General features: G+C 36.5%; 3 protein-coding genes and 1 non-coding gene across 4 annotated transcripts; 2 read left to right on the top strand and 2 right to left on the bottom strand.

Annotated features, from left to right (window-relative positions):
- Window positions 1-13,626: 13,626 nt before the first annotated feature.
- On the bottom strand, window positions 13,627-20,246 carry ETL1 (SNF2 domain-containing protein / helicase domain-containing protein). Its single transcript, XM_078956751.1, has 12 exons — window positions 19,577-20,246; window positions 19,269-19,386; window positions 18,501-18,541; window positions 18,151-18,401; window positions 17,602-17,782; window positions 17,217-17,402; window positions 16,486-16,650; window positions 16,246-16,404; window positions 15,098-15,172; window positions 14,868-15,004; window positions 14,067-14,285; window positions 13,627-13,954 (listed from the first exon to the last, which is right to left on the bottom strand). The coding sequence occupies exons 1-12, from the start codon at window positions 20,138-20,140 to the stop codon at window positions 13,792-13,794; spliced, it is 2,259 nt and encodes a 752-aa protein (XP_078812877.1). The 5' UTR covers window positions 20,141-20,246; the 3' UTR covers window positions 13,627-13,791.
- Window positions 20,247-33,364: 13,118 nt separating this feature from the next.
- Window positions 33,365-34,769, top strand: LOC145046321 (Bifunctional inhibitor/lipid-transfer protein/seed storage 2S albumin superfamily protein). The gene is made up of 2 exons (XM_078994608.1): window positions 33,365-33,746; window positions 34,541-34,769. Exons 1-2 carry the CDS (start codon window positions 33,398-33,400, stop codon window positions 34,555-34,557), a joined length of 366 nt encoding a protein of 121 aa, XP_078850734.1. The 5' UTR covers window positions 33,365-33,397; the 3' UTR covers window positions 34,558-34,769.
- Window positions 34,770-36,638: 1,869 nt separating this feature from the next.
- Window positions 36,639-36,743, bottom strand: LOC144998960 (U6 spliceosomal RNA). The gene has a single exon (XR_013660492.1). It is a non-coding gene; the product is annotated as a U6 spliceosomal RNA (small nuclear RNA).
- Window positions 36,744-59,375: 22,632 nt separating this feature from the next.
- LOC145045358 (putative F-box/LRR-repeat protein At4g15060) lies at window positions 59,376-60,971 on the top strand. Its single transcript, XM_078993698.1, has one exon. It carries the CDS (start codon window positions 59,376-59,378, stop codon window positions 60,969-60,971), a length of 1,596 nt encoding a protein of 531 aa, XP_078849824.1.
- Window positions 60,972-72,089: the final 11,118 nt, after the last annotated feature.

The following is a 72,089-nucleotide window of genomic DNA, read 5'->3' as shown; positions in this document are numbered from 1 at the left end:
TTCTGGGGGTGAATGGGGACGAGGTTGGGGCGGAATGAGGGTTTAAATAGGGTGCAAACCCTTGAAATTTAGGGTTTCATCCAGCAGCGGTGACTCGCCGAGTCCGGGATATGGACTCGCCGAGTCGCCAATTTAAACGCGTCCTGAGTCTCGTCCCTACTCGGCGAGTCGGACCTTATGACTCGCCGAGTCCAAGGCAAAAATAGGAAAATGCTCAAGTAAAATTCACATACCGGAAACCAGGTGCTACACTGTGCCAACTCATCGAGTTGGGTCATCAAAATACGCGGCTGGAGAAATCTCTACACAACGAGTTGGAGCCTTCCAACTCGTCGAGTCTCATTCAAGACTTGACAATAGAAAGTTTGTTTCATACATGGACCAAGCGTTACAAATTAGCTTATAACTTATTAGTTTATTGTTTATTAGCTTATTAGTGGTAAGACTAAGCGATTTTGCAAAGTGTTTGGATTAGAAATAAGCAATAAGCTATAAACAATGGGGGATGCTTATTAAAATTAGCTTATTTAGCTTATCCCCACCGCAATAAGCTAATTTTTAGTGTTTTCTATCCAAACACTTAAACTTATCTAATAGCTTATAGCTTATAGCGGTAGGGATAAGCAATAAGCTATAAGCTCCGTCTTTTTTCAGTACCGGCCCTAAGGGTTAGGCCTGACAATCGTGTCGTGTTTGGGTTGGCGTGTCGCGAGTTGGCGAGTCAAAATATGTCAACCCAAACACGAACCATTTAAATATACAGGTCATGGGTTGGTGTGTTTGGAACATAAACCCATATATGACCTGCCAACCCATTTATTTATACGGATTCACAGGTTGGTGGGTTCGTGGGTCAGATTTGGGTTCGTGGGTTCGGATTTTAGACATTTAAGTCTTAAACATCCAAATAAAAATTAAAAACATTCATAGAAACATGTTACAGACTTAGCCTTATAGGTTACGACTTACGACCTTAGACTATCCACCACGAGTCAAAATGTCAAAACAGTCAAATGGTCTATGAATCAATGGTATATATATCATATAATACTTATTAAATAGTAATACTCTATACATAAATACATTTAAAAATAAAATAAATTTTTATTAAGAATATAAACGGGTTGGCGGGTCAACCTGTTTATTTTTTAAGAAACTCATATATGACCCGTTTAATAAACGGGTTAGTGGGTAGCGGGTTGGTGGGTTGAAAAACTCAAACCAAACCCATTTATTTCATGTCGTGTCGTGGATCGTGTCGAGAATTGTCAGCCCTACTAAGGATGTGCAAGATGGAGACTTCGGGACCTCCCATCTCATCACGGCCTCGACCTTGGCCAGATCAACCAGAATCCCATTCTGGTTGACGAGGTGTCCAAGAAATTGCACCTTGCGCAACCAAAACTCACACTTGGAGAACTTGGCATACAAGATCTCCCTCCTTAGGGTCTCCAATACCTCCCTCAGATGCTCCTCGTGTTCCTCCCGAGTCTTGGAATAGACCAAGATATCATCGATAAAGACTATCACAGACCGATCCAGCATCGGTCTGCATACGCGGTTCATGAGGTCCATGAACGCGGCAGGGGCATTGGTAAGCCCAAACGGCATCACCACGAACTCGTAATGACCATAGCACGTCCAAAACGCGGTCTTCTGCATATCCTCCTCCCTGACCCTCATCTGATGATAACCCGAACGCAAATCAATCTTGGAGAACCAAGATGCCCCCTGAAGCTGGTCAAATAGGTCATCAATCCTCGGAAGCGGGTAACGGTTCTTCACCGTTACCTTTTTCAGCTCCCGATAATCTATGCACATCCGATGCGACCCGTCCTTCTTCCTTACAAACAGAATCGGGGCTCCCCAGGGTGAACTGCTCGGACGAATAAATCCCTTGTCTAGCAGCTCCTGTAGCTGTGTAGACAACTCCTGCATCTCGGGAGGGGCCAACCGATACGGCGCCTTGGTGATCAGAGCCGCGCCAGGGACAAGGTCAATCCTGAACTCCACCTGTCGCTCCGGAGGTATCCCAGGAAGCTCCTCCGGGAAAACATCTGCAAAGTCTCGAACCACCGGAACCTCGCTCACTGTCGCCTTACCCGCCTCCCGGGTATCTATCACATATGCGACATATCATGCGCATCCCTGCTGGAGGTAGCGCCTAGCCCTCGCAGCTGAACATACAGTGGGTCCACGCTGAGGCCTCTCTCCATGAATCACTAGCTCTCCCCCGCTTGGGGTCCTGACCCGTACTAGCTGATGCGCGCAATCTATCACCGCCCCATTAGGGCTCAGCCAATCCATGCCTATAATCACCTTGTTCCCATGCAACGGAATGGGAACCAAATCTACCAAATAGCGCTCTTCGAACAATCGCATCACACAATCTCGGAATATCATCGATGCTCGCACCGATCGATCGTCAGCGATCTCCACTTCCAAAGGGCAATCTAACTCGCCCGATGGCTCATGAAACTTCTTGCTAAGTGCAAGGGAAACGAATGATCGGGATGCTCCTGAATCAAATAACACTTGAACTGGGAGGCCGTTCACATGGAACGATCCTAAGGCATACATATACATATAGAGCACATATCAATAACATAACATCATCATAAAAAAATAAAGGGGAAGAATCATACCCGTCACCACATCGGGTGCGGCACGTGCCTCCTCGGGAGTTAACTGAAATGCCCGACTCCTCACCACTGGAGCCCCTGCCTTGCCCTGCCGACCATCCGTGATCCGCAGGGTCGCTGGAGCTGGCGCCTTTACTGGCGCTGCGACTTTCAACTGGGGGCAATTGGCCTTCTTGTGGCCCCTCTGGTTGCAGTGAAAACACAGCAACTCGGATGTCTGAATAGCTGAAACTGGAGCAGTACAATCCCTGCTAAAGTGCCCTGTCTTGCCGCACTTGTAGCAGCCTCCTGATCCCATCCTACATATCCCCACGTGCGTCCTGCCGCATTTCCCGCAGCGGCTCGATCCTGAATGACCTTTCGGCCTACCGTCTGATCCCTTGGGCTTCTTCCCCGAAGCCCCTCCTGCCTGGCCGTCCTCTAGTTTCCGTTTCCGGATGTGCTCCAAATCTATCTCCCTCTCCCTAGCCCTAGCAATCATAGAGTCCAGGGTAGGGCAAGCCGAAAAGCTAACATGCTCCCGGATGTCAGCTCGTAGCATATCATGGTAACGAGTCCTCCTCATGTCCTCGTCACCAGCATACTGGGGCACCAATAAAGCCCTCTCCCGGAACTTGGCGGTGATCTCCGCCACAGTCTCCGTCGTCTGCCTCATGTCTAGAAACTCCCTAGCCAGCTGCTGAAGCTCGACCGCCGGTGCAAACTCTGCCTTGAACCTAGTCACAAAGTCCGACCAGGTCATTGCCTCGATAGCTGAGGCTCCCAACGAGTCACCCACTGACTCCCACCAATCCCGGGCTCGGTCTCGTAAACACCCTGCTGCGTACCTCACCTTCGACCCCTCGGGGCAGAAGCTAGTCAACTGGGCAGACTCGATATCTGCAATCCACCGCCTGGCGACAATGGGGTCCTTCACCCCATGGAAATCTGGCGCACCACTGCCCCTGAAGTCCTTGAAGGACAGTGTGCGAGATCCTGACTGGCTAGAGGCTAAATCGCTCCTGAATGCCCATAGGCGATCCTCCATCAACTCTATGATCCCTTCCTTGATCGACCCAAAGAGAATGAGGGTCGACTCAAGGATGCCCCTGGTGATCTCTGACGTGATGAACTCACGTAGCCTCTCGTCAATCGGCTCGGAGCCTGATCCCGAACCTGACCCCTCTCCTGAACCGCCATTTGTCGGTCTCGGTCGAAGTACCACCATTCTGCAAAACATCATAATAATCATTAGTGATACTGCTACTTTCTGAGGGATCTCAACTACTTACAGGTTCCCTGGTCTCATCTTGGCCTTCCTTGGTTCGGGTACAGATCCTCTGCTTTCAGTAGTACGGGCCCATACTACCTTCCACATCTATCCGTACCTTCTCCAAGGAATTCCTCGACTCCACCAGATCCCCTTCACTACTGCTGATCAAAGCTATACTCATCCTAGGCTTGCCCTAGGGAGATCTCTAATTCTACTCTAACCAGTCCTCAGCTGCTGCAGGCCTCATTATAATGCCAATTGGCCATTACTCGAATGCCATCACACGTGATGAGGCTCAGATAATCCTTCGAGTACCGGACTCGTCCCCACAACGGTTGGACTCAAACAAGAGTTGCGCAGTGGGATCAAATTCGGCACTCTAAGATTATCCAATCCTGATTACATGTGATGTGACGCATTCGACTAATGGCTAACTCCCATTATTCAGAGTCCCACGAAGCACGAAGCAAGCAACATTCAGACAAGGGTAACAGTCTCACTTAACTCTATCCACTGTCAGGAACTGAGCTAGCATATAGTGCTAAGCTCATACTGTAACGCCCGGGTTTTCAGGGCTAAGCATTTTTGTCAATGTAATAGTCTAGGTCAACTATTGTAACTCTTTTTGAAGTAATAAATATGAAATATTTGAGTATTATGTGAATTATGTGTGTTTATGTGTTTATTATTTAATTATAAATGTATAATTAATAAAGAATAAAAATGAGCGTCAAAATTAAAGTGTGAGATAATCCCGATATCTCTACATAAAGTTGTAGAATATGTCTCAAGGTTTCCGTGCATATAAAGAATGCCGAAATCCGAGCTATAAAGAAGAAGTTATGGCCCGCCGAAGTTTTACGACAAAACCGGCACGACACCGGGAAACGTAAATAGTGAATTTACGATAGAAGACTTTTTAGCCTTAGCAATCTAAACAAAAGTCGTAGAATATGTTAAACTAAGAACATCGATAAAAAGAACGCCCAAATCTGACTTCGTATGAAGAAGTTATGATTTTTCTAAGATTCGGCTTAGCAGTGCACGGCCTGAAACTCGAATTTTAGTTCGAGCGGTTTTTGGCTTACGCAACATAAATGAGAGTTGAAGATCTCATTAATAGGAAATCAACGGTAAAAAGACAGACAAAAACAGAGTCCGTATGTAGAAGTTATTAATTTTACGCAGACGTTTAACAGTATAATCTCCTTGTACTGTTAAATTTAAGATCGGTCGAGAATTAGCTGACGGTGTCAAAATGAAAGTTGTAGATCTTATTATTACCTACGCGTGGATATAAAGAACGTCAAAAACGGAGGTCGTATGTGAAAGTTACGGATTTTAGAAGTCGGAAGTGTGCTGTGCGAAAATGGGTGATGTGGCACAATCTTGGCCATTGCTTTCTCCCCAAGGCTTGCCACCAGATGGTGACATGTGGCACCAAGTTCAGCCACATTTCACCCTATAAATACCACCTCTCCCACCCTCATTTTCTTCACACCTTTCTCATTCTTTCTTCTCTTTACTCTCTCTCTCTCTCTCTCTAGAACCTCTCTCTAGCCCCGAAATCCCCCGAAAAGCCTAGGGAACCTCCCTAGCACGAGGCGGAAGCCCCGGAGTGCTCGAAGGCTCTGAGAAGAAGAGCTTTTCGGCTCGGGAACGCTGCTCCAAGCAAAGCCCGGTTTTCTATAAAACCCGATGTAAGTGAGCTACGCCTACGCTATTTTTAATATAACTTTTATTTAATTATAGTAACGTTATTAGGAACTTATAATAAATACTTGGGCTATTATTATGGGTTATATAAGTATTTTTTTGACGCTTATATAATAATAATAATAGCTAGACTATTAATTAGTCTCGACGAATAATAAACTAAACTCTAGTGGTAATAATACTAGGTTTCGTCGAAGAAAAATTCTTTTTAAGAAGCGAAGCGCTGTCTGAGTTCGGAATCACCACCTTTTCCGGTGAGTGCATAGTTACCTTCAACTTACACATAGATATGAAGTATTTTATATAAATTACGTGCTATGTGTGCATATTATCTGAATACTTGCTATCTATGCTAGATGAACGTTGTTATACATGTTTTCAATGATTTAAACTGTATATGTATTTTATATCTACGAAAATGTTGGGGTAAAACATGGGTAGATGTAATAGGTGATGTGTGATAAAATGATGAGAGGCCTCGATGTTGTTGTTGTTGATCCAGTCATCTAGCGGAGTATAGATGACGACCACGGACTCTTCTAGACAGTCCAGTGGAACACTAGCAGGTTCGCAACCTGTAGGTGTTGTGAACGATGTGTTCACCGGTGTACTCCATCCCCCACATGGTTGCCTATTAGGACATTTATTGCTGAGGAATCCCCTTAGCAGTAGTGTCCGTCCCGATGATGATCCTTAGGCTAGGTCCCTTATGATAGGTGTTTAGGGACGTAAAGTGAGGATAACGGGAACGGGTAATCGGGTTATTGTTGATTGATGAAATTAATAAACTTATTGTGGGTTGAAAACCCTATGTGCTCACCAGGCTCCCAAGCCTGACCCACTCAGTTTTATGCATTACAGGTAGTGGCGCATGAGCATAGGTGTGATGTTTTGGACGAGGGATTACGGATATAGGCCTGTAGATATGAAATAATGTAGTAAGGATTATATTGTACTGTTTATACTTTTGATCTGTACGAACATGACATCCCGAGTCTTTTAATGAAATACATTTCTATGGAAATGCTTTTGATAAATCTTTATCATATTATTGTTTTGGGACAAATTCCGCAACCCTTTTATTAAAAGATAACTCTGATTTTGAAATAAAGTATAAACAAAACCGGTCTTTTCTGGCCGTGATTTTGGGGATGTCACACATACTACCAGGCATAACCTATTCAGGCTATCCTACTTACTGTCTACTCCGTAACTAGCATGCAATTTCTCACACAACTGAAACACAAATAGTAGGCACATAAGGCATCACTCCTAGATCCTTAGTCCTATTCTAGCATGCGGTTCTACGAAAGCTGATAAACATAACATAAACTTGTATGGGTACTATGGGGAATACTTACTTGAGCTCGGCCGGTCGCGCACGTCACACACATTGCTCTTTCTTATGACTCTTTTCCAAGTTTTAGAGAACATTTTCTTTTAGAAATTCTTTCAATCCCTCGATTTGAGTTCAAACACTCCCGAAGGCGAGTCCGAATCCCTCAAACCAGGGCTCTGATACCAACTTGTAATGATCCAATTTTCACAACAAAAATTTTTTTGTTTAAAAACGTTACTTTAGAAAATCTTAATAACTAAAACATAATTCGATCATCCATAATATAAACTGAACCATGTCCGAACACCAAAACATACAACTAATCAAAATATCAGAGTATCAATCCCAGAAAAGCTCGAAAGTGCGGAAACCAAAGAGGGTGTGTGTGACATGCTGCTACCGCGCCGGCTCCTTTCCCCTAGCTGAGGAGGTACCTGAAACCAAAACTGAAACCGTAAGCACAAAGCTTAGTGAGCTCCCCCATAATATCCCATACCATACAAGCATTTAACAAATAACATGCAATTAGGAGATACGGGCCCCGCCCACACTCGTGAAGATACGGGCCCCGCCCACACCTCACTTTCTGAGAGATACGGGCCCCGCCCACACTCGTGAAGATACGGGCCCCGCCCACACTTCTCTATCTGGGAGATACGGGCCTAGCCCACACTCCATTCTCGGAGAGATACGGGCCTCGCCCACACTCAACCGCCAACTCATATCATACAAGTATCGCACAGACAACAAGTGTAAACAATTCTATCATACTGGCATATATCATAATCAACTCAACTAATAGATACGGGCTCGGCCCACACTATAATACAAACGTCTCATCTATACGGGTCGGCCTTGGTGCCTTAGACCCGTTACTACTGGAAGGAAACTCACCTCGAAATAGCTGCTGGTCTGTGTGGGAATTGATCACCTACTACTGCTGCTGCTGCTCCGGAAACTCCCCGGCTGTAATTCCCACAATATACTTAATCATATACTGCTAACTGTCCTTTGGGTAAAAAGACCATTTTACCCCTGGTCTAGCCCTAAGTCAATTCGAAGTCAACTTTTAGTTGACCCAACTCGCCGAGTGGATCTCCACTCGCCGAGTCCCTGTCCAGACTATTATCCTGGGTCCGTGATTCTACTCGTCGAGTTAGGCTATGACTCGACGAGCTCATCTCCTAATCTGTCATTCAACTCCTTCATCCTACTCGCCGAGTTGTATGAACAACTCGTCGAGTTCATCTTCATCCGAAGAACACATATACTAAGACTCGCCGAGTCTGTTCTTGATCTATGAAGATTGCCTTGGACTCGTCGAGTCAGGGCATTGACTCGCCGAGTCCTAACATGGGTGAGTTCAGCTCCCAACTCACCGAGTCACCCCCTGTGACTCACGGCTCAACTCGACACACCATGAAGGGACCAGTCCAGTGACTCGCGACCAGACTCGTCGAGTCACATATACGACTCGCCGAGTCGCAGCCATGCATCCATCAAATACGCCAATTTGCTCAATTCCAGTCCATGCCATTCACAGATCTGGGCTTCTAGGACACAAATCACACGTAAAGTTTCCAACTTTACGTGTAGATATTCACCAATATGGATTTTAAGGCTCAAAGTGCACCAAAAGAGGTAGATCTAGGGCTTTCATGCAATATGACCCCATAAAGGCATTAGATCCAAGTTCCAGGGACTAAATCATGCCTAGATCTAAAGGCTAACAACTTATTACAACCCACAAAGCACAAAAAAGCTTGGGGAAGAGCCCAAGAAGGACTCCTATGAAGCTAAAAGAGATTACAAGCTTGAAAACAGAGGGGAAACGAGCTATACCTCAAGGAAAACATTGGGATGACACAAAGATGCCTGGTCTCCTTCTCCTCTTCTTGATCTACTCTTCTTTCTCCTCAAAATCTTCAAGAACACTCCAAAAACACTTCAATCTCTCAAGGAAATAAGGGAAAAGCGATGTTGGGAGTTCTGGGGGTGAATGGGGACGAGGTTGGGGCGGAATGAGGGTTTAAATAGGGTGCAAACCCTTGAAATTTAGGGTTTCATCCAGCAGCGGTGACTCGCCGAGTCCGGGATATGGACTCGCCGAGTCGCCAATTTAAACGCGTCCTGAGTCTCGTCCCTACTCGGCGAGTCGGACCTTATGACTCGCCGAGTCCAAGGCAAAAATAGGAAAATGCTCAAGTAAAATTCACATACCGGAAACCAGGTGCTACACTGTGCCAACTCATCGAGTTGGGTCATCAAAATACGCGGCTGGAGAAATCTCTACACAACGAGTTGGAGCCTTCCAACTCGTCGAGTCTCATTCAAGACTTGACAATAGAAAGTTTGTTTCATACATGGACCAAGCGTTACAAATTAGCTTATAACTTATTAGTTTATTGTTTATTAGCTTATTAGTGGTAAGACTAAGCGGTTTTGCAAAGTGTTTGGATTAGAAATAAGCAATAAGCTATAAACAATGGGGGATGCTTATTAAAATTAGCTTATTTAGCTTATCCCCACCGCAATAAGCTAATTTTTAGTGTTTTCTATCCAAACACTTAAACTTATCTAATAGCTTATAGCTTATAGCGGTAGGGATAAGCAATAAGCTATAAGCTCTGTCTTTTTTCAGTACCGGCCCTAAGGGTTAGGCCTGACAATCGTGTCGTGTTTGGGTTGGCGTGTCGCGGGTTGGCGAGTCAAAATATGTCAACCCAAACATGAACCATTTAAATATACAGGTCATGGGTTGGTGTGTTTGGACCATAAACCCATATATGACCTGCCAACCCATTTATTTATACGGATTCACAGGTTGGTGGGTTCGTGGGTCAGATTTGGGTTCGTGGGTTCGGATTTTAGACATTTAAGTCTTAAACATCCAAATAAAAATTAAAAACATTCATAGAAACATGTTACAGACTTAGCCTTATAGGTTACGACTTACGACCTTAGACTATCCACCACGAGTCAAAATGTCAAAACAGTCAAATGGTCTATGAATCAATGGTATATATATATCATATAATACTTATTAAATAGTAATACTCTATACATAAATACATTTAAAAATAAAATAAATTTTTATTAAGAATATAAACGGGTTGGCGGGTCAACCTGTTTATTTTTTGAGAAACTCATATATGACCCGTTTAATAAACGGGTTAGTGGGTAGCGGGTTGGTGGGTTGAAAAACTCAAACCAAACCCATTTATTTCATGTCGTGTCGTGGATCGTGTCGAGAATTGTCAGCCCTACTAAGGATGTGCAAGATGTGCAACTGCACAGGGCCACGAAAAAAATAGGGCCCTAATTTTATTTTTAGTGTATTAATATATAATAGATTACGTAAAATAAATAAAAAGCATGTTTTAGTTTAGTTGGCAAAAAGCCCCTGCCTTACACCACTTTCTAGTTGACTAAGGTTCGATTCCTTTCCGCTTCTTAGTCCTTTTCTTTATTAATTCATTAACATATATATTTTGTTTTACACATATAAAGTCAAAATTAATTTCCAGTTTGCCAGGCTAAAGACGTTGCACTTAGTCCTTTGTTTTAAGGGACCACAGTTCAATTCTTGGCATTCTCAAGTTCAATATATTTTCCATTTTTTCCCTTTTTATCTCACCTTAACCCACCTTAATTTCTATTAATAGATTACACACACTATATATATGGAAAAAGTGAATATACCCTTAAGGGTACATAAGCTTAGGTACCCAAACTCACAATACTACGTCGTTTTATATCATATAATATATTATAATTGTCCAATGTTCTTATAATTTAACTTCTAAATTGATTTACTTTCATGATTTTTATAAATTACACATTTATCTTCCTCTTACTTAATTTTCATTTTCAACTACAATAAATATAACCTAATAGGTGTTCGACAAAAAGATGTGACATAAGAGAAATATAATAGTGAAATTTCGAAAATTTTGAAATTAAATCAAGTTAGGGGTTGAAGTTTAATAACATTATAATGAATATATCAAACAAAACGACATATTATGGTGTGTTTGGGTACCTAAGCTTATATAACCTTAAGGGTATATTCACTTTTCCATATATATATATATATATATATATATATATATATATATATATATATATATATATGTGTGTGTGTGTGTGTGTGCGCGCGCGCGCCAACCTTAGACACATACTTGCAAAAACACACGTACTTTCTTTCAAAGACCTTGCAAACACCACCACTTGCAAAGACAAAGATTCCCAAAAGGCCTCAAGGATGTACAACATTGTTGCACCATATGCAGAAATTTCAGGATCAATGAAATCCCTATGGCCTTCCAAATTTGAGCTTTATTTTGAATGTGATAAGTGTGTTCATGGCATGGAACTCCCAATTAAATGGGATGATAAGGAGTATAAACTTCGGACTGAAAAGGTAACAAACATGAATTTATTGCATTGTTTTTATTATTATTTATTACAATTACTTATTAATTGTATACATAAATGTGATAGCTCTCATGTGCAAAGTGGGTGTGTAGAAAGTGGATAAAGATAAAAAAAAGTTCTGGAGGTTGTCTTCGAGAATGATTTTGTGAAAGGTTGTTTTAAGGAGTCTAAGTTAGCGACTGACGTCTGTGCAACCATCCAAGTTGTTGGGAGGTTTGAGCTCAAAGTTGACTTATCTGTGGGTGTTGGCCAAGGAATTGTGTGGAAGACGGTAAGTCTACTTAGAAATGACAAATTTAGCATGCATTGTATCGATCCATTGACTAATAAATAGTGTAATTACTTTTTGGATACAGCATTTGAATGATAAAACAGAGCCCGAAGAGTTCAGGACCAACGTTAACAGTGATTGGGTGAAGATGAAACAAAATGAAGAATCCGAAGCTTATGCGTTCGATTTGAAGCTTCACGTCATTAAGCTGCTTGTGTAATGTGTGCCGCAATATCTAGTGATTTGAATTAGTCAATAAATGTTAAGTAGTGTTTTGTAGTTCCACGTTCGTGTCTTCATGTAAAAACTTTAAATCTAACGAGGTTGTTAAGAATTGGTTCTTGGAGATGAAGGCTTTGGAACCCGTAATATTATATTTATTTTTATTTATTAATTATTAATTCCCGTGGTATGAAGGAACAGGAAACTTTTCACTTTCTGAATTTGGCCACAAATCTTTATAGTATTTTGCCTAAGTGATGGGAACGTCGAGATGTTTCCGTTAACAGTACCGATGAAAGAAAAGAAGCATATCCATTCACGCTTAATTTGTAATTCAATTAGTGTTTTAATTTTTTGGAAAAAAAATTATTGTTAGATTACGGTGTTAATAGCAAAAAAATCTTTTATTGGTCATTTTTTGTTATTTAGGTAACGATTTCTGTGAAAGTTTGTCATGGAGGTTTACATATTCTTACAATTATCAGTTTCTGGTTCTAGATTTTGAAACTGAAATTCCAGGACTTATGCAGAGGACATAAGGTATGTAGTGAGAATGTTATATATTTGCATTTTTGCTTGAATTTTTGTCATCAAGTACATTTTTATGAATACTTATTTTTGTACTTTTTTATTAACGCAAAGAATCTTATGATAATTAATTTTTCTTCAAAGCCGTTGTTACATTGATGCCTAACTTCAGTTGTAAATAACTTCAAGGTGGCCTACTACTACTAGTTGCTACAGGTTGGGTTATGATGACGTGGAAAAAGGAGAAGACTTTGTTTCTGATGAATTCTGGTGATTTTCGAAGATTGGAAGATTGCAATCCGGCCATTTCATCTTGTTTAGTAAGATTTGTAGTTTAGATTACTTTTTATTGTTTCTTATTCGTTTTTAGCCATGTCCTTAGATTTCAGTTTCGTTCGACTCGACTAATATTGTTGTATTGTAATCGTTATGCTTTATTTTTTATTATGATTATGTCTAGTTTTATTAGTTTTATTCTTAATAAAATGTTTGATTTTTATTCGGCTCTTATTGGCCTTAGAATTATGCTTTGATCATTCTAGCTAATCAGTAATTAAAATCCTTACTTGTTTTACTCTATCAGTAATAAGTAATAAATATCGGATTGGTTCTAGTACAGGATTTGATTCTAATATAATCTGTAATATAAACTGATATAACTTTTCTTAGAATTTTAAGTTCTAACTCAATTAAGAACTTATGTGATTAAGAACTTTTGGTAAAAAAAAAAAAAAATCAACTAGACCTTGTTAATGATTTTTAGTACGAGTGTAGACATAACACAATTTGAATAATCAAAGCTTACGATTGATTGGTTATATGCAGGATTATGAGTCACTGTGGAACTAAATTCATTCTTTTAATCTGAATTTTCATAAACTTTATTTTACATGAATAAGTAGTTTGTTTAAAAACCTCTAGCATTCCAGTTAATTGTTCGATAATGCTATTAAAAAGGTGGATGGCAGGATTGCTTCTTTACATAGCTACTCCAAAGTCCAAATGATTTGGAGGCTCGGGCTAATATTATTAAAAAGTTCGACAAATTTGGGCTTAGTTGCCTAAAAAGCCCAAAGGCCAATTGGGACTTTGTGGAGTATGGTTTGATGGTGAATGGGTGTTACATAATAATATAATTTCTGTTTTACCCACTTTCATTCATAGATTTGTAGATCAGATTACAAATAGTTATAAACTCCTACCTTTAAGCTTCGACCCATATAAATGATGCATAAATTGATTAAATTCATGGATAAGTTACAAAATACCAACTCTTCAAGAGTTATCACATTAAACGTAACGTCATGAAATATCTTCAAGATTGGGGTGGGGCCTCATTTGTTGTTGTATTATCAGAGAAATAGAAAAATGAAGATTTTGTTTTTCATCCCAACAACAAAGCTGACAAAATTTCTCCCATGGTTTTATCAGAGGATTCACCTTCTTTTTCCACTTCAATATTGGACTCAAGCACTGCAGCATCAAGCACTAATTTCCTTTTTGCAATTTCATACACATTCTCATCCACTGTATCCTTTGTTACCAACCTGGCATCATACGGACCAATAAATAAACCGTCTTAGTCTTAATTAGAGAGAGGCTAAATGACCATTTTACCCTTTACAATAATAATACTGAGAGAGAGAGAGGGGGGTGGACCTGTAAATAGTAACAGGTTTGGTTTGACCGATGCGGTGACAACGGTCTTCGGCTTGACGGTCAATTTGGGGGTTGAAGTCCATGTCGTGTATAATGACGGTATCGGCCCCGGTCAGGTTCAGCCCCTGCCCGCCTGCCCGGGTTGATAACAAGCATGCAAATATTGAAGTGTCGTTGTTGAATGTGTCAACGATTGTTTGCCTTTCGGTCACCTGAGTACTGTCATAAAAAAATAGTAATAATAATAAACATAAATTCAGAAATTGAAAAGAATTAATTTACAAGTATAAGGGACAAAAGCAATTGAACATGATTAGACTAGACAAGCTTTCGAAACTAATTTTGATGATGTGAATGAGGAGAGAATTTATGTCTTTTGGTTTAATATCATCAAAAACCTTAAACTTTATTTCTTCCTAGAAAATCCTTTACATTTTTTTCGGTTTAATATCATCAAAAACCTTATATTTTGTGTTTTTCTCGGATTAAACGTCAACTTTACTTTTTTCGCTTGTCTTTTTCTGTTTTCTTCAATTTGGCCCTTTTAGTAGTTTTCTTCTGAAAAAACTTTATGAAAAGTGAGGGATTTTTTGGGAAAAATAATATTTAAGGTTTTTCATAAAAAACTTAAAATGTTGAGGGTTTTTCATATTAAACCTCAAGTTCACTATTTTCCTAAAATATCCCTTACATCTTTATGTAAAACCAGAAAATTACCAGTAAACCTGCTAAAGGGGCCAAAAAAGAAAATTTTAAAATAGAATTTTTTTTTTTTAAAGATTTTAAGTTAGTAGATTATACCTCCCATCAAGGCGTCTATATGTAACTCCAATTACATCGAGGGCCCACTCCAAGATATCAAGCATTGAAGTCCATTGACTAAATATAAGAACCCGATGCCCACCATCCATAAGTGTAGGTAGAAGTCCAGCCAATGCCTGCCATCAAATTAAAGTTAGGTTAAGTCAATTTAGGGACAAAAATGTAAATTTGCACACAAATATCTCATCTCATCTCATCTCATCATTTACCCGGCACTTTGCAGAAATCATAACATGGTCATCTGAAAGACTTTTCGAACTCCCATCAGAATAATAAAGTAAAAGCTGCAACAACAAAAAAAAATAATAAAACAGAAAATTAGTAATACACCATGAAAAAGAACTAATGTAATTATATCATTTTGAGTAAATTACACGAATGGTCCCTATGGTTTGGGTAATTTGGGCGCTTGGTCCCTAACTTATTTTTTTTTTTTAACTCGGAAGGTCCCTACTATTTGTTTTTGTTACGCGTTTGGTCCCTATCTTACCTAAAATGACTATTATTTAAATAGGAAAAATGGTGGGGTAGATAAGGTAAGGTGAGGGGGGTGGGGTGGGGGTGGAGGTGAGTTTATTTAAATAAACTAAAACATTAAGGGCAAAATAGTCTTTTTTAGGTAAGACAGGGACCAAGCGCGTAACAAAAACAAACAGTAGGGACCTTCCGAGTTAAAAAAATAAGTTAGGGGCAAAACGTGCATAATACCTAAACCATAGGGACCATTCGTGTAATTTACTCTATCATTTTACATGTAATTGCCTGAAAAAGACCTTGTATTTTTTTATTTTTTCCGAAAAAGCCCTCAACTTTGTATTTTTTTCCAAAAAAAAAACCTTCAACCTTCTTAATGCTTCCAAATAAACCCTCAACTTTTTTAGTTTTTCTCGAAAAAACCCTCACATTCACAATTTTTTTTGGCAAAAAATGACTAAAAGGGCCAAATTGGAAAAAATGAAAAAATACAAGGTTTTTTTTCAGATAAAAAGTAAAGGTTTAATCCGGAAAAAACACAAAATATAAGTTTTTTTTTAGTTTAAACCTTTATTAATAGAATGCAAGTATATTGCTATTACAGATATGAAATCATAAATATGTTGTTATTATATGTAAAGAAATGTAAGTACACAGCAACTATGGGTAAAAATTAAAAAGTAAACTACATTTGCATATATTACATTACTATTTTTGGCAACTTATAGAATATTTCCTACCTAACGATTTTGTTAATGTTAATCCCCTATATAGAAAGAAAATAAACTATTAACAAACAACAATTTAGTTATCTTATGTTCTTTAAACATCATTTTTCATACAATGAGGAGAAAAAAAAAATATGGCAAAATTAATTAATTACCTTGTGAATTGAAAAGTCATTGTAACCCTTAAGCTCCTCAATTACTCTATCCAAAGTACACTCAGCACCAAATACACCTCTGGGATGCAACATTTTGGCAAATCTGATGACATCTTTATCTGTGTAAATTCGCCTCACCAATAAAGGATGATTTGCAATCTGATAGTAAAAAAAAAATTAAAAACATGTGTTTAATTTATGTATTGTTTTCATAATTAAATGGAATAATTAGTATAATACCTTTCTGAATTGAACAAAATAGTTTGAAATCTGGCGTTTAGGAAGATTAGGGGTTTTAACTTCTTCTCCAGATTTTGTCATTCGTGCATTTGCAACTGCACGATACTCTTCAATGGCTTCTTGATATGCAGTTTTTTGTTCTATTTCCATGTGCACATATTCAACCTACAACACAAAACATTTATCAGCATATAATAATCTCAAAGCACCAAAAAATGGTCAAATTTTGAAGAAAAAAATGTGCAAATATGCCAATTCATTATTTTTCCAAGTGATAACAGGTCAAAATGGTCAATCTGAGAAGATGTCTGAAACTTTTGTGGTTTTAATGAAAAGATAAAGTATTATTGGTTAACAACAGAAGTGAACTATTTTCATTATGATTAAATATTAAATAGTTTGGTGGTTAAATCGATAAAAAAAAAATAGATAGTTTAATGGCTAAATCGATAAAATGGTTTGAAAGGGTCAAAATTATTGAATTAGCCAATTAACTATTTTCTGTGGTGATTAAACTATTATACTTTTTTGATTGTAAAAAAACCATTTTTCTTATTTACCCACTTTTGAAAAAGGTTCATGTATAGAAAAGCACAGTGTACTTTCACCATATTATTAATTTAGCCACTAAACTATAACTTTTTTATGATTAGTGGCTAAATTAGAAGTATAATGGTTTTAATCACAAAAGAAAAAAAGAAAAAAAAAAAAGATTTAATAAAAGTACATACCCGTTGAACCTTTGCAACTAATTGTTGCATTACATCTGATTTTAAGCGCCTTAAAATAAATGGTCCCAAAATCGATTTCATTCGAGAAATTAATTCTGTATCTTCTGCATTTAGCATCTTTTTCAAATCAATGTCTTCAGTTTCAAATAAATCAGGCATCATAAACTCCAACATTGACCATAGTTCCTGAAAAACAAACAAGGGCAGAGGGCAAATTTGTAAATAGTTACAACTTAATGGAAAGCCTCACTTTTTTCATTTTGCACATCAAAAGAAATTGACTAAATGCATCACAATGGTAACAGAGCACAAGTTCAATTAAGTAGTTCTTTCTACATTAACTTATGAAAAAATGAAAATCAAAAAGAGTTTGAAAGATGCATACATGTAAATCATTTTGTAAAGGTGTCCCTGTAAGCATTAACCTCTGATTTGCATTTTTTGCAACTGACATCAAGTTTTTCCATCTGTAACTGTTCTTATCCTTTAAAGCATGAGCCTCATCCATCAAAACACAACTCCATTTCCACCTTTTCAAGAGCTTCCGATCATCTTTCTGTTGAGCACTGTAGAAAGAATCTTAAAAACTACAACAAAAGCCTCAAATACTGCATAGAACAAGAGTAGTAGCACAAAAAATTGTCTAAATTGTGTTTTTCCTATGTTATTCACTTCTTAATTTTGCACTCCCCTCTTTATTTTCACCTTCTTCTCTCTAACTTATTCCCCATTTACACATTATCTCTTTCAGCCTTATTGTTATTCCAAGCTTTATGCTTTATCGCATGTATACCCTTGATTTATGTTTTATAGTTAGTATACTTGCTTTGTCTTATGGAAGTAGTCTTTCTATTCATGGATAGAGGTATAACTGCATAAATATACCCAATCCATTATGGGATTTTGGGTATTGTTAAAGAAATGAGTTACTAACCTGTGTCTTTCAAAGAGAGAGTAGCATACAAGAATCACATTGAAGGGGGGTGGCAATCCACTTTTGGCTAAAGAATTTAACTGTTTAGAATGAATTGTTCTTGCAGCTCCATGGTATTGAAGCACTGAAAATGATGGACACCATTTCTTCAACTCTCTTTCCCAGTTTTCCAAAACAGAAGCAGGGCAAACAATTAAATGAGGACCCGGATCATCTTCCAAGTGGTTTAGTAACATAAGGTATGTTATTGCCTGATTAAAGATTTAAAAAAAAAAATTAAAAAGATGATAGATGTAGAGACGATTATTTCAATTTCTAGCAAAAATGAAAGAATCTTTAAATAGACATACCTGAATAGTCTTACCAAGACCCATCTCATCTGCCAATATTGCTGCACAATAAAATCAAATGGGGTTGAAAGTTGAAAGTAATATAAAATTAGTTAAATGTTTATAGATAAGACATCAAGACACATTGCATTGATAAGCTATAAAATGCCATGATAACCAATAGACACTTGTATGCTGAAAAGGACAGCTCTGGAGAAGAATGTGTGCACAAAATTTTGAGACATGAAAAACAAATCTTGATTATTTGTTGAATACAGAACATGCAAAACATTGGAGAAGAAACTGAAGACACGAGATAAGCACAAATTTAGAATCACCATTCTGACCTCAAGTACACTTTCTGTAAGTCTCATATAAACTATCATCATCATTTGTTTTTGAGTGTCCATATATGAAACAGGTTTGGAGCAAAATGAAAGTTAAGGCAGACTTAGAGGTCAGCACTTTTGGAGGACAAGATGTCAGATAGAAGAAAGTGGAAGCTTAAAATTAGGACAATGGAGTATTATAGGTCTTAGTTACTAATTTTATCTTTATGAGCTTCTGAGTATGATATTTATCAAGAATGATAACATGTGGTCTTATAAGAACACTAACTATTGATTTTAAAGCTGGTGAATTCAGCCTAAACTACTTCTCAAGAGATTGTGTAAAGTGAGTCATTGGTAATATATGTGTGTATAGATTTGAACATTTTGGTCTGCCAACCATATTCATAAATGTTTATATAATTCAGGCCAAAAGCATATGAATAGATTGAATACATACCTCCTGCAACCTTTTTCCTATACAAAAGCATAAGAAAATTGACACCAACAAGCTGGTATGGTTTGAGAACAGGCTGAAAACCTGAATCATCCATTCCACATGCTTCACATATATCATCCTGTAGAAATGAAAGCAAAACGTAAGTCACTAAACTCTTTTAGGCAAAGTTTTCTATTTGGTGAGTGAATGAACATGCAATTTCGATCATAAATCTATTCATTCATTGTATTCTCTTACTTCCACCGTTGTTAGTGTAAACATATAGAAATTAAACTCAGCGGTGACTGAAGATGTAGATACGAACTCACATTAGTGACGATTCTAACAGAAGAACTTTCAACTTCAGCATAACGATCACAAGCATCGGTAGAAGAGGAGCCATACAGCTCTCTCCGTAGCTCGGTTGATAGCTTCGCACACTTGTGCAACGCTTTTCCGACGATATCATCGCCCCCGTCCACCTCCTCACCAAACCCCAAATCTTCACTATCTCCATCCTCCCCTTCGCCCAAATCAACTGCATCATCTTCCACCGCCTCATCGTCCTCATCATCAATCACAAACCTCCGCCCACGGTTTTCAATCGTCGTCGATGGAGCCTCTCCGAAATCATCATCCTCCAAATTCTCAGGTGCATGTTGAGCTCCATCCTTGATAACTTCAACACAGTCAGAGGAGTCCGAGAAGTAGTCAAAGGATGGTTTAGAATTAGACGGCGTTCCGGCTTGTCCGCTTCCGCCTCTGAAAGCGAAAGACTCGATTGGTGGTGGTGGGGTTCTGGAGGAGGGTTTATTGAGAATTCGGGAAGAATCGAAATCGTGGTTTGACCATTCGTCGTCTGATATTTCGATTGACTCGAACCCTCGTTTCATTGCAGCTCCGAAGGGAGATGGAGGGTAGTGGTGTTAAAGGTGTGAGTACGGAAATGGCGTTGGAGTTGTCTAGGATTCGTCGGTTTCCAAGAGACTCGAAATCGAAAGCGCCCTTTTTCACGGAACTTCTACCCCAACCCAAATATTTCAAAATAATTAGAAAAAATTGCAAAAATGGTCCATGCGGATTTCTTTGGTTAAAGTTTTTCACTTATGAAAAGTTTATTAGCAAAAAAAATTGTTATTTGATGGTTTAACTATGATTTTAGTCACTATTTCGTTAATTTTAATATTTTGTTATTGACTTTTTTAAAATAACAATTTTACCCTCAGAAACTATTTTTACGGTTGTCTCTCTTTACCAAACTAAAATGACTATTTTTGTAATTTTTTTTTTATTTTATTGAAATATTATACATTAATTCTTTTTCTTTTTAATTTTATTAAATTATAATATATTAACTCTTTTTTTAATTTCATTTTTATTGGATTATTTTTTAATTGATTATTATATATTAATTAATTTTATTTTTAATATATAATATTTATATACAATTAAATATTATATTATTAATTTCTTTTAATTAATTCTTTTTTATTTTTTTATTGGATTGTTTTTTTAATTTCTTTTTTATTAGATTAAATTTACCATAAAAATAAATAAAAAAACCATTCATTTTTTTATTGGATTATAAATTTAGTTTTAATGTGTAACATTAATTCTTTTTAATTTTATTGGTTCCACCACAAAGTCGTTAAAATACGTAAAAGCGTCGCACCCCGTCGTTGAAAATCATCAGGACCACTGTCAATCACCTTCATCGAATTTCCGACGGAAACAATTCTATCATGTTCCACCCAACGTTGCCAGTAGCCACCGGCAGCAACCTCTTCACATTCATCGGAATCCTCCGGATTTGCCACTAAGTCGGTCGTTTTTTGTTGCAACTGATAAGTTTAAAACTAGTAAGATTGATAGATTCAAACAAGTAAAATAATCAAGCACAAATAATGGAGATCAAAGTTGTGTTGAATAATTAATTTGTCATGCCTTAGAAGAGCTCGACTAAGAACTGCTATTATAAAGGCAATTTAGGGTTACAAGAAGATCAATACAAAATATGATGCATGCATGCACTATAAATACCCTAACCCTAACACAATAAAGAAACCGGGTGAATAGGCCCAACCCGTTACTAATGGACTATAATAATACAATACAAAATTGACACAGCACTATATAGCCTAACAACAACCAATATTGTGTTAACCACCATGAGGTCCAATCCAAACACCCCTAGTCAGCTCCTCCATTCGTTGCTTTCTACCACCTTGCGAGCCACATCATCTTCTTAGAAATTGTTGATCGTTGCCTACAATCTATCATTCTCAACCAAAACTAGACCGATTGACTACCCACATTGTCGTCAATGGCGACAATGTTAGATATAGGGTTTTCAAACCACCATATCCACCGCTAGATCTTTTCAAGTAGTACAGGCTTGAAGCTTCGACGTTATAAGGTTGTGCCTGGGTTATGGAAGCCAACGAATAAAGGAACTGACCAGGTAGTATGATTTTGTGGTGTAAGCTAATCAAAGGCAACAAATAGAAGAACTGATAAGGGTGTTTGGTTGGACTTCTTGGTGGTTAAAATAGTGATGGTTCTAGTGGAAAATGATCGGCTTGGTGACAAATATAAAAGATTCTGACGGATTATGAAGAGGTTGTCACAGGTGGCTACTGGATAGCGGCGTTGGGTGAAACACGTTGGTAGTGTCTCTATCGGACCTCCGATGAAGGTGATTAACGGTGGTCCCGACGATTTTCGACAGTGAAATGCGGTGTTTTTGTGTATTCCGAAAACTTTGTGGTAGAACCAATAAACTAAAAAGAATTTGCAACGCCCGTAGATCCAGGCTAGTAAATTTAGAGATAATAGGGGTCGAAAAAGACTTTTCGACAAAATATTATTTATAATAATTAATCTTAACCAAGTTTTAGAATATGTCTCAAGGGTTCCGTACATATAAAGAGAGCCGAAATCCGAGTTATAACGAAGAAGTTATGACCCGTCGAAATTTAGTGACGGAACCGGCACAGCATCGCAAAGACGTAAATAGTGAATTTATGATAGAGCTTCTTTTAGCCTTAGTAATCTAAATGAAAGTCATAGAATATGTTAACCTGAGAGTGTCCATAAAAAGAACGCCCAAATCTGACTTCTTATGAGGAAGTTATGATTTTTCGAAGTTTTTGGCTTAGCAGTGTACAGCCCAAAATTCTAGTATTAGATCGAGCAGTTTTTAGCTGACACAACCTAAACGAGAATCGAAGATCTCGTTATTAGTAGCGTAACGATAAGAAGACATATGAAAATGGACATCTGATAAAGAAGTTATGAGATTTTAACGGACCAATCCTGCATCGGCCTGTTAAAAATATAACTTTAAAAAAATAAAGTCAAAATTAACCGACGGAGTCTATACGAAAGTTGTAAAGTACATCTCCACCTACGCGTGGATATAAATAACGTCAAAAACGGAGTTCGTATGAAGGAGTTACAAATTATAATAGCATATTTACGTATTAAAATAAAGTATAAATCATATATACGTACATATATATATATATATATATATATATATATATATATATATACATATGTATATATCATTAGAAAGGTATCGACGATGCGGTCATTATAAGACTAATGTTGAGTTCTTTCGACATTAGTTTAATACAAATATCATTAAATCTATTTAAAATAGTATTATAAAGGGGTGTTTAGTCATTTATATAACTATAAGGTCATTAAGTAATTATGGAGGGTAGTTTTTGTAAATTCAATTACTATAAATAAGAGGCTTGGGCTCTCATATTTCTTGCACCATTTTCTTGATTCAAGAGTCTTTCTCTTCTTATCCCCCGAGCATTTCGGTCCCTCGTGATTCGACTTCTCTTTCTGTAGTTTTAATATAGTAGGGTGAGCGCTGAAGCGCTACACGGATCTTTCTTAGAAAGATTCAGCGACGAAGTTCTGCCGCTGCAGAGCCCGACTCCTAGCTAAAATCCCCTTGTAAGTTTCGTCGAAGGAAATTATTTTAAAGTAAACAAAGCGTTGTCCGAGTACCGAGTCACCACCTTCTTAGGTAAGTGGATAGTTACTTTCGTCTTACACATAGATATGAAGTATTTTATATAAACTACATGCTATGTGTGCATATTATCTGAATACTTGCTGTCTATGTTGGATGAACGTTTTTTTATACATGTTTTAAATGATTTGAACTGTATACGTATTTTAAATATACAAGTATGTTGGGTATGAGATGGATAGATGAATGATGAGAGATAAAAGATGATGTGAGTAAACATTGGCAGCTATAGACTTGGTGCCTAACAAATAACATCGGCAGCTATGGACTTAGTGCCTATTGGACAAACACTGGTAGCTATGGACTTAGTACCTGTTAGGAATTGGTAGCTATGGACTTAGTACCTATTAGATAAACACCAGTAGGTATGGATTTAGTACCCAACAGCTATGGAATTAGTGTTTTACGAATGAGCATTGACAACTATGGATTTAGTGTCATTCCTATAACTCTGGAAGCAAAGGACTAAAGAATGAACGAATGCGGGATAGATGACTCTTAGGATAGATCCTTAAGAGTAAAGAAGATAATGGAGATGAGTAGTTGGGTCGATTGTTTGATTGTTTAAACATAATAATTATATTATTGTGGGTTGAAAACCCTATGTACTCACCAGGTTTCCCAACCTGACCCACTCAGTAGTCACTTTACACTGAGAGATTAAAGAGATGTAAATCACTAGTGTAAATAAATGTAAGTTGTGTTTATACTTATGTTTCTGTATTGACGATGACATCCCAAATGTTTTAAAACGAATTAAAAATATTTTTCTTCGGAAATGCTTTGATAACGTATTTATCATGTTTTACTGGGAACAAATTCCGCAACATTTTTATTAAAAGAGGTACTTTGATTTTTATAAAGCATAAACAAAATCGGTCTTTTCTGGCCGTGAAAATGGGGATATCACAGAATTCATATTATACATTTAAAATAAATTAATGATCCACTAAATACTATTTATTATATATATAATATAATAAATTAAATGTAATAATCCAATAAAAAAAATCTAATAATTTTTTTAAATAATCAAATAAAAAAAATTTAAAAAATAGTTAAAAAAATTAGTAATATATAAATATTATATATTAAAAATAAAATTAACTGATATATATATAATAATCAGATAAAAAAATAATCCAATAAAATTAAAATTAAAAAAAGAATTAATGTATAATAGTTCAAAAAAAATAAAAAAGAAAGAAAAATTAATATATAATAATTCAATAAATTTTAAAAGAATAATTGCATAAATGATCCTTATAATTTGGTAAAAAAAGCTAACTACAAAAATGGTCTTTGAGGGTAAAATTGTCATTTTTAAAAAGTTAACAGCCAGATGTTAAAGTTAACGAAATAAGGACCAAAACCACAACTAAACCACCAAATAATGACCTTTTTTGCTAATAAACTTTTTTATAGACCTTACCCAAAGAAATCGGCAAACCATAGGGAACATTTTTGCAATCCCTTAAGTTTACACCAATCTGCACTTTTAGTTAAGTTTTTCAAATTTTGAAATGGGTCGTCGATAGGGTTTCTAAAATTTGCATTATGATTCCTGAAGTTGTTACCATCTGAGATGATCTATTAAATGTGTAAAAAGATTGTTATACCATTCTTTTTGTTATCTCTATTATATTGACATTTTTAAATAATGTATGGATCATTTATATAAAGTCTTAAAGAAAACTCCCAAAAGTCTATCAGCCCCATTCTTCCCCATGAATAACATTTTTTCCTCTTTCACTATGGCGATCGCCAGGCATATTGTAACATCCCAAACGTCAACCCTTAAATTTTTGAAAATTAAAGTGTATGTTTTATCAAAAGGTTTTATTCATAACCATTAATAAAATCATAAAGTTATCTTTTGCATTACATCAACATAATCGTAGTAAAATGTGGAAGCTAAGTCTTGTTTTGAAACCCATATCGCAACATAGAGTAGATGAACTAGATGTTATGTCCATCTGAGAATGACCAGATATCACAATCATGTTAGCCCCTTGCCCTTCGAACCTGAACAACAACTAAAGACATAGAGTAGCAATTGTAAGCCTACGGCTTAGTAAGTAGTCACAACACTCATCCATTATACAGATCATGTGCAATACACATAAATACACATAAACATCAGGTGATAAATCACATATTACTTACACTATCACATATAACTAAACACATAATGTATGTTAGCATTCTGTTGATGGGTCACAACTATAACCTCCCTCCGAGAGACTATTCTCTAGTTGCCCTGCATCGACCACCTACCAATATTGGGACCTTCAGTGGTCGACCACCTACCCACGTTGGGACCTTTAGTGCTCTTTAGGGGTGCAAACGAGCCGAGCCTGGCCAGGCTCGGCTCGGGCTTGTTTAAGTTATATGAGGCTCGAGCTCGTAAAGAATTATACAAGCTTGGTTCGGGCTCGGGCTCGACTCATTTTTTATCTGACGTGTCTAAATAAACTTAAGTTCGGCTCGAGCTCGTTAAGAAGCTCGTTTACTAATATCGTAAATCCATAATTCCCATGATATGTTTTATTTTAATATAATAAAATAATAATAAATTACACTATATAAAGGCTTGTTTAGGCTCGCGATCCTATTCGAGCTTAATGACATAGGCTTGAGCTCGAGCTCGTTTAATAAGCGAGCATAATACTAAGCTCGAGCTCGGCGTGGGCTCGTTTAAAATCGATTTCGAGTCGAGCTTTTAACGATTCGATCTCGAGAAGCTTGGCTCGTTTGCACCCCTAGTGCTCTTCACCATTACACCACCTACCCACATTGGGACCTTAAGTGGCAGAACATCACATAGTCAACAAAATAAGTAAGTCATGAGATCTCGCCTCACTAGAAAACATATACAATCTACACGCTCAAGTTGGAGGTATCAAGTCTTCCCCAAAACTACACAATAAGTAACCCTAATTTAAAATTAAAGTAAAACCTATATTTATACTTCTTTATCGAGTCTAAGCCTATTTAAAAGCTAATCCAGGAGCAAAAGACCATTTTTCCCCTCTCCAAGACCCAAACCCAAACCAACTTGTAATAAATGATGTGGGTTATGTTTTTAATATTAACACTCAACCAAAATCAAGTTTCATGAGACAAAAACCTTCCTGAAATGAATTTCTTCGATTTGTGAGTTCCGAGACAAAACTCAAATAAAGGAGTCGTTTCTTGGTCCAAAGCACCGATAGGAAACCAAATGAGTTAGGGAAGTCAAAGTATAGGCCCCATTAACCTTAAGAAAGGTCTAAAATACATCCAAGAGTTTGAAAACTATTGGGATTCGTTCAATACTTAAGAACTCGATAAATATGCAAAAATGTAACTTCATGTGCATTTTGATATGACTATTCTTTATTTAGGAGTACGATCTTATTTCTAGGTATCAAAGGTACTTAGAAGTGACCTAACCATGGGTGGAACCTATTGTACTCAGTAGAAAACATTTTTTGATATAAAAACCCAAAATTAAAGTGTATAAGAAGATTCAATGCCCTTTAAAGCTATAAACTTGTTTCTTGTTGTCTATACTTGACATCACATGCTAAAGGGACTAAAATACACCTTTAGCATGAGATATAAGATCCAACAACCCATACAACTCCAATGAAAATGACCAAAATAGAATATCCTGCCATATGCTCGGTTCTTGAGAGGTGTTGGTGTTTTTGGTGGGTTATTTTCGAGAGTTAACACATTTGAATGACTTATGAAGTCTATATGAATACTAATACAAGTCTAACAGTGGTTTGAGAGCTTGCAACTCGTCAAACACCCAAGGAAAAGTCGACATAACCTAAATCCCATTAAAATGGGTTATCCATCAAAATAGAGATTGCCGGAAGAACATTTGGTACACCATCTCATCATTCAAGCCTCACTATCATTCATTCTCACACTTCTAGACCCTTGTGCATATTCAAAGTTCATTTCTTAATGATTCCTATTACTTAGATCTAGGTTTTCCATGGTTTTCTTCATGTTATAGCTAATAAGAGTGTTTGGGTTCCAGAAAGTTGCCAATTTTATGGATCCACATGGTCCTTTTATGGATTAAGATCATGGATCTGAAGTTTCATAGAACCTTGAGCTTTTGCATGAGATCTTGGCCCTATTTTGCACCATTTTAGACCTAGCTTGTGTTTAAGGCATGTATTGGCCATGCATGCCTAAAAAGCCACAATATTTATGATGTTTTGAAGTTGGTAAGACATCCTGAAACTTTTAGTTGCTTTTGTGAAAGGAATAAGAGCTTATTGCATCAAGCTATTATGAGCTTTCATCATGATGTGAGAACTTGTGGCTTACGACGTGAGAATGGAATGACCCTAATTACCTTGTCTTACTAGGTCACGACATGACCAATAGATGGCCACAATGTTATGACTGTCTGACCAGCATTAAAGTGTAGATTTTGACCTTTGACCGTTGACTTTTGAACATTGACCAAGTTTGACTTTAGGTCAAATAGAGTAATTTGAGTAGTAGATTGAGATTTGGTCCGTATTTGTTAAATAAGTGACCTGTAGAGCCGGTATTTAGAGCAGTGATCGGTGCAACTATCTTTTGGACTTTGAGGTGAGTTTTCCTCATTGTACTCGTGGGTCGAAGGCACCAATTCCGACCCACTAGTTTGTGTTATGTATCTTGGTATATAGGATGTTGCTATGTTATAGTAAAGTGTTAAACATAGTGGGTCGAAGACACTAATTACCTATACTTGTTGGTTATATGTTTATGTTTATTTGTTGCATATATCGACATAGTGCAGTTGGGTTGAGGCTTTACTGCTCTGTGTTATAAGCCAACAAACTCAGGGTAATCCAGTCGGGAGACTGTGGGCCAAAGGCAATCCAGTTAGGAGACTGCAGAGCCAACATGCATATTTATATATGTTTTTTGGTGTGGGGTATTTTGGGGGAAAATCACTAAGCTTTAGATTACAGTTTAATTTTATGGTTTCAGGTACATCTGAGGATAGGGGCAAGGCGAAGGCATGATTATACACATTATCCTGGGATTTATGTTGAGAGATGTTTGTGGATACTCTGACTTGATAACTATGTTTATGGATACTCTGATTTGATAATTACGCTTTTGGAAATATTGTTTTTAATGGCTTATGGAGTATATAATGGTTTTGAAAAATAAAAAATTTCACTATGACTTTTGGGTCGTTACATGTCCTCTATAAAAAGACATTTTCGACTAATCATGGCCACAAAATAGCAATGAACTATTAAGTAGATGTCTACACGCCTCAACATGAGCTTTTAATCACATGCAATACACTTTCCTGGTACTTAGCTTATAAAAGGCAACATATATAGATTGGTGTTGTTTCACTAGATCTTCACATTTTTAAAGATATATTATAAAAACTATTAACCGCACCGACACGACTAAAATTGACTCCACTTTGTTCCAACCATCAAAGCGCTAAGTGTCAAATGCATCATTAGCGAGTTGTAATTCAATATGACATTTAAATAAATAAAACACAAACAAAATGCTCTATTAATCTTTATATTATACTCCAGTCAGTTACCATATTAATTAAACCATATGGGGACAAAACGTCCTAGCATATTCCTAATTTTTGTTTAGGAATTTACGACCACATAGTTGAAAAGATCATTTAAGTCAATAATGGCATCTTATTGAAAGATCTTTATGCTCAAGAATATTTATGAAATGATATTTTCTAATAACATATGATCCTATATGGTTACATTTTAAAACAAATAAAAACTTATTGATTATTTATTAAGTAATATGATTATTAATATAAATAACATCTTGTATTTAGTTAGGAATTTTTTTATGCAAATAATAATAAAGGGAATAACTAGTTATTTATATCATATAATATGGTTAAATAAATTGTTTATACCATTTTAAACCTATGGAAGACCAATGTTATATGTCATGTACATTCAAATGATAAGAAGAAATGTTTAACACTTATTCTTTTTCTCTATCATAAAACCGTCCATACTTCCATTAGATATGGTTTATTGGTTGCTTTATCACTTTACTATGTCATAAAATCGTCCATACCTTCCGCTAGGTATGGTTTATTGGTTGCTTTATCACTTTACTATGTTGAATAGCCCATATATTCAAAACTGAATTAACATGACCCATATATTCAAAACTCAATACCATAATTCATAAACTGTAAGTACAAGTTCATAACTAAATTAAGACAAAATTGCAAAAATGACCCTTATGCTTATCAAAATTTTGTGGTTTTGGTCAAAAAATGCTTGGTGGTGCACTAGTGGTCCAAATTTGAATACTTTATGTGTTTTTCATCCCTATCTACTTTAAAAGACTATTATACCCCTTATCTTTGTTTTTTATATTTAAATTAATATTTTTAGTGAATTAAAAATAGAAAAAGTGCCTCTCTCTTTCTTTTTTTCTCTATTTATATCTCTTTCTCTTTTTTTTTTTCTCTCTCTCTCTTTATATACATATATATATATATATATATATATATATATATATATATATATATATATATATACACACATATATATAAATGCCACCACCACCACCACTTAAACCTAAAACATTTTTTGGAGTTTGTTTTCAGCCTCTACATCGGAAAAACTCACTGCTGCTAGCAGAAGTTGTCACCTCCCCCATCAACGTCAGCCACTATTCTTAAACGGAAAACGTGATCGATGGGTTGTGCTCGGTTCATCATCACCACTACTTATATCACATAAATGGTCCTCCAAAACCTATATTCTCACCATTACCTGTCAACAACGTCGCCCACCAGAGTTCATCTCAATCAAGATACAAATTTGGATCGAGAAATTCTTTGCCTCTATTTTATGTTGGTACATCGTCGAATATGTTCATAAAAAAAGCTAGGGAAATGAACGTCGGTGGCCTGGAGGGGCGACGACTGTCATCAACCTCCACCTCTACCATTGTTATGAAAAACGACCACCGCTCATATGGTTCTCTATTCGAAATAAACCTACCACCAGAACCAATCTTGTTCATCCAAACGCCGATGGACACACATCCAGTCCCTTCCTACTTATATCTTCCTCTGATTTCGATGGGTGAATTGATTTTTAGAACCATTTTCGGTTTAACCCCTGCATTCGCCAAAGGTAGGGTACACAAACCATACCCACCGCATACCTGAATAGATCACCATATTTACCGTAGGGTTCATCTTGGTGTTGATGATGCAAGTGGCTATAATAAAGAGTTTGAAACAAATGGAGGTTATAAGGGTTGTTCGGCTGGTATGTTGTAGGTGGTTCGATGTGATGTAGGTGGCTTTTGGTGGCGGTATAAGGTAGGGATGTCAACGGGGGCAAACAGGATGGGGAGTGCATCCGCCACCCCCGCCCCCGAAATTTCCCCGTTCCCCCGCCCCCGCCCCAGAATGTTCAAGCTTTCTACCCCCACCCCCGCCCTCGCCCCCGAATCCCCTTTATTACCCCCGCCCCCGTTCCCTCACCCCGATTGATTTTGGGCTACAACTTTTTAGGCTAAAAGAAGTTATTATTTAGGCTAAAAGAAGCTATTTTTTAGGTAACAAATAATTATTTATAGCAGAATTTTACATGTTAAAAATAAAAAAGTTATAACATTTTAAAAATTATACTAACAACGTAAAAACATGCTTTTTGATGAATTTTGGAAGCTCAAAATCATGTTATTATTTATTATATTTATATAATTAATATATATAAATATATGTGTAATTTATTAACGGGGTCTCGATGGGGGTTTCGGGACGAAATTGCCTACCCCGCCCCCGCCCCCGAAAATAAAACGATGGTTAACCTTGCCCTCGCCCCCACCCCCGATTTTAAAAAAAAATCCCCCAAACGGGACGGGGCCCCCACGGGAACGGGGTTCCACGGGACTTTTTGACATCCCTAGTATAAGGGTGGTTTATTGAGGTTACAGTGAAGTTGATATAGTAGGTATCAAAGGAGAATGGTGGTGTTCTGGTGAGGAGGGCGACGGTTCGATGTTAATGGTGATCGGGTGGGTAGGTAATTGAGATTTTTTTTTGTTTTTTTTTTAATTAAAATAATAACAAAAGAAATTAAAGAAATTAAAAAAGAATTATTTAAGTGTATTTTAATCATTTTAGATAGGGTATAGAACAAAACCTCACAAAAATGCCAACCATATAAACCGAAAGCACATAAGGTATCCTTAATTGGATCACTAATATACCACCAAACTTTTTTGGATCAAAACAACAATTTTTTAACAAGCATAAGGATCATTTTTGCAATTTTATCAAATAATAATAAAACAATTAAAAGGAATTAAAAAAAATTATTTAAGGGTAATTTTATCATTTTAGGTATGATATGAGCCAAAACTATACAAAAATATGAACCGTAAAGACCAAAAGCACGTGATGCATCCTAAATTAGATCACTAATGACCAAAAGCACATGATGTATCCTAAATTAGATCACTAATGACCAAAAGCACATGATGTATCCTAAATTAGATCACTAATGACCAAAAGCACATGATGTATCCTAAATTAGATCACTAATGCATCACCAAAATTTCTTTTGATAAAAAAACATAGATTTTTTACAAGCATAAATTTTTGACAAGCATAAGGACCATTTTTAAAATTTTGTCCTAAATTAATAATGTAAGTACAAGTTTATAACATCATAAAATTATAAATTCATGGTTTATAATATTAAAATATAAAAATTACAAATTAGATTAAAATAATTACCTTATTTTTTAAATTATAAAGACAAAGAATAATAAGACTATCGAGTTACAATAGTTTTCTTGTTACCGTGTACAAACTACAAACGACTAGGGACAAAGAGAATATACGATTTTTTGTTTGCTTCTTTGGAGTCTGTGGGACACTGGTCCAGTGAAAGAGAAGGCTAGAAGCATCGAACTTTTTTATTTTATTTTATTTTATTGTCTAGGTTAGGCAATTTGGGCTCCCTTTTTCCTCTTATTTATTTTAGTCCATTAAGTAATTAAAGGTAGCCCATATGTTGAAGCCATTGAGCCTTGAGGGCATGCCCTTAAGGCTTTTAGTTGTAGAGGGTACCATGGCCATGAAAAAAAAATAATGATATGATTTTGAAAGTTATTCCATGTAGAAAATTTTGAAAGTTATTCCATGTAGAAAATTTTAAATCACTAGACTTATTAATTTATAAATCATAAGGGTGCGTTTGGTTGTGGAAAACTGTTTTCATTTTTTATGAAAATGTTTTCAGAAATAGGATTGAGTTTTCATTTTTAATTTTCAATGAAAACACGTTTGGTTGGAAGGGGTGGAGTTTTCATTTTTCATCTTAAAAATTTGAAAAACTTTGGAAAACTGTAAAAATAACTTTTCTAATTTACATACAATTTGGAAAACTGAAAATTTTCATTTTCTTAGAAAACTTTGGAAAACTAAACGAACCAAACGCGTTTTCAGAATTTTCGTTTTTCTTGGAAAATTTTCCTAGAAAATTGGAAAAGTTTTCACAACCAAACGCACCATAAATAATCCAACTCAACTAAACTTCGGCAGTTTCCAACCGCACTTAAATAAATATAATACGTGAAATAAAAGTTGGGAAGTTACATCTTTAATAATTTCATTATACTTTACGTAGAAAAAAAATCCAGAATATATAATGCAAACACAAATTTTATTTGTACAACTACACACTTGTGTATACAAATTTTTTGAAGGTAAAAATATATGTATTATAAATGTAACATAATTAAAGTTTCTTTCCCCTTCTAGTAGTAAATTAGTTAAAGTCTACATACTACATATTAATAAGTATGGGAATTGGGAATAAGAAGGCACTACTTAAACGAAAGAGCATACCCTTATGTCACCTAAACGTTGTGTACCACCATCTTTAAAATCATTACACTTGATAAAGTGACTACAAAGAAATTTAACACAACCACATACACCCTCCACGTATAATCCCACAACCACCCCACTAACCTTCTCTTTTCACACCCTATTGCCAATTCCTCTATTTAACTAAACTAATAACCTTTACCTTTTTCAACAACTTACACTCCAATGGCATCAAACACATGCTTTGCATTGTCAACTCTATTAATTTTGTACTTCTTGGCTGCATCAACTTCTGTTCTAGAAGTCGATGGAGCTGGTGAGTGTGGAAAAACACCTATTCGGTCTGCTGCCCTTAGCTTGAGCCCATGCTTGGCTGCAGGCGGGAATGCCAAGGCTAAGGTTCCGCCAATGTGTTGTACCAAGGTTAACGCTTTAATCAATACTGCACCAAAATGTCTTTGTGCGGTTTTGCTTTCTCCATTGGCTATCCAAGCTGGTATAAAGCCTGCTATTGCGATAGGCATCCCTAAGCGATGTAACATAAAAAAGAGGCCAATAGGGAAGAAGTGTGGGAGTAAGTGATGTGTTTTTCTCGAATAATTCATACTTTGTATTTATTTTTGACATATCAACTTGAATTTATGGATACGCATACACTCATAGTGTAGGCACCAACTTCTTTTAGGGCATCTAAAATGCATTAAATTTTATTGTGTTTAATCAAATGTCAAATAACCATTTAAATGTTTATACATATTTATTATTTTTTATAATGATTTATTTTTATAAAAACTTAGTGAAATACATATATTAACAACTAATTTTTTTCATTGAACGATTCGATAACTATTCAATATATTAATTAGCGATTACAATACAACGAGTAAGAAGATAAATAGACAATGTACAAGCTATGCTTTTAAAACTTTTTATTTAATAAAGTCAATTCTTTTAAAGACTATATCAATAGAACCAAAAAACATAATATTGGTATACATGAACCCAACATTTATCCCATTATGTTGTATTTAATCGGTTAAATGCAAGTAGACTTTCACATCGTTAAGTTATTCCTTTAAATATGTTGATTATGTGAGAAAACAATAGTTTATAGAAAAAAGAACGCTTACAAGCCGTTCTTTTTTTTTTTTTCTTAAATTTACTCATGCATAAAAAAATCATAAAAAGAAAAGAAAACTAGTCAATGAAAACCTAGACGATTGTATTTAAATGTTTTTTTTTTCCTGAAACTTTCATTTGAGAATATTTTGCCACCATTTGGGAAAGTTCCTAGGGGCCTGTCCTTCGATGCTGCATTCTTATATACTAATATATTGATATTGATTGGTCATTTTTTGCTTGTTGCAGGATACATCGTGCCATGAAGATGATATCATGGAAAGAAACTATAAAAGTGTTGACTACATAAATTCGTCCTATGAATAAGTTTATTACAAATACAGGCTCTTTCTGTTGTAAGCAAGTCATGTGTGATACGTGTTCTTGATGGAAGTGAGGACGAATCTAATTTCATAATATATGTATTGTTTTCTGTATTGAAATGTTTTAGTGTAATATGAAATAATTTTTCTCAAAATTTTATGTTATTCACTTTTCATATAACATAAAAGGTATTGAAAATCACGTGATTCAAAGGAACAAATATCATACATACTTACTAATTACGTTGTTTTTTCTATTACATGAAGATATCGATGTTTATATAACCTCCATGAGTTAAACATAATGACATTATTAATTATGCTTAGGCTCTTCTGACGTGCATCATTCTTAAAACAAAGTATCGAAATTATTACATAATTTAGAGTCAAAGTTACTATGAAAATAATAAAACTCTTAAATTGATATCCAATGAATAATATAGAATAAAAAATAAAATATTTTAGAATCTCCAAAGCAGATTTCATCGAATCTCATATACTCTACATATGCAAGTTGTATTCGTGTATTTGTGTACAATAATACACTACATGTATTGATGACGTGTAATGTATATCAAGGTATGACATCTATATCAAGATCTCAAAATTAAGGGCACACAGTATGTAAGTCATTTTTCCTGACAAGTGGCAATGGATCAACATAGATGGAGACGTATCCAGTTATATCAATATGCGTCATGACTATCTATTTGTCATGGCTCCTTTCACAACATGTGATGAAGCTGTATATTTTGAACTTTTTTAATAAATCAATATTTATAAAAAAGGGCATGGTAGATGAAGTTATGACTTTTTACTTTTTAATAAATCAAATTTTATAAAGATTATTGCAATTTGAGTTTATTTATTTTTAATTAACGAAAAAAAATTGGAACGGAAAAACTTTTTTGGAAAAGGCTTGGTAGATTTAATTTTTGGAACGCCAAAAGGTATATTCAAGTATATTATATTATTTATGCAATCATCGATACTTATCTATATATAATATGTTATGTATATATACTCGTACTACTTTTTTTTACTTATATAATGAGCTATTGATTCAGAAAAATACACATCCATTAAAACTTGGGATAATGACTTATGAAGGTAATAAGGTTTTCAGTTTGTCCGTATTAGGTCACTAAAGTTTTTTTTTTGTGCGTATTAGATCAATATGGTTGTTATTACCGTTTATAAATAGTTCTTTTACCAGTTTTAATCGGTAAAAATGACTATTTCTAAACGGTAATAACAACCATATTGGTTTAATACGCACAAAAAAAACCTTAGTGACCTAATACGGACAAACTGAAAACCTTATTACCCTCCTAAATCATTAACCCTAATTATTTAGAAAGCATGCTTACTAATTAATATGACTGATTTGTTTGACTGAAAATAGTTTCTTCCATTTAAACTTATCTCACAACCATTCCAAAACTTCTAAATCCAAAAACTCATATGATTGATGATCTTCATTACATAAAAATGCAACATTTTATCAATAACTTCTTTTTAGTCATTTAAATGTTTACATGAACACATCCATGTGTACAAAAACAATCTCACTTTGATACCTCCCATCAATGTCTACATTTGATAACGAATGGAAATGTAAAACCAACAGGGACTTGCAGAGGATGTCTATTATCAATTATTTTATAAAAAGCAAAGCCGCAACATGAACTAAGAAACTGAAGTTTCAAAATGAATAAAAAAATCAGCACATAAACAAACACATACAGACTATATACAACATATAAACGGAAGTTTATAAAGCATGAAGCTTAATGACAAGAAAAGTAAAAAACTTAAAGAAGACTTTATAGAAAGAAAGATCACCCTTACTTGCCACAAATGATTGAAGACATCAACAAGAAGATCAATCTGACCATAAAATCCACATGTTGTCTGATCATGACTTCCGTAAATGAATTATTGAAACGTAAGAATTGCAATTAAACTCTATTAGCATTTGAAAAGGGAATTAGGGTTCCAGAGAAGGCGACGAAGGGTTAATTTTTTTTTTGGACCATTTCTCGATTTGTATGTGTCATCCTTGCGCAAGGGCCATGTTAATATTCTCTGTATCGTTCCAATTTTATCGGATGTCCCAAATGGATGACTAAAGATGAAGAGCTTCGCCATATAGAGGAGTAACAGGTTATATGGGACGACGCGAGTTATAAACGAAGTAGTTTACTGTTGATGGTTATATATTCTCACTGTCTTTAAAATTAGGGTTAATGACTTATGAGGATAATAAGGTTTCCAGTTTGTCCGTATTAGGTCATTAAGGTTTTTTTTGTGCGTATTAGACCAATATGGTTGTTATTACCGTTTAAAAATAGTCCTTTTACGGGTTTTAACCGGTAAAAGGACTATTTTTAAACGGTAATAGTAACCATATTGGTCTAATACGCACAAAAAAAACCTTAGTGACCTAATACGGACAAACTAAAAACCTTATTACCCTCCTAAGTCATTATCCTTTATAACTCTAAGGATTTCAAGTGCGTAATATTTTATGAATACAAAGACGAATATTGAAATTATTTGGGAGATTTAGAAAAAAAAATTATGGTTATTGACATATACAATTAAGGTTTCTTTTTTAAAATAATTCTAAATTTTGATGGTTAAATCGTAAAAAAAAGGCTAATCGGATGGTTAACCTTGGAAAACATCCAAAGTTACGGTGGTTTCAGTAGAATTCTAAGTTATATGATTACTTAAAAAAATTTATGCCATGTTATTATGTTTTTTTATTGAAAAAATAATCAAACTCTAAACGGTTAAATCAGAAAAAAAAAAAAAACTTTCAATTTCTTTTTCCGAATAGCATTGCTCCAACAAAAAAAAAAAAAGAAAACAATAACGAAACACAAAGAAACATAGCCACCAAAAACTCAAACATCACGCAAACTTTCAATTTCATTTTCTCACCCACATAAAAAAGGATTGAGAAACCACTCCATCTCATAAATCTCCCATCTTTTAACCGAGAAGAATTAAAAAGGACTGCATTTCTGAAATGCCAGATAATCCAACACTGCACCACATCGTGAAAAAATTGCATCGAGATAAATCTGGTAAGAAGCTTGCATGTGCACACCCCGACGCTACAAGAAAAAGACCATTTTACGACGCGCAAACCACGAAACTCGTTGATTTATGTTACGCAAAAGAGAGGGACAATAAAAAAGTGTCATCTCTTCAAAAAATTTAAGGATTTATATCACACATTATTGTGTGCCCTTAAATTAGTGTCTATAGAAAATAAATTTAAAACACAGAGGGAGCTTTATTTTTAAACGTGCGTCCTCTATACCTGCCACTTTATAATTTTAATGAAATGTGCGTTTAGCAGAGGGGGAAACGAAATCCTCAAAATTTTGAAAACCGGTCTTCTACCTTCTTTCTATCTTTCATCTTCGCAGTCTACTCTCCCCTCTCCCTCCTTCTCTCTTCTCTCCGATCCGCTTCTCCACCACTCCTTAATACCTTGCAAGAATCTAAAAACTAGAAAACCTCGTCCTCACAAAGTCTAGGAAACTAGGTTTTTTTTCAACCCTCAAATAACGACCCACATCCTCCATAGATCGATCTCTATCGCTTCATAGGGCCACAAAATTGACTATTGCTTGAACTAGGGTTTCGAGTTCGTATGACATAACCCTCCCTCCTTCAATCTGTTCTCCCTATTCAATCGATTCGCTGGTTTTACTCGAATCCCGCTCACGCCGACCATCGATGTTCAATCATCAACCATCGCCATAACTTTAAGTCTCTATCATCAAATCTTTATCGAAGGTTTAATCGAAGGTTCATCTGTTATGTAAGTCTTTATCGATGTTCAATCATCGCTCACGCCGACCATCGATGTTCAATTGATTTGTGTGTACTCAAAACTCAGGAAGACTATAGACACAGGTGAAGGCGGAGAGAGACAGATAGAGAGAGAGAGAGAGAGAGATAGAGAAACTCTGCACTTCTCCATCGATGATGTCCGATTGTGTTAAGCTTCCTCTTTGGGCCGAAAACCCTGTTGATTTTGTGCATAAGCATCGCATGGCTCCTGAGAGTGAGCATGTCTCTGCACATTTACATGAATGAATAGATCTCATATTCAGGTGAGCCCTAATTAATTCATATTCTAATATCGGTGGGTTTTATTTTGTTTTGAGGCTTTTGACTTTGTAAAATCACTGATCCAGTAAGTCTTCTTGTTAGTCGATTAATTAACTTTTTTTTTTTTTTTTTAATTTTTTTTTATGTTTCTTTTCTTGATTCTTTGCATACACGCGTAGCAGGCACCATCAGTTTCTTAGCTCCTGAGTATGCACTCACTGGTTAGTTCTGTAATCTCCTTGTACAAGCATGGATGCTAGCACAACTTCTTTGTTAATTTTAGGGCCTAAATCAATTAGTGTCTCTTAATCTTAAGAGTTACCTTGACTAGGGTTTCTTCATTTTTATATCTAGTGTGTTTTGTTTCTTGGCACAACACTTGATTAACTCAATTAGGATATTATTGCTCTTCCCATTCAGATAATCTTGAATCGTTATTTGAAATGTTTAATGAATTTTGTTAACTGAAAAAACCAATATATTCATAGTGAGATAATATGATATTGAGTGAAAATAAAACACCAACTGAGAATTAACTGAAATTAATAACCGAGTCTAGTAACGAAGCTAATTCTTTAACATTCGTAGCCTATAGTTTAATTGGACATGTCTATAAAATGGTCTATCTATCCCTAAGCTTAAGCTAACTAGGATTTCTAAGACATCAATAACAAAGGTTGCGAAGAGTGATGCAACTGGGGGTCATTTATATGTGACGAGTTATGTTTGTGGTTCTAGAGCACCATTTTGGTCTTAGCAAATAATTGAACACCAAATTTGGTCAAATAACTTTAAATATAATGTATTTTAAGTTTGTTTAATTGCATAATAACATTCTGAGTGTAATATTTGTTACTTGTAATATTACATTATAAAATTAAATTGATATTTTATTTTGGATTTATTTTTATATTTTGAACTTATTTGAATATATTGCACTTTTTTTAATACTTTGAAACACAATAACAATTTTAGATTTTAATACTACTAATACTATAAATTAAATGGATAATAACTTGGTAGTTTTTACGTTTCTATCTTATAAAAAAGAACAAAAAACACTCTATTTGTATGTGTAATATTTCCTCTAAATGCTTATCTGATAATCATTTAAATGTCACCTGCTTTGACTTCAAAAGGAGGTTTATATGCTTGGGGTGGTGGTCAATCTAGTTAACATGGGCTGGGCGCACAAAACATAATCTTTTCATGCAACTCTGTAACCATGTTTCGGAACATTTCGGTTTTGGTCCTTCCATTTGGTGTAAAACAGGTTGCTTGTGGACATTCTCACAAACTTATCTGCACACACGATGGTAGAATCCATGGTTGGGGTTATAACAGCTATGGCCAAGCAGCTAACCAGAAATGCACTTATGCCATCTCCAGTTGATTGGTATATCTCTCTTTCTCTCTCTCTCTTTCTCTCTCTCTCTCTTTCTCTCTCTCTCTCTCTCTCACTTTTGACTTGAAGGTTGGACTGATGAATAATCAAAACAGGTGTTTGGGGGAAGTAAGGAAGCTGGCAGCTGGTGGGGGCCACTCTAATGTATTAACAGATGCGTGTTCATTGAAAGAGTTTAAATTTCCCGTTTTGCCCCTAGGGTTTCAGATTCTTTGCAGAAACTAGAAAGGGTTCTAGTCTCAGCAGCCACAATGTGAGATTTTGAATTCCAATGTGGATTGGGCTTTCCGTGGGTGCTGGTCTTTTCTGAAGATTTAACTTGTCATGTCAGATTTTCTTATGAAGAATAGTTTCAAAGAGATGTACTGATTATATTCTCTATTTTTCACACCTAACCAACTTTGGATTTTAATCATTTTATATATTTTCATTCATGAATATGTATTTTGGTGACATGCAGGTGAATGTGTGGACTCATACTGCAACTGTGACCCCTGAACTTGAACATCATGAATTTATAAAGGAACTGAAGTAGTTGCACAAAGCTCAAGATGATAAGGAACTATTTGGAATGGTAGTGAATGTGTGGACTCATACCAGTGGAGCAGGTAGTCCTTACTTTTAATTTAAATTCTTTTTATGTGTATCCTTACATTCCTACTTCCTAAATAGTAATATCTTCCATTGTCTTTTCATGGTCGATGTTATCCACTTACTTAATGTGACAACCCGATATTTCGAGACAATATAATATAACACCAGTCAAATTCAGGTCAAAATATAACTTTCCTAAAATCTTATTTGGGTTAAATAAAGTGGTAGGAATCGTAACAAGGTTTTCGTACATATAAAGAACACTAAAATCCGAGTTATAACAAAGAAGTTATGACAAATCTAAGATTCGCAGCAAAAACTAACAACACTGATAGACGTAAAACGAGAAGTTTCAATAAAATAGTTTTTAGCCTTAGGTATCTAAATGAAAGTTGTAGACATCATTAAACCGTAAACGTACATAAAAAGAACGTCCAAATCTGACTTCGTATGAGGAAGTTATGATTTTTCCATGTTCCGGTATAGCAGTAGATAGCTAAAAACTCGAAATAGAGATTGAGAGACTTTTGGCCGAAACAACCTAAATAAGAATTGAAGGTCTCAAAAATAGTAGCGCAACGGTAAAATTTTTGACGAAAACGGACATCGAATGAAGGAGTTATGGATTTTAAACGGACTTTTCGTGCCCCGGCCTATTAAAAATAAATAATTAAAAATAAAATCAAAATTTGCCGACGAAGTCTAAAAGAGAGTTGTAGAGTATATTCTCACCTACGCGTGCATATAAAGAACGTCGAAAATGGAGCTCGTACGCGAAAGTTACGGATTTTACAAGTTTAAGGCTCAAAATCTGAGGCTGTCAGGTCTGTCACGACGTGACACAGTTTGCCACGACCCGGAAAGAGACTGAGGGAGTCCCATTCATGGAAGAGGATAAGATCTTGCTCACCATGACGTGACACAGATGGTCATGACATGACACACCAGAAATGACCCTATAAATAGAAACTTAAGGGTGCCAGGTTTGGTGCTCATCTCTTTCCATCTAAGTGTTGTTACTCTGCGTAATTACCCCGAAAAGCCATCCCGAAGCCCCAGTTTTCACATTCAAGTTCCGAAGGAAGGTTCTACACTCTCGAGATTCCCGAGAATCCCGAGAATCCCGAGAAAATCAACTCTTCCAAATCTAAGTTCTGCTCGATTATCATCTTGCTTTCTCCCAATCAATCACGTGAATTCATACCCCTTAATTAACCTTTTAAATGTTTTTAAATGTTTATAAATGCTTTATTAGGGGAATACGATATGAATCATGTTTAGTTATTATATCAATCACATGTGATTAATAACTAGCATGCAAATGAATTTACTATACGTTAACTGTTTTACCAAACAAATTCCTACAAATGACTTTCTTAAATGTTTTTACATGTTTAAAACTCTTTATCAAACTGTCTTACACACTGTAAGATCCTTTCAAACTCTGTTACAAAAGTGTTTTCAAACAAAGGTTTTCTTTATACTTAAACTGTCTTATCAAACAAAATACTTTCAATCGTTTTATAAACTGACATCAGGTCATCGTTTCTTAGTATTAAACTTTTCAAAGGTTTTACAAAACTTCTTTTACGCTTTTATATTGTCAAATGCATGCCTACATATGTATAGTTATATAAATAATGTTTAAAGGACTTAGGACGGTTAGCTCACTTTATTTCCTTTTCCTCGTTGGGATGTGGCCTTAGGGCATCGGTTGCTCGTCCGAATATCGTCTAAATATTATTTATATATCATGTATACATATATAGGTATAAAGGTTCCATTAGTCAGTTCAGCACCTTTGGGTAGCAAAGGTATACTTCCGGTTATACTCGTACATTACTAGTAACTATAATAGGTATAGTTAGGAGATACTACTTACAATTCCAAGTATAAGGAATCACACAAGAGTCAGTTCATTCATGAGTCTATATTAATACATTACATGTTACATGAGTGCGTTTATATAGATACGCTTACATGAATACGTTTACATAGATACGCTTACATGAGTACATTTACATAGATACGCTTACACAGATATGTTTACATTGATACGTTTACAGAGATACGCTTACATGAACATGTCTACATTAATACGTTTAATAGATACTATTACATAGGATATGTTACAAAAGTTTCGGGACCAAAGCTGTTAGCTACAGTAGGGAAAAGGGGCATCGACGGGTGTCCACGGTCGTACTGTTTGGCGAGTTTCCACAATGTGAATATCCTAACGCAAAGGATACATCTTTAGTTATTATATTATTCTCATTCCTTTATTTTGTGACACATTCACATGAATGATGAGGTAGGATATATTTAATATAGATAAACTATTGTTCCTTATTACCTTTATATTGTGACTCATACACATAATCGACGAGGTAGACTATAAATTTTATAATAATAGTTAAACAGGAAAAACCGTCACATTTACAGTGATGCTTTCTTACAACACAGTCGGGTCTTGGTAGAAGACTACTTTCAAAACAATCGAGTCTTGGTAGAATACTACTTTTATACTAGTAGAAAATATAGGATTTTCTAGGGTTTTCAAACATTTACAATTACTTACAAACATTTTCATACTTTTCTCCAAATGTTTACAAGTCTTTACTTTACGGTTTTTACAAATCAAAGACACATTAATACTTAGGAATTCACCAGCTTTATTGTTGATACCCGCTTTCAAAATAACTTGTATTCTCAGGTCACAAATAGATAGGTACGACGACCAGGTTTTGTGAAGACGGAGAAATCAAGACTCCTCTTTTATTTTGATTATTTATTATGTTGTCTCATACTATGAAAGAACACACTTGTAATTAAAATTATACTATTGATCCAATGGATGATGTTGTTGCTTGTTTACTACTTTACATTGTTATGATACATTACATGACGTCCTCCGCCCCAGAACGTTTCCGCCGTTCTCGGTTTTGGGGTGTGACACTTAACCATGGACCATAAAAGGGAGCTTAAAGAAAAGTTTGGTTAGTAAACATTTACAAGGCTTTGTATCAACTTCCACTGTTATAAAAATTCTGATTTTGCTTATCTTTTTTGTTGTCATCAGAAATTAAACCATGGACTTTTGTCCCGAAGCTTGGGGATGTTGTATTTATGACTACTGGGTGTGCCCATCAAGTTAGAAACTTGAAGGTTAGTTGCTTACTACTACTTTTTAGATTCTTTTTCACTGCATTAAATTTGAAAATAAGCTTTGTGCTGATATTGTGGACCCGAAGGAAATGTTCAGAGACCAAGTAAACGTGCTTGTAAATAAGGTAAAAGAATATATATTTTATAAATTTAGTAAAATGAAATTGATAAAAAATATACTTTATAAAAATCAATAGCTATATAATAGTTTGGTGTCTAAGTTCAATAAAATTGAGTATACATTGTTTCTCTCGTGTATATAACCTTTTCCAAAAATAGGTAAACCAATGGAGAAGTTGGAGGTATCCAAGGAAGTAATAAGCAAAAATACGAATACGTCCTTGGATTTTGAAAATTCTTCAAGCCTGAATGAAGAACTTTCTCTAAAGATTCGGTCAGTTTCAAAATTAAGCGCACCAAATAACAAGAAAAAGAGAGCGAGTAGAGTGGGTCGAGCCTATGGAACCGAAGAAACTCAGGTTAGGCTTTAAGAATGACTGATGACATCATCTTTTGTACATCCCTTAACCTATCTTCTTATTTTTCTTGTGAATAAAAAAGCTTCATCACTTGGATATTTTGTGGTGGAAGACACCAACTTCAATACTATTGTCTTTTTAGTACAATGTTTTAATATATATATATATATATATATATATATATATATATATATATATATATATATATATATATATATATGTCCAATGAAACTTTTCTCATATTTTCTTTATGATGGTCTAAAGGCATTCTTTAAGGGCTCTCCAAATATGAACTCACTTATTGGATTTGGATCCATTGCTACTTTTATGATAAGTGTTGTAAGCTTCTTATTCATGGACATCCTATTTTTATCATTTTTACATTTTTACATTATCACATCATTATATGTTTTATACTACTAATATATTCTCCATCTTCTAGATCTCACTTCTTAACCCCGATCTTGGATGGGATGCCACATTCATTGACAACAAGATTGCCCATGTATGATTAACCTATCTTTCTGAATTCCTTAAGAGTTTTCATTTGTATTCATAGCATGAGTGCATGACCAATGGAGTTCAACATTTTTTTTATTGTTGTTTCAGATGACATGTATTAGAATACTTGAATGCTTACCTGTCATTATCCAAAGGCTCCAACAATCTATGAACATAATACTAGGAGATCCAGACATTTTGGTATCAATGGCTTCATGATTTGATGTGTTAGGGAAAGTCTACACTTGCTGTTGTAATTCGGTATTCGAAACAAACAGTTCTTTCTTTGCTTGATCTACTTAAGGAGTCATGTAATGATAAAACATCTGATATCATTGCCATTGAGAAACTTATCCAATCTGGTGTGTTTCCATTGATATATAATATATTCTCCTTTAATTTATGTCTTTTTCTATATTAGTTTTTTTAAGTTGAAGTTTATGTTTTACTTTTTGCTTACAGAAGACATTCCGGTTGATGAATTAACCAATCAGATCTCATGCCTTTCCATTTTTGCTGAAAAAGCTTCACAACTTAATGCAGCTAAGAACATTTCTTTTAAGGTTCCAACTTCAACAACACAGATGGAGGCAGAGAATAATGTGGATGTGAACAGAGTAAGATCATCTTATATTTCTATAGAGAAGTCTGTACACATTGATAATGTGGATGGTTACATAATCAAAGATAAGTGCTACACAATGACAATAATGTCGAGGCAAAAGGTGTTGAGGCAAAAGGTGTGGTTAAGGAATACTCCAATAGGGTCATAAACGTCAGTTTCTATTTCTTATTTATTAGTATATGAGTTTTACAAAATTGTGGCAAAGCAATACTCCAAAAGGGTCATAAACGCCAGTTTTTGGATGTTTTACCACTTGTACAATATGTTATACAAGTGGTTTCTATTTCTTATTTACTTGTGTTTTTTTCATTCTTTTCAAGTCTATCAAAGTTGAATCTTTCTTGTCCCTGTTTAAATAGTCTAGCTTAGTGGAGTTAGTTCCTATTTTTCTGCAAGTTTTTTTTTGTTTAAATAGTCTAGCTATGTATGTGACTGTTGTGTCACTTTTCCGAGTTATCAAGTTCAATAAGAAAAGCCTCTAAAGCTTTGGTATACTCTGTTCCCTGATAAGATTACCAAAACTGCATATATTCCAGTTTTGCCCTTCCCTGTCATTACCATATTTTGTCCCCTGTGAAGTTTACTTTCCTGTCCCTGTTTCTTATTTTGGTCTTTATTACTACTACTAAAGTCCAAAAACCTACTGTGTTCTATGATTATACAACAGAGCATATGATAAATTTATGTATTTTTTTAATCAGTAAGGCTTATTGATGATACTCAGTTAGGTGTCTACTTAATTTAGTGTTGGTATGAATGCAGTAAAGTCATCTGGTGGTCTAAGAGAAAGACTGTCTAATGCAGTTGCATTTAATGCAAGGAGTCAAGCATCACTAAATAAAGGTAACAATGTACAAAATTTTCTTCAGCACTTTTAGTTTTCCATTCTTTAAAGAATATAATATGTCTGATATCATATCTTGCATCTCCTATGCTATGTGGGACAAATTAGTATTTAACAAAATGAAAGACAAACTTGGCCATCACCTTTGTCTCCTGATGTCATGGATTTTCTTAAAGAATATAATATGTCTGATATTCTACTTATAATTGTTTTGCTTATTAGGACATTATACTCTAATTTTTTTTACCTAATTAAGCAGTGAAGTCACTTTTTATTTGTAATACATTTGCTAAAACTGGGTAGATCTGAAAGTAGAATGTTGTTATAAGATAAAAAGGAAAGTAGGATGATGTACTTGATTACTATTTATGTGACACTCCCAAAATCACGGCCAGAAAAGACCAGTTTCATATATGCTTTTTGTAACGCCCCGATTATTAGGTATTAATTACATAAGAATTATTGGCTGAATCCCTACTCGACGAGTCGGTCGACCTACTCGTCGAGTAGCAGCGGGGTGGGACCGCGTGTTAAGTGACCTACTCGACGAGTCCACTTTGGGACTCGGCGAGTAGGAGCTGGTAGATGAAACCCTAAATCCTAGGGTTTGCACCCCTAATTAAAGGAGCCTCAGCCTCCTTTGGCCTCCTTGCAGTCTTTGAGAGCCCTTAAAACCCTAATACGTGTCTGTGTGCCATTGTGTGATTGAAGCTTGAAAAGAGGATTTTAGAGAGAAGAGGCTTAGAGGAGAAGGGTATTGGGGCAAGTGGAGTGTGGAAATCATCTCTTATCTCAGTCATCATCTTCTGGAGGTAACCAAATCACCTTTCTTCTTGTGAATCTCTTCCATTGTTGAGTTTTAGGGTTTTTGGTGAAGTATTAAGTTGAAAGGATGACCTATGGGCTAGATCTGAGGTTGTAACTTCAGATCTGGACCCTTCTTGGATGATAGAATCATAAAGTTGCTGTATTGGTTGTGATTGAGGTCCCTAATCATGTCAATAAAAAATGTATTGTGCGGATATCTATTGTGTGGACGTGTGTGGAAAATTCTATTTTTGTGAGAATGATTAAGAGAAGAGATTATTTGATAATGTGAATACGTTCAAATTAACATAATTACTGTCATTATCATGCATTCTCACTAATTAAATAATCTATAAGGGTAGTATAAACTTTTTTTTATGAGTCTCATTGTACCATAATATTGTCAGAATGTGATTTTGATAATCGTTTTCTGTAAAAATAACAATGAGTGAATAACGATCCACTCGAAAAAACATGAATGTGAATTAGCGAGAAAGAATGATAATAACAACAGTAATGTGAGGTTGAGCGTATTCACATTATCAAACAATATTTTCTTTTAGTTAATCTCACAAAATAACATTTTCCACACACGTACGTATAATAGATATTATCCACATTTGAACGTAGCTGATATATATATATATATATATATATATATATATATATATATATATATATATATATATATATATATATATATATATATATATATGACATCCCCAAAATCTCGGTCAGAAAAGACTGATTTTCATTTATGCTTTTAAAATAAATTCAGAGTAAATCCTTTTGATTTGAAAGAGTTGCGGAATTCGTTCCCAAAAACAAAACATGATAAAACAATGTTTACCAAAGCATTTCATAAAAGAAATGTATTTTTCATTATATAATCAAAACTCGGGGTGTCATGTTCCGATATAGGCCAATAAGCATAAACGATAACATTACAAGTCATTTAACAAATATTTACATATACAGACTTGTAAACAAAACAACTTGATGGTTCATCCATCTTACGCCCTTGCGCCACTTCCTGTAATACAAATAAAACTGAGTGGGTCAGGCTTGGGAGCCTGGTGAGCATATAGGGTTTTCAACCCACAATAAATAATTAAATTTATTATTATCAACCAACAATAACCCAGTTACCCATTCCCGTTATTCTCACTTTATGTCTCTAAAATAACTAACACAAGGGACCTAATCTAAGAATATTTTCATCGGGGTGACAACACATGCCGCGGGGTTTCCTCAGCAATATAAGTCAAATAAAGCAACCATGAGGGGGATGGAATACAGCGAATGAACACCTACAGGTTATGAGCCTGCTAGCGTTCCACTGGACTATCTAGAAAAGTCCATGGTCGTCATCTAAATTCCGCTAGATGACTGGATCAAAACAACAACGAGGCCTCTCATCTGTTTATTACACACCAACTATCTACCCATGTTCTACCCAACATATTAGTAGATAAAAACATACATTTTTATACATATTTTCAAAACATGTATAGCATGCTTGATCAATACATTTTCCATATAACAGATGAGGCACACACACATAACACGTATTTCATATAGAAATAATCATATCTGTAAGATAGAAGAAAGTGAATATACATTCACACACATAACAACAAAATATACACATAACACGTATCTCGTATAAAATACTTTATAGTTATACGTTAGGAGAAAGTAACAACGCCTTCGCACGTATAAACGACGATAAACTTAATACACTCAAACCATAGTTGTATTATTATTGCGTTTATGAAAGGTAGTATACACTCACTTGATCAGAAGATGATCGGACAACACTACGACTTGCAGAAGTAGTAATCCACAGCAGATCTGGAAGATCTCCACAAAAATCGAACTTCTCGCGGGCAGAGCTTCGGCTCGGAAACCGCACTTCTCGGGATCTTCGGGATCTCGGGACTCGCTTCGGGACTCGGGAATGATACCGGGGCTTCGGGATATTTCTTGCACGAAAAACGATGCAAAAACGCGAGAAAACGGGAAGAAATGAGCAACTAAATCGGTTGCACTCGACTTCCTTTTATAGGGGCTGGATTTGCGATTTACGCGGGGCGTAATTCATGTACGCGGGGCGTAACGGGGATAAGGCCGGTGACTCCCCCCCCCATGGAGAATATCAGCGAATGTTTATTTAAATTAAATACCGAATTTATTAAATAAACTTCAAAAATTCATATCTTCCTCATACGAACTCCGTTTTCGATGCTCTTTATATCCACGCGTAGGTAAGACTACGATCTACAACTTTCTTTTAGACTCCGTCGGCTAATTTTGGTTTTATTTTTTATTATTTATTTTTAGTAGGCCGGGACAGGAAAACTCCGTTATAAAATCATAACTTCTTCATCCGACGTCCGTTTTCGCCTATCTTTTTATCGTTTTACTATAATTAATGAGATCTTCAATTCTCATTTATATTGTTTCGGCTAAAAACCGCTCGGTCTCAAATCGAGCATTCGGGCTGCATACTACTAAGTCGAAACTTACAAAAATCATAACTTCCTCATACGAAGTCAGATTTGGGCGTTCTTTTTATGCACGCTCATGGTTTGACGTACTCTACGACTTTCATTTAGATTGATAAGGCTAAATATCACTCTAACGTAAATTCACTTTTTACGTCGCGCTGTGTCGTGCCGGTTCTGTCGCGAAACTTCGACAGGTCATAACTTCTTCGTTATAACTCAGATTTCGGCATTCTTTATACCCTCTGAAACCTTGTTTCAACTACTACAACATTATCTAAAGATATCAAGTTTATTTTACACTTAAATTTTGACGCTTGTTTTTATTCTTAATTAATTCAAACCACATAATTAAGAAATTAAGCACAAAACACATAATACTCAAATAATACAATCTTATTATTTCAAAACGGGTTACAAAGGTTAACCTAGACCATTACATTGCTAAAAATGGCAAGCCCGGAAACACAGGCGTTACAATTCTCTCCACCTTAGAATGATTCCGTCCCTGGAATCACACATCAACAAACAAATGCGGATAACGACTCCTCATGTCACTCTCCGTCTCCCAGGTGAGATTCGGCCCATTCGTGTGTTTCCATCGGACAAGCACTAACTCGACCATCTTGCGTCGCAACTTCTTAGTCTTTCGGTCAACAATTGCCTCTGGTTCTTCAATCAACCTTTTTTTCTCATCAATTCTCAATTCGGAAATTGGAATTATATCGGGAACTTCTCCCGTGAACTTCCTTAAATAACACACATGAAAAGTGTTGTGAATTCCATTCAGTTCTTCGGGTAATTCGAGCTTGTAAGCTTGGTTCCTAATCCTCTGAAGAACTTTAAACGGTCCAATAAACCTTGGACTCAACTTTCCCCTTTTTCCAAATCTTATAAGTCCCTTCCACGGCGAGACTTTAAGCAAAACCGAATCCCCAACCTCAAAAGTTATCGGTCTTCGCTTTTTGTCAGCATAGCTCTTTTGACGATCCTGAGCCGCTAACATTCTTTCCCTAATTACTCTCAATTTTTCAGCAGTTTGATGAACCATCTCCGGTCCCATAAACTGCTTTTCCCCAGCCTCAAGCCAACAAGACGGCGTACGACACTTTTGTCCATACAAAGCTTGGTAAGGTGTCATCTTAATGCTTGAGTGTAAACTATTGTTATAGGAAAATTATACCAACGGTAAATGTTCATCCCAATTACCTAGGAATTCCAAGGTACATGCTCTCAGCATATCTTCAAGTGTTTGTATCGTTCTTTCACTCTGACCATCAGTCTGCGGATGGTAAGCTGTACTTAAGCATAACTTGGTACCCATTTCCTCTTGTAGACATTTCCAAAACCTTGAGGTGAAACGACTATCACGATCCGACACAATTGTTAGCGGAACACCGTGAAGTCTCACAATTTCCTTCACATAAGAATTCGCAAGCTTTTCCATAGACCATTTCTCCCTGGCTACTATGAAATGCGCACTCTTAGTGAATCGATCAACGACCACCCAAATCATGTCGTGACCATTCTTTGTTCTGGGCAGTTTAGTGACAAAATCCATAGCAATGTCTTCCCATTTACCCATAGGCACAAGCAAAGGTTCTAAACTCCCATACGGTTTCTGATGTTGTGTCTTGACTCTCGCACAAGTCACACACTCGGCCACATACTTTGCAACATCAAGCTTCATCGTCGGCCACCAGTAGAAGGGTTTCAGGTCCCTATACATTTTAGTGCTACCGGGATGAATCGAATACATGGTCTTGTGAGCTTCTTCCATCAGAAGATCTCTAATTCCTCCTGACTTAGGTACCCAAATACGATCTTGGAATACCTTCAGTCCATGACCGTTTGTACCAAACACCAACGTTTTACCCAAACGTTCCTCCTTTCGGTCATTTTTCTCAGAAGCTTCCTCTTGAGCTTTCTTTATACTTTCCACAATGGTCGAGACAACTTCAATTCTCAACGCTCTTGGCCTTTTCCTTTCAAGATTGACTTTCCGAATGAGAGCATCAACAACAACATTAGCTTTACCGGGATGGTAAAGTATCTCACAGTCGTAGTCCTTGAGTAATTCCAGCCAACGTCGTTGCCTCATATTCAATTCCTTCTGATTAAAGAGATATTGGAGACCCTTATGAGCAGTGAAAAGTTTGCACTTCGTGCCATAGAGGTAATGCCTCCATATTTTCAGAGCGAAAACTACCGCTGCCAACTCCAAATCATGAGTCGGGTAATTCTTTTCATGCTCCTTCAGCTGTCGAGACGCATATGCTATCACCTTTTCTCTTTGGGTCAAAACACAACCCAATCCAACCCCAGACGCATTGCTATAAACAGCAAAGTCTTCAACTCCATCGGGTAGAGAAAGTATCGGTGCCTCGCATAGTTTATTCTTTAGCTTCTCGAATGCTTCTTTATGTTTCTCACTCCAAGCATAAGTAGCTCCTTTGTGGGTCAAAGCTGTCAATGGAGTAGCAATCGAAGAAAAGCCTTAGATAAACCTTCGGTAATATCCGACTAATCCTAAAAAGCTTCGGATCTCCGTGGGACTTTTCGGTTGTTCCCACTTCATTACAACTTCAATCTTTGCTGGATCAACCATTATCCCTTCTTGGTTGACCACGTGACCCAAGAATTGGACTTCACGAATCCAAAAATCACATTTGGAGAACTTAGCATACAGCTTCTCCTTCTTCAAGACTTCTAACACTTCTCGCAAGTGTCTGCCATGCTCCTCCTGGCTTTTTGAGTAAATCAGAATGTCGTCGATGAACACTATCACAGATTTATCAAGGAACGGATTACAAACCCTGTTCATTAAATCCATGAATGCTGCCGGAGCATTGGTTAGTCCAAACGACATAACCAAGAACTCGTAGTGTCCATATCTGGTTCTGAACGCAGTCTTCTCTATATCCTGCTCTCTTACTTTCAGCTGATGATATCCTGACCTTAGATCGATCTTCGAGAAATAGCTCGAACCTTGCAATTGATCAAATAGGTCATCAATCCTCGGCAACGGATATCTATTCTTTATTGTTGCCTTGTTCAGCTCTCTTTAATCAATGCACATTCTCATACTTCCATCTTTCTTCTTCACGAATAACACCGGAGCTCCCCAGGGTGATGAACTAGGTCTAATGAAACCTTTGTCCAACAACTCCTGAAGTTGCATCATTAGCTCCTTCATCTCCGTCGGTGCTAATCGATAAGGTGCTTTTGCTATTGGCGTGGTTCCTGGTAACAAGTCAATACGGAATTCCACTTGTCGATCAGGTGGTAATCCAGGAAGATCTTCGGGAAATACTTCCGGATAATCACACACCACAGGAATACTCTGCATCACCTTCTTCTCCTTCTTAGCATCAATCACGAATGCTAAGTATGATGTACATCCCTTGGTCAAACACTTTCTGGCTTTCATTAGGGAAATGATTCCAGAATTCACTCGGCGTTTGTCCCCATACACCATAAACGATTCTTTTTCAGGCGGGTTTACTTTAACAATCTTCTTCTTACATAAAATTTCGGCATCATTGGCACTGAGCCAATCCATTCCCAACACGATGTCGAAACCGTTAAGTTCGATAGACAATAATTCCTCGCAGTACTTATTCCCATTCAAGTCGATTAAGATGTGTTTTCATGTGATGGCTAACAGGTACAAACTTGCCACTAGCAACTTCGACTAATAAAGCATTATCTAGTCTATCAACAGGAAAAGCTAGTTTTCTACCAAATTCATGCGATATAAAGGAGTAGTTGGCTCCAGAATCAAATAAAATTTGGGCAGGTAAATTGTTAACGAGAAAGGTACCTGAAGCGACATCAGCTTCATCCTTAGTAGCTTCCAGTGTCATCTGGAATGCTCTCGCCTTTGGCTTTGGTGGAATGTTGGGCTTAGCTGCCTCCTTCTTCTTCGGACAGTCTTTCAAAATGTGCCCCTCTTCATTACAACCAAAACACATCCTTTTGTTCGGACATTCATTGGCAAAATGTCCAACCTTTCCACACTTGTAGCAAGTTACATCCTCGCTACATTTCCCGAAGTGCTTTTTCTTACACTTTTCACACCACTTCGCTTCCCCTCCTTTTCCCCCCACCAAACCTTTTCGAATCAGATTTCGAAAATTTACTTTTCTTACCGGAACCAGATGTTCCCTCAAACTTCCTCTTCTCACCAACCTCAACCTTGTTGGTGGTTCTCCCTTTTATCATGTTTTCAACAGACTTGGCAGCCCAGATAGCTGCCTCTAGAGTAAGTGCCTGACGTACTGGCACCTCGTACTCCCATGGAAGTCCCTTCGCATACCGATCCACCTTAGTCAGCTCGTCTGGAACGATACGCAAGGCAAACTCCATCTTATCGGTGAAGTTGTTGGTGTATTCATCAACTGACATGTTGCCTTTCGTTAGAGTCAGAAACTTGTTCTCTAGCTCCAATAGATTTTGAGCCGAACAGAACTTGCGCTTGAACTGCACCAAGAATTCTGCCCATGACAATTGCAGTGGCTCATTTGGGCTCAAAGTTTTCCCTAGAGTGTTCCACCAACGAACGGCTCCACCTCGGAATTGACGCACGGCATAGATAGTTTGCAACTTACCTCTGCAGCCACACGTCATGAAGGCTAGCTCCATTTCGGAGATCCAATCCATAACCCCAATCGGATCCTCCTTTCCATTGAAGGTCGATGGTTTGCAAGTCAAAAAGTCCTTGTACTTGCAACCCATTCCATCATTCCTTCCATCGCGGTTATCTTGCCTAACTATCGGTGGGTTGGCTTGACCAACTGATCCACTGAAGTTTCCACCTTCCGAGTGCCCTTCATTTAATTCAGGCTCTTCCACACGAATCGACAGTTCTTCACGATTTTGTTGAAGCAATCGTCTAGTTTCATCCATCTGACTATCCAACATCGTCTGAATCATCAATTGCACACCAGCCATGGTTATTGGCGCAGGTGCTGCTGCTACAACAGGTCTTTGTTCAATCACTGGTGGTTGATTCCTGTTTTCATCAGCATTTCCAACTCCACTTCTTGTTCTCAGCATTTTGATCTACACACCGAATAAGGTGAAATTAGATCCTTATTCACGATAGATATTCAAATCATCCTTATCACTCCGAAACGTTTACATGCTAGTTCTAATATCGTAGACGTACGCTTAGAATCCTACACACATAAAGTTTCTAAATCCGGTCGGCAACAGACCATAGATCCGAACAAATAATATCATATATGGCAACATATAACATTTAGCACATAAAAGCATTTTAGGCAACTTTCCTAAAATAAACTAGTGCTCATGTCTAAAACATAACAGACACACATCTCAAAATTCCACTTAGCATTCTAAGTTTAAGTCTAGAAATCCTAAAAATTCCTAGTTCGCTTAAACTAATGCTCTGATACCAACTGTGACATCCCCAAAATCTCGGCCAGAAAAGACCGATTTTCATTTATGCTTTTAAAATAAATTCAGAGTAAATCCTTTTGATTTGAAAGAGTTGCGGAATTCGTTCCCAAAAACAAAACATGATAAAACAATGTTTACCAAAGCATTTCATAAAAGAAATGTATTTTTCATTATATAATCAAAACTCGGGGTGTCATGTTCCGATGTAGGCCAATAAGCATAAACGATAACATTACAAGTCATTCAACAAATATTTACATATACAGACTTGTAAACAAAACAACTTGATGGTTCATCCATCTTACGCCCTTGCGCCACTTCCTGTAATACAAATAAAACTGAGTGGGTCAGGCTTGGGAGCCTGGTGAGCATATAGGGTTTTCAACCCACAATAAATAATTAAATTTATTATTATCAACCAACAATAACCCAGTTACCCATTCCCGTTATTCTCACTTTATGTCTCTAAAATAACTAACACAAGGGACCTAATCTAAGAATATTTTCATCGGGGTGACAACACATGCCGCGGGGTTTCCTCAGCAATATAAGTCAAATAAGACAACCATGAGGGGGATGGAATACAGCGAATGAACACCCAAGTTCATTAACACCTACAGGTTATGAGCCTGCTAGCGTTCCACTGGACTATTTAGAAAAGTCCGTGGTCGTCATCTAAATTTCGCTAGATGACTGGATCAAAACAACAACGAGGCCTCTCATCTGTTTATTACACACCAACTATCTACCCATGTTCTACCCAACATATTAGTAGATAAAAACATACATTTTTATACATATTTTCAAAACCTGTATAGCATGCTTGATCAATACATTTTCCATATAACAGATGAGGCACACACACATAACACGTATTTCATATAGAAATAATCATATCTGTAAGATAGAAGAAAGTGAATATACATTCACACACATAACAACAAAATATACACATAACACGTATCTCGTATAAAATACTTTATAGTTATACGTTAGGAGAAAGTAACAACGCCTTCGCACGTATAAACGACGATAAACTTAATACACTCAAACCATAGTTGTATTATTATTGCGTTTATGAAAGGTAGTATACACTCACTTGATTAGAAGATGATCGGACAACACTACGACTTGCAGAAGTAGTAATCCACAGCAGATCTGGAAGATCTCCACAAAAATCGAACTTCTCGCGGGCAGAGCTTCGGCTCGGAAACCGCACTTCTCGGGATCTTCGGGATCTCGGGACTCGCTTCGGGCTCGGAAACCGCACTTCTCGGGATCTACGATCTACAACTTTCGTTTAGACTCCGTTGGCTAATTTTGGTTTTATTTATTATTATTTATTTTTAGTAGGCCGGGACAGGAAAACTCCGTTATAAAATCATAACTTCTTCATCCGACGTCCGTTTTCGCCTATCTTTTTATCGTTTTACTACAATTAATGAGATCTTCAATTCTCATTTATATTGTTTCGGCTAAAAACCGCTCGGTCTCAAATCGAGCATTCGGACTGCATACTTCTAAGTCGAAACTTACAAAAATCATAACTTCCTCATACGAAGTCAGATTTGGGCGTTCTTTTTATGCACGCTCATGGTTTGACGTACTCTACGACTTTCATTTAGATTGATAAGGCTAAATATCGCTCTAACGTAAATTCACTTTTTACGTCGCGCTGTGTCGTGCCGGTTCCGTCGCGAAACTTCGACAGGTCATAACTTCTTCGTTATAACTCAGATTTCGGCATTGTTTATACCCTCGGAAACCTTGTTTCAACTACTATAACATTATCTAAAGATATCAAGTTTATTTTACACTTAAATTTTGACGCTTGTTTTTATTCTTAATTAATTCAAACCACATAATTAAGAAATTAAGCACAAAACACATAATACTCAAATAATACAATCTTATTATTTCAAAACGGGTTACAAAGGTTAACCTAGACCATTACATTGCTAAAAATGGCAAGTCCGGAAACACAGGCGTTACAATATATATATATATATATATATATATATATATATATATATATATATATATATATATATATATATATATATATATAACTTAGATTTTTAATTTGATTTAATCATGAATAAGAAATAAAACATAGATTTGTTTTTCATGTTTTTGTCTCTTTTGCAAGGTATCGGTCCTTCATTTTAAAGATCATCTTGAGATGCATTTGTTTTACTCTTTGAAAGAACGATTGTCGACATTTATTTCTTCTTATCACTTTCCAATGGGATTCACGAGTTTCTTTTTGTTGTTGTTGTATATATCCTAATAATACAAATTCAAAAACAATGTTATTACTATATAATGTAATCCTTAAAACGTCAACGACACACAAAACTAAAATAATTAATTGTATACTCATTTATGTTGAAGAAGAAGGATGCAAAGAAAAAAGAGAAGAATGAGAAAGAGAAATAAACCATATGAAAATGTGGAGGGGGTGTAGCTTGGTGGTGGTCTATTCAACATCATAAAGTCTAAATCCAGAGAAAGTTTGTGAGGATTATGGTTTAGATCAAAAGATATTGAGTGATCTCTTCCTAATGGGAATACTCTAGATGATCAGTTGAAGATTATATGATTTGCTGATTTTATACTATTGATTGCAATGAGAATTGAAGAATACATAGAGTTCTAAAACATTTTGAGTGGGATCGACTGCATAAGTGCAAAGCAGGAATTTTACATAGATGGTTTCAGCAGGAAAATTAGATGGGAGGATGTTTAGCTATTGTTATATAGGAATTAGATGCTCTTTTATTAGGATAGAAGATTTATGCAAACATTACATATATACTTCCTAGATGCAATGTATAGATATATAATTTAGTTTCCGAGGGTATATGCGATTTTTGTATGTTCTATTTAATTTAATTGTTGTATTTAATTTAATTTTTGTATGTTCTATTTAATTTAATTGTTGTCTCATCTCAATTAATTTAATGAGATTTTCTAACATATACCCTAAGAGCATATATAAGAAATATTAACTGAAATATTAATTATAAGAAATATTATCAGAATTAAATGTGATAGACATTATTTATGTATAATATTATCATAACTAGGTGTGAGATCTGTGTAATAAATGAGTTTTTTTAAAAAAAATAATAATATAGTTTGTTAAGCACTAGTTGTTTAATAATTTACAAAATTTAATTTTAAAAAATATCAATATTAGCTGTAAATGAACCAATTTTTGGAAGGTTTCTACAAATTATCGTGAATTGAAAAGGGATTCGCCGAAAATTATATTTTTCAATTAGGAAGGTTGACTTGAATTTAAATTGAGTTTAATATATTAATTGGCAAATTAAATGAGAATTTGTGGAGACTTTTAAGTTTCCTTATTTTTTTTTTATTATATTTTTAGATTTAATAACAAAGCTCAAAAAACCACAATTTATCAAGTGGATTTAAATGAAATTGAAAAATCTTAAAAAAAATATGAGGTGACATATTGAATTAGGTCATCACATTTGGCAAAAAAACAAAAAAAAAACCATCATTATTACGTATGATTAAATAAATTAAAATACATTAGAATATTATTTATAATTAATATTTATGACATTTAATTTCGGTAATATCCTTTATAATTAATTCTTTAACTAATGTTTTTTATATGATAAATATCAACGAAATTTTCGCCATCCATGAACTTCCTCTAGCTTTTGCATGCTGATTTCTATCGATAGGTAAATAAATTCTCCAATTTGTTTTGCACATCTTGTTTACTGCCAAAACTGAAGGCAGAGACTACAACAATTATACACGAAATTATAAGTTGTTGCTTTTTCTTAATAAAGAATCAATCAAATTTTGTGCATTTAGCTTTCTTTTACCGATACCATGAATTTTTATGAAACTTTATGTGCTATTAATTTGCTCACTGAACACGGTTTTGGTATCTTCTTTTGTGTGGTGTGTTTAGAAAGCGCTGGGTAAGAGTTTTGGTTTGGATATTAGCCCAGCCAAACATTTGTAGGGTCTTGTTTCTAGTTGAATATATACATATTAATTAATTTGTTATAAGATAGGGATGGATACGCAATTTTTTTTTGTCAGCATTCACTAAATTTTTTGTTTGATCGGAAGTTGAAAATCCATCGGTGTTTGCACAACATTGTTCATTTTGTTTTGGTGATTGCAAACTATTGTAAACACAATAATTGTATTAATTACGTAGTTATAAGACGTTGGTGCTTTTGCTATTGAAAATCTTTGATCCAAGAGATGATCACGGTTGATATGAATGATTCAGGTGATGAACGAAGGGATGAGACTAGAAGATGTTCCAGAGTTGATGCAGAATATACAATCACGGTTGCCTGTAAAAGCAGCAGCCAAGACAAGCGTGTTGTCCAAGTCATGGCTACATGCTTGGTCTACAATCCCTAACCTCATATTTCATGTTCCCGAAGAAGAAGAAAGAAAACAGTTGATGTTGGTCTACATTGACAACACACTAAGAAAGTATCTACGTGACAACATACCAATCGAAAGCTTTGAGCTTAATATCCAGCTTGGGAGAAATGAGCATGCTTCTCTTGCTCAACAGTGGATCCGTTATGTGGCAACCAAAACTTGTCTCAAAGAGCTTTCCTTCACAATCAACTTTGACCAAGTCTCCATGAATTTGCCAGATGAGATACTCTCGTGTGTAAACGTAACAAAGATAAGAGTTTGGGCGTCGTATGTGATGGACATTGCAGTTCGGATGACAAGTAGCCATCAATCTCCGATAATCAAATGTGTTTCCCTACGAGAACTGCACTTGTTTCGTGTGCGCATAAGTCAACAACTACTTGACCATATATTGTCGTCTTGTAGGTTGCTTGAAAATATAAAGCTAAAATCTTGTTCTCAGGATCTGAAAACCATCAAGATTAAAAGCCTTCCTTGTCTTGACAAATTGGAAATATATACAAATGATATACGACACTGTCCTAGTGTGGAGATCAATAATGTCCCAAATCTTTGCATGTTTAAATGCGATCTACAGCCTATGGGAACTAAAGGGATGGATATTCTTCCATTCAGCAGTGTGCATTCAATATCGTTAGGAAGCAATGTGACAGAATTATGGTTAGGTGGTCCGGGTCTGGTGACAGATGATGCATCTGTGGATATGATCAAAACAGGACTTCCTTTTCTCGAGAGTTTAACCCTTAATATGGGATTTTGGAAGTTGGAAAACTGTCGTTTTACATTTGCTTCGATCAAGAGATTGTCCTTGATATCGTTGCCAGACAATCATATCGGCATACACCTTAACACTCCAAAATTACTTTTTTTCCACCTCGATGGCAGCACAATGCCTAGTCTCTCGTTTCCAATCTCTACTACTCTTGAGGAAATCACGTTTCGGATGAAACCCTATAAATCTTTTGATGCTTCTTTTCTTCTTAAGATGAGGGAAGCACTCGAGTTATCGAGGAAGTGCTACCTTCATATAGCACCCGTCTGGTACTATCGTCCGCCGCCATTGAACATGGACATCCTTGATGATTTAAAAACAAGGCTCCAGTTTCCTCCTGCTACGAACGTGGAAACTCTGACATTTGAAGTGTGTAAGGATGAATGCCAGTGGGAAAGCTCCCCATTTTTTCATGCATTTTTTGAGATTTGCCATCCTAAGCAAGTAATTGTAAAGTCAGACGTTTGCAAGATGATGCTGGGGGAGGTTTTGGAGAAGAAGACAAAAATAGCTGCGGATTGGCCGAATTACGTGAAACATGTTCAAATAAGAAGACCTGATGAAAGATGGGACACCCTAACAGATTCCCACACCAGTTTTCAAGATGGTAGCAGGCCTTACTACGCCGACTTCAAACTTGAGTGGTGTTAAGGGTTGAATTATTTATTTTAGTATAATAACTCATCTTCTCTACTTTTCGTTACAAACTTATTTAAACATACTAGGTAGATGCAATGCATCGATACATAATTTAGTTTCCAGGGATATATGATTTCATCCACTTTATTTATCTTATGTTCTCAGTTAATCTACCTGGTATAGTAATTGGTAATTTAAAATTTGAAAGAGAGTTATTGATAAGAAAATACAAATTGTGGGAGTAAATATAAGAATTTGAAATAAGCCCTATCAATTTTCTATTTGCGTTCTAGTTACTATTTTATTACTTGTACTAGGTATGAAATCCGTGTATTATACGGGTTTATTAAAAGAAGGTTTTGGTAATCAGAAAGATCATGTTCATAAAAAAATAAGTAACGATTGAGTTTGTGACATTTTGGTAAACCGGATGGACTATTTATGTAATTTGGTTTTAATTAAACTATAGTCATAAAATTAATTAATATAAATTCACAAATGGAATGTACTATCTACATTAATATACATATATATTAATTAATATATTAATAGAAAGAGAAATTCAAAAATAGAAAATTAATATGTACATTAATGAGTATATTTATAAAATTAATTAATATGTACACTGGTATATTCATTTCTGACGAACTCTTCTTGCCCTCATTCCTTGCCTGTTTAAAACCACGAAGAAGGTTGATGCAGCAGGATCCAGTAAGCCAAAGTAGAGTCTCGCCCCAATTGACGCAAAGGGGGAGATTATTGGGTCCATTATGTGTTGCGTCTTGGGTTCGATCCTTAGCACAGTTTTGTATCCGGATTAGGCCTATCCATCCGTGATTTAATTATTAGGGTTTAGTGGTCATTGAAGTATTTCTTATCATCTTCAGAATTTTGCTTACACTGATTGATGATCCCCAGAACATGCTCCAGACACGAAGTGGTGTAAAGATGTTTGTCAGTCAAAACGAACAGACATTTCTGGCCTTCTTTCCTGGTGAACATAACCGAGTTTCGCTTCGGATCAATCCTCCCCATCTGCATTTTATTCAGGTCACTTGCAGAACCGACTGGGGAGATGGTGGGCTTCTTTCTAAGTACATTAGCAATTTCCTGATCCAACTTGGCAACCTCTAAGATATAACAAACCAACATCCTCTTGAAGTGATCTATGATTGGTCCATATTCAGTTTCATTGGTGAGGAGGATGTTATGCAGGATGATCCAATCGTGAGGATTTAGGTTAGGAAGATCAGCAAGAGAAATGGCATATTCAGCTTTATCTGACCCCCTCAAGACTTTGAATCCGACGTTCGTGAAGTTACCCTCCCGAAAGGGTTTGAGGACCCGAGCATTGACAATCTTCTGTGCACTCCACGTCTGATACTGAGGCTGATCAAACCTCAGATAGAAATCAATAAGTTCCCTATCAACCTTCGGGTGAGGATGAGGGACTTCAGTTATGTGGGGAAATGCATGAAAGATAAATGCCTTTCGGGTCAAGGGCATGTCGAATTGAGACTCAACATAATTAGCCCTGTCCAAAGAGATCACAGGTTCAAGCCAGAGGATGTTGGGGGACTCGATAGCTTCTTTGACAAGCTTCTCAAGAGTCCATGGAGGGAATAGGGTTTTTCGACTTTCAAGGAGATCATGAGCCTCCTTCATCCTTCTTTCATTTGCTTCGGCCTCCCTAGCAATCCGAGCATTCATGTCCAGTTCCTTGTCCTTGACCTGTTTCTTCAAAATACCAGCAATGGTTTCTTTGTCTTCGTCTCCATCACTGTCATCGAGAACCTTTTTGCCTTTGTCTTGAGCACCCGAACCAGATGCATGACCAGTTGTTGGTGGTTCGGTTGCTTTAGTTGGAACTGATGAAGAAATTGGAGGCGGTTGGGATTGAGCTGTGGAAACAGGAGGAGGCTGAGATTGATTACTACCCTTTGAAGCTCCTTCTCCCCCTTTTTTTGGATGGACCACTTGCTCAGGAACCCCCTCAATTCTGCTAAGCATGGCAAGGGCAGGAGCAAGTTTCTCAGCAAGAGTTCGCCTCACTGAGTAGTTGAGAATCGGGTCATGCGCTTCAATGATATTCGAGAGGGCCCCATGGACATCCGAAACACAACTCTTAATTACAGCACGCTCGGACCGAAGAGAATCAACCTCCTTCTCAGTTTGGGAAAGTTGAAGACTCTTGGTTTTTAGCGCAGTTGTTTTGCGTGCAAGCGCATCCATCACATAATTTCCGTAGAAAGGTCTTTTTGGAGCTTGGTCAGGCGATCCTCAACGGTTGTCTGGAAGGATTTGTTGTCTGCTTCTAGGGTTAGACGAAGACTGGCGAAGTGGTGCTGTTCTATTTCAAAGGAAGTAGCCAGCTTCTTAACAACCGAATTAACCTTCGCTGCATTAGATTCAGCTGCCCCCTGCAAAGACTCCAAAAAGAGGGTAGCATCTCGAAGTCATCATCTTATCTTTTAAATGAGCTGTCATCATTAAATAAAATCAAAGACTTAGAAAAACCACAACATTCCCTTGTTGAGTATATCATTACGAACCGAAGCTACATAAAGGAAAGTAGCTTGTAGAGAACCGAACCAGACTTTTGGAAAATCAAAAAGATTTTCGTGCATAGATTTTCAAAGATAAAGAAATAAAGCAACATCTATGTGGGAATTTGTGATGTCAATATAGACACGAAACAGTGGATCCCGGGCACGAATCTCTTCCTTCAAAGTCAAGAGAGACTTTAAAGTGTCTGTGTGGTTTCCCGTTGAATTACGATCAAGCACTTGTTAAGAAGTGTTTAAAGGCATCTTTTGATGAGGCTTAGAAGGGTGGCTTTCGCTTCAGTTCAGAATTTCGGATCTTGACATAAGACCGAAACCGAACGAAGTACCTGTGAGACCGATGTGGTCTGTTGAACAAGTAGGTTTAGACTATATTCAGTGACTTGTTGGAAATGTTTGGTGTGAAATCTCAAAAAAAAAAAAAAAAAAAAAATTAAAACTGGATTCTATGGGAAGAAATGTTATGGTGTGTAACAATTTCATAAGAATCACACAAAAAGAAAAATAGAGATTTCATGATACAACCACTTGGGTGGTTTCGTTAATTCATGGGTGAAAGCTAGAGCAAATTTAATTGTTCACCGTCAATTCATAGTGGGTATTGAATTTTGGGTTTCACTTAGCACGTAGTGACACGAAGCTAAGATCATAAACATAGAGATTGTGTAACCATAAACCTCAGTGGTTATTTCTGAGAGTCTCAAGGGTTACATTTATGAACCGAAATATGATGGAGAAAAATGTTTGAGGTGTTGTAAAGAAACCAAAGTACCTCTGCTATAAAAAGAATGACCAAGCAGAAAACTCTTAACTCATATGAGAAAAGAGTAAGGTAGCTCATGATTAGAATAAATTTAGTAGCCTAATTGGGAAGATGAGGTTTGTATATATCCAGTTAATAAGGCTTTATTCAAAATCAGTTGAGGCTTTGGACAACATGCACCAACATGCTTCTAGGGAAACTTAGCTAGTATAAAGTGTGAGAATGATACCTGCCCCATCGATATTCCAGAAACTGTTAACATAAACAGAAGTAGATACGAAAGAAAGAATTTTTTTTGGAATTTTGATATTTTTGTAAAGAGAAAAACAAAACAAACCAAACAAAATTCTTTTTTGAACCGAACCAGAAATGGACCAAACGCTCGGTTCATTTCGGTTCCTTAAAAAAATATTTTTGGATTTTTGGAAAACAATTGTACAAAAGTATACAACCAAAGACATCACCTTTTTGAGATAAGCGAAAACAAGTGTAGTGGGACCGAACCCGAAATAGACCGAGAGTTCGGTTCATTTCGGTTCCTGTGTGAACCAAGCCCGAAATAGACCGAGCGTTCGGTTCATTTTGCTTCCAACTTTTAGTTTTGAGAAGGTGTTTTTGGTACTGACTCCGATTCCATCATACCTAGGCCTTGTAGGTTTTTATTGAAACTTGCTTCAGGAAGGGCTTTGGTGAAGATGTCGGCCAGTTGATCAGTGGTTCGAACAAAGTGAATTTCGACGTTTCCATCTTCCACATGATCCTTAATAAAGTGATACCTCAGTGCTATATGCTTGGTCTTGGAATGTTGCACTGGGTTATGAAAGATCCTAATTGCACTTTCTGAGTCGCATTATAGTGGGATCTTTTTCATATTGAGTCCATAATCCCGGAGTTGGCTTTGGACCCAAATTACTTGTGATGTGCAGGAGGCGGCTGCAATGTACTCTGCTTCGGCTATAGATAGAGAAACACATGTTTGTTTCTTTGATTGCCAGCTAACCAACTTCCCGTCTAGGAATTGGCAGCCTCCTGTGGTGCTTTTTCGGTCTAGACCACATCCTCCTAAGTCTGCATCTGAGTAAGCTTGAACGAAGAAACATGAGTTTAAGGGATACCAGAGACCGAGAGAGGTGGTTCGCTTCAAATACCAGAATATATTCTTCACTGCCAGCATGTGTGGTTCACGAGGATTTGCTTGAAACTTGGCACAATAGCATACTGAAAACATTATATTGGGCCTGCTAATTGTGAGGTACATCAGGGAACCAATCATTTAGCGATATAGCATTATGTCGACTGCCGGTTTTTCCAAAGATGGTGTGAGATTGGTACCGAACGCCATAGGGACTTTGACCTTTGAGTCTCCCATCATGCCGAATTTGGCAAGGAGAGTCTTTGTGTATGCTTCCCGGTTGATAAAGATGCCTTCGGTTCCCTATCTAATATTTAAACCAAGGAAAAAGTTAATCGGACCCATTGAGCTCATTTCAAATTTAGTCTCCATCAACTTCCTAAATTCAGCTGTTAGGCTAGGATTCGTGGAGTCGAAGATGATATCGTCGACATAGATTTGAACGATCATAAGGTGGTTACCTTCCTTTTTACGAAAGAAGGTTGGGTCAACCGAACCTTGTTTGAATTTAGACATCTTTAAAAACTTAGTTAATGTTTCAGACCATAAACTGCCTTATCCAAGATGTAGCAGTGATTTGGATGCTTTTCATTTAGAAAACCAGGAGGTTGCTCCACGTACACTGTTTCTTCAAGTTCCCCATTCAGAAAGGCACACTTCACATCCATCTGGTAAACCTCAAAGTTCTTGTGTGCAGCATAGGAAAGAAATATTTGAATGGATTCCAACCTTGCAACCGGAGCAAATGTCTCTTTGTAATCGATTCTTTCTTCCTGGCAATATCCTTTCACCACTAGGTGAGCCTTATTCCGGATCACATTTCCCTCCTTGTCCATTTTGTTTCTGAACACCCATTTGAGACCGACAATCGAGGCATCTTTTGGTGTTGGAATAAGTCTCCAGACCTTATTTCTTTCGAACTCATTGAGTTCGTCTTGCATTGCCTGAACCCAATCAGAATGATCGAGAGCAGTATTGACGGTCTTCAGCTCTATTTTGGAGATGAATGAATTAAACATGCAGAATTCTACTTTGGAGAATAGAGCAGTTTGCTTCGCCTTCAGTTGTGATCGAGTTAGAACCTTTTTTAATGCATCACCCACTATTTGAGATACAGGATGATCTCTGGTCCATTTGGTGAGAGGAGGATAATTTGGATCATAAGAGGGATCCAAATTAGCATTTACCACTTCTTCCAACTCTGATTGAATATCATCATCATAATGGATATTGGAATTCTCCCCCTCGACAGATGATGAAACATTTGGATGTGAACCCCCACAAGACCTTTAAGGTAAAAAAATCCTTCTTCTATTGGGCTTTCGGGCTGTTCCGGACTTTTGGTTGCTACAGGACTTTCGGGTGCAACCGGGCTTTCGGTTCTGGCTGGGCTTTTGGTTCCGTCAAAGATTGGATTCTCCCCCTGGCCATGAGCATTATCATCGATTGAAAATGATGGACCCTCCCCCTGGATATGTGAGTCATGTCGATCTGAAGAGAATTGATTCTCCCCCTCGACTGAAGTATTGCTATGAGGAGGTTCGTTTCTAACCGGTTCTTCTTGTGCCATTTGTTTGGCTGCGTCTTCGATAATCTTCTTAAGGTGATCCACCTTGTTGTTTGCTGCCATGGCTTCAGAGTGAATAGCCTTCTCAGGTTCATCAAATAAATCCATGAACTGGTAAAAAAAATGGCAATTGAGGTTGTGACCTGACCGGTTTGAGAGAAAATCTCTCCAATTGCCCCTTCGGTAGACTTCAACTTCTTGACGTAATTGTCATCAAACGTTACATAATAGGTTTCTTCAATTCGTTTAGAACACTTATTCAGAACCCTGTACGCCTTTGAAGTAAGAGAATATCCCAGAAAGATGCCTTCATCGGCTTTGACATCGAATTTGTTGCGATGCTCTTTGGAGTTGAAAATGAAGCACCTCGAGCCGAACACATGAAAGAACTTGACATTCGGCTTCATGTTGTTAAGAATATCATAGGGGGTGAGAGAGAAACGCTTGTTGAGATAAGATTTGTTTTGAGTGAAACAAGCTGCAGTAATGGCGTCTGCCCAGAAATATAGAGGAAGGGAGGCAAAACTCAGCATGGTTCGGGCCGCCTCACACAGGGATCAGTTTCGCCTTTCGACAATTTCGTTCTGTTAGGTGTATAGGGGGCTGAGAAATTGTGACTGGTGCCTTTTTCTGCTAAGAAATCTTCGAATTCTTTGTTCTTGAATTCTAGTCCATTGTCGCTCCTGATGTTTCGAACGACTTTTCTCAGTTGCACTTCGACCTGCTTGATAAAGATCTTCAGCTTGGGAGTCGCCTCAGATTTGTGCTTTAGAAAGAACACCTAAGTAAACTGTGAGAAGTCATCAACAATAACAAGGATGTACTTGTTACCGCCAATGCTCTCGATTGATGATGGACCACATAGGTCGATGTGAAGCAACTCAAGTGGTTCAACAACTTTGGTGTTTATGGTTGTTGGGTGACTTTGGCGACTTTGTTTCCCCATTTCACAAGCAGCACATAAGTGTCTCGATCGAATTTAAGCAGTGGAAGACCTCGAACATGATCACTGATGACTAGCTTGTTGATGTCTTTGAAGTTGAGGTATGAGAGCCTTCGGTGCTACAACCAACTTTCGTCTGAATGGGCTTTAGACAATAGACATATGGATGGATTCCCTTTGATTGGGTTGAGATTCAGAGGGAACATTGCACCTTTTCGTTCTGACTTGAGAATAAACTTGTTGGATTTCTTCTCTATTATCTCTGAACCTTCGTCATTGAACGAGACTTTGAGACCTGTACCTCCCACCAGCTGAGACACACTGATGAGGTTATGTTGTAACCCCTCTACATAAGCCACCTTCCTGATTGTAAAGTCTTCATTTGTTATCATCCCATAACCCTTTATCATTCCATAGGAGTTGTTACCAAACTTGACGTTACCACCGTTTTGAAGGGACCGAAAATACCTTAGCTCTTCCTTGCTTCCTATCATGTGACGTGAGCAGCCACTGTCTATGTACCATTCTTCGTCGAACTGCTCGTCATTTATAATCTGCAAAAATTAAGCAGATTTAGGAACCCAAAGTTTCTTGGGTCCTCATGAGCCTTTTAAAGAAAAAGGAATAGTAAGAGAAGCATCAACAAGATAAGTTCGTTTTGTTAATGTTGTTTTTTCTTTCCTCTTAATAGTAAACACTTTGGTTTTATTGGATTTAGATTCAAGTGTTTTGGATTTAGGTTCAGGAGTTTGGACTTTAGCTTGCTTTCGGTCTTCATTTGCTGGGGAAATCTTACTTTTTCCTTTCAAATCCTTCGTCGATTGTGAGCTTGCTGTAGCACGAGAATTAGGCTTAGAAGAAGAATGAGAACGAGAAAAATTAGAGGAATAGAAATTAGAATGAGAATCTTTCCTAACTTGAGGTTCGAAATGACCCTTTCGGTTCTGATCATTTGAGGGACCGAACCTTGACCTTCGGTTGCTATTTGTTGATGGACCGAAACTAGCTTTTCGGTTGTTGTGGGTTGCTGGACCGAAACTGGGTCTTCTGCTGTAAAAGCTTGATGGATTGAACCCTGGTCTTTTTCTGTTGTTGTTTGGTGGACCGAAACCAGGCTTTTGGTTGTTGTTACTTTCAGAACCGAACCTATCCTTCCGGTCTTGTTCTTTCTGTGGCCTGAAAATTTTCTTTTGGTTCTTTTGATCCAACGGACCGAAGCTCCTTTTATCCTTATTCTCTTTTCCTCTTGGCTTGGAGTTTCTATCAAAGTGAGTATAGTGAGGATTTTAGGAGTGCCAAAATTGCTTTCGCTCTGAGAGATTTTTCTTGTATCTCAGATTCCTCTGCTGCTTTTGATTGTTCACCTGTTTCGGTTGTCTGTGAATATTTTCCTTATGTTTCGGCTTCTGAACAATAGGTTCACTTTCCATGGAAGAGGTTTCGCTTGTTGAGGAGACGTATTCCACTGGAACCTCTTTTGTGCCACTGGTACTGGGCACGTCAAAGTTGGTAGGTTTATTAAGTGGTTCTGCCACATATCTACCTTTGACCTTCAATGATGTTCGCTCCGACAAACCAACTGTTTCATCTGCGTTGTCTATTGGTACAGATCAGGAAAACTCATCACAACATCTGCATTATCTTCATTCACCAATGCAGTGAGTTCGGCTATCTGATGTTCGGTTACTCCTGTGACCTTATAAACCTGATTGGGAGTGGTTCTTACCTTTTGGTATACAACGACCTTTTCTTTAAGGATTGGGGACTTATTTTTGGACAGACGAGCGAATTCCACTAAGTTTTCAGAAATCAAGTTTTTGTGGTTTTCAGGTTCGCTCCTAATAAACTCTGAACAGTCAATCTCATCCTCTACAGAGATTTCACGCATGTCATCGTCCTCATTAAGTTCAGATGCATTTTCAACATCAATTTTATTTTTTGAATTTAATTTGGTACTCAATGAGTCAAATTTTTGTATAGTCTCGGTTCTAAGTTTCAACCTATCATTTTCATCCAAAAGGTTATTAAGCATGTCCTTATGGTCTTTGGACTTTATAAACGATTCAATTTTGTCCAGACCAAACTTATAAGTGGGATTTAAATCATCTGAAGATACAACACTTTCACAGTTGTATACTTCGGCATCAATTTCATCCTCCTTTAGCTCAAGGAAGGGAAAAATCATTCGATGTATTTTCTGGCCTATTTCACAGTCTAAATGCAGTTGTGTAGTGTTACTTTAAAGTCTTTTTGCAATCAAACAAAAAACATTTCTCTGTTTTAACAACTTAAGATTGTCTCTTTGCAAATAGATACTTTCATCCCTAGACTTAACCAGCTCCAACTCCTTCTACTCAATCCACATTCTTCGCTCCTCACTCTTGGATGACACCCTGCTCATTTGGTCAGTCAGATTAGAATTTGTGACCCGTGTTTGGGTTAAACAACTATCTAGATTTGAAATTCTTGAATTTAAGTTATTTAATTCTTTTTCATATGATGTTTGTGGAATTTTAAACGAAACAAAAATGGATTGTACCTTCTTGATCAGTTCAGCAAGTTCATTGATCTGCACACTGAGAGGCTTCACTGTAAAGCACACATCCTTTCGCTCCTTAGCCACTTCGTTTCCCCATTAGTGTTGTATCCCTTCATCTGGGATACATCTATCACCATCAAACATCTTCCACTAGCATCACCACTCTTCGCCACATAAGCCTTTCCATGAGTATGCTTTCTCACTTCATCATCTTTTGAGTCGGTCGACCACACCTGTACACCACCGAACTCATCATCATCTACCGAACCTTGCACAACTAGAGCATTCATAGAGGGATTAGTAGCAACTTTCTTCCTTTTAATATCCTCCAGTCTTTTCAGGAGACTTGCTTCTTCATCCTACTCCTCATCTTTCTCTGCCATTTTCTTCAACACGCAATCTTTTTCGTAGTGATTTTTCCCTCCACAGTAAAAACAGTTGACACTAGAATAAGCTTCACCCTTTGCTTCTTTCTTTGGTTCTTCAACCTTCGGCTCCTCTTTCGCTTTTTCAGAGCTGTAGCTTCCCTGCCAATTTTGGTTCTTGTTAGTAGCGAACTTCTTCTTGATGAACCTCCTGGGATTTGACACCATCATTGCATAATATTTAGATGTCAGATCGTAGTCTCCCAGATTCAGATCTTCTTCTTCTGCTGCTGCGCTCTTACCTTTAGACAGAAGGGACAAAGACCCCAAGTTTGAAACCACGCTCTTCTCTTGCAGCACAATCTTTTCCTGGGATTTCAGAATCCCCACAAGTTTCACCAAAGAATATGATCTGAAATGCTCATGTGCTTTAACCGTCGACACAACCGCCCTCCATTCGGGTCTTAGGCCATTTAAGAAAGTGACCTTCTGTTCGATGAGCTTTCTTTCTATGTCATGTTTGATCATCTTACTGAGAAGATGATTGAACCGATCGAACATTTGTGTAACAACCTCCTCTGGCTTCTACATGAACTCTCCAAATTCGGAGAGAAGTAGGGTCTGAATCTAGTGCTCCAGATCTTCATCTGTGGAATACAGCTCTCGCAGTCGATCCCAAATTTCCTTTGCTGTACCACATGAACTTACTAACCAAAATGTGTCGGATTGAAGGGAGAATCGAATTAGTCTCAATGCCTTAATGTTGCATTGGAACTTCTCCTTTTCGTCCTGAGCGACGTCCTTCACATATTTTAATAGATCATTGTACTCCTTCTGAGTTTTAATGATTCTTGAAGTGTTTGAGTGAGCGAAGGGGCAAACTATGATTGCTTCCCATATCAGATACCCGTTATCTTCCGAACCAATAACGTAATCTTCAAAATGGTGCGTCCACACTTCATAATCTTGAGTGTAGAGGATTGGGATCTTGGTTGTTGATCCCATGCTGTTAGAGATGTTGATGGGATTGAACTGAGAATCGTCCATGCTTGATCGTTTAACCTTTTATAAGATCAGAATTTGTAATACGTAATATTAGGGAAAGATTAATAATTAATGAGATATGTCAATTATGGAGTGACGGCTCAATAAATATTAATGAATGCAGAATGAACCCTAATCACTTCTCTGACAGAAGAGATGTGTATGAATTACACAGCCTCCTGCTCTGATACCAATTGATAAGACGAAAATCTC

Source organism: Lactuca saligna, chromosome 5, assembly GCF_052625555.1.
Source record: "Lactuca saligna cultivar CGN05327 chromosome 5, ASM5262555v1, whole genome shotgun sequence".
Classification (NCBI taxonomy): domain Eukaryota; kingdom Viridiplantae; phylum Streptophyta; class Magnoliopsida; order Asterales; family Asteraceae; genus Lactuca; species Lactuca saligna.
This window is presented reverse-complemented; position numbering and strand designations above follow the sequence as displayed.

Excerpts from the sequence above, each read along its gene's own strand:
- LOC145045358 (XM_078993698.1), top strand. The coding sequence starts at position 59,376 with ATGATTCAGGTGATGAACGAAGGGATGAGACTAGAAGATGTTCCAGAG.
- ETL1 (XM_078956751.1), bottom strand. The coding sequence starts at position 20,140 with ATGAAACGAGGGTTCGAGTCAATCGAAATATCAGACGACGAATGGTCA. Across the intron at positions 17,783-18,150 it reads TCTCTCTTTGAAAGACACAG|TGCTCAACAGAAAGATGATC; the intron begins GTTAGTAACTCA and ends TTCTTTCTACAG. Across the intron at positions 15,173-16,245 it reads ATGACTTTTCAATTCACAAG|CTTTTACTTTATTATTCTGA; the intron begins GTAATTAATTAA and ends TTGTTGTTGCAG.
- LOC145046321 (XM_078994608.1), top strand. The coding sequence starts at position 33,398 with ATGGCATCAAACACATGCTTTGCATTGTCAACTCTATTAATTTTGTAC.